The 72089-nt window shown below is 35.7% G+C and overlaps 1 long non-coding RNA gene and 1 other non-coding gene across 2 annotated transcripts; both read left to right on the top strand.

Moving 5' to 3' along the window:
- Positions 1-48940: 48940 nt before the first annotated feature.
- LOC128279790 (small nucleolar RNA R71) lies at positions 48941-49046 on the top strand. Its single transcript, XR_008269985.1, has one exon. It is a non-coding gene; the product is annotated as a small nucleolar RNA R71 (small nucleolar RNA).
- Positions 49047-64972: 15926 nt separating this feature from the next.
- Positions 64973-65874, top strand: LOC128296299 (uncharacterized). The gene is made up of 2 exons (XR_008286858.1): positions 64973-65049; positions 65668-65874. It is a non-coding gene; the product is annotated as an uncharacterized LOC128296299 (long non-coding RNA).
- The last annotated feature ends 6215 nt before the right edge of the window (positions 65875-72089 follow it).

Genomic DNA, 72089 nt, shown 5'->3' with positions numbered 1-72089 from the left:
GCATGCAAAAATAAGGGATTTGCATGTCAAATTTCCCCAAAGATGGTATAGTGGCCGGCCATGACAAGGAATATGGGCAAGGAAAACATGTTATGACATGTTTTGTTAATGCATGATGTGATAAATGATAAAAAAATTAAGCATGTAGGAAGAGAAACAAAAAAATCAAAAATTTGCTCATCCTTCCCCCCCCTTTTGCCGTGAGTGAAAGAGAAGCAAAGAAAAAAAATTTGTTCACCTATTTTTCTCTTCTTTGGCCGAAAATACTAAGGAAGAAGGAAGGATTTTTGCTTCATTTTCTTTGTTTAGAAGAGATCTAGAAGGAAATTTGGCTAAACTTGCAACAAGAGTAAGGTATGTATGAGGTTGTGTTGGGAGTTTCATGCATGTTTTGGTTGCTAATTTGATGTGCATGTTAGCCATGGCTCAAATCTTTGTTATGCCATGGAAATGGCATTTGGCCAAAGTTGTTATGGTGATAAAGCCATTGCATGCTAAGTGTGAAGCTTGATGATGATGCATGCAATGATGGATTGTCTACTCTTGAGTAAGATTTTGAGTTTTCTTTTTGTTTAACCATGATTGAAGTTGAAAAGGGCATGATTGTCATATTCGCCATGATGCATTCATGAGCATGGTTCATGCTTCTTGCATGTTAGTTAAAATTTGTGTTTTGGATGGCTATGGACACCTTGAAATTCGCCATGCTCATATATGTATATATATGTTTGCACATGATGTTTTGGTTATGAACTAAGTGATGAATATATTGGTTTAAAGAAGAAGATGTGGAAGAATGCTTGTGAAATTGCAAGCACAATTCGCCTAGCACACATATAAGTGCTTGATGCTATATTATAAGTTTTAATACAATGTGCAAAGCATTAATTAGTAAATTGCATGCTGTTTTTTGAGGTATTAAGTGCAAAATTTACCTCAACATGTACATGAATATTCGGCCTTGGGTAGCCTATTGAAGGCCTTAGCATTTCCTTGATGCTCGAATAAATTGTATTGAATTGCTTGATGTAGTATAAAATGTGCATGACCATTGTGTATTCAAGCTAAAGGGTGGCCATATGACCATTTAAACTCCTTGTCATATTCGCCATAAGCTAGCACAATGAGGTTTTAATAAATTGAATTTGTTTGAATTAGCTCAAGAGCTTAGAGGGCCACAATTGGACAAGGGAAGGAGAAAGTGATCGAATAGCCGAAAAAGCCGTTCGACAACATCCGAGGTAAGTCCTCAAGAAGTGACCCTACTTGAATTGTGTGAAATAAAGTATGGATGTGTATTGATTATTGATTATGTGTGCATGAGTATTTGAATTCTACCGGGCTAAGTCCGAAGGCAAATATGCTTGTGACTATAATTGTGTTTGAGCCTTAGTAACGAAAATGAATTATGTATGTCCAATGATAATTGATGTATGTGTTCATGGGAAATTGAATGATATCCGGCTAAATCAAGACAATTATGCTGAAATTATATCCGGTTAAGACCAAGGCAATTGTGCTAGTGGCTACATCCGGCTAAGACCAAGGCATTCGTGCGAGACATTCTATCCGGGCTAAGACCAAGGCATTTGTGCACATGGTTATATCCGGTTATATTCAAGAATCTTGGGCTGGAGGTGAGTGTTGGTTGCTGTAATAAATTCAATGAGTACACTCAAAAAGCCCAAAGAATGAGGTACGTTTATATGTGCATTGAAAGTCGACATGTTTGAGCAACATTCGCTCAATCGACTAATGAATTTCAGTTATTGAATTGATTGATACTTTGTGAAATCATATAATGATGAAGTGTGAAGTAAGAATGTGTATTAACGAAATGATGCATTTGGCTATGTGAATGTATTGCTGTAATTAGAGTTGATTATATTCCTTGAGACTTACTAAGCATAAAAATGCTTACCCCGTTGCTTTGGCTCTCAGTTTCTAGATTTCGCTCGAAGCAATCGGATTTGGGATCGTTGAAGTCGAAGTCATCCACACTATCAAGCCTCCATTTTGGTATAAATTTTGGTTGAAATTGAGATGGCATGTATAGGACTACCCTTGTTAGTTAAATATGTTGTGATGTATATATGTACGGCCATGCTAAAATGGCTCAAAAAGGAAGCATGAACTTAGACTAATTGTGGTTTGTATGTATATTTGGTGTCATGATGTAGCTATGGCTTGGAAATGGGAATGTTGGTCATATGATCAGCCATTGGCATGGTTAAAATGATCATATATGAACCTATGTATGGCAAGACTAGTTGGTTCATGGAGACTACCAAATAGGTAAGACCTACCTTAAAACAGATGCTGCCAGCTGCAGTGACGTGAATGTGAAAATCACCAAAATTCGTAGGAATGGAATTAAATAGTGAATAAGCTATGTAAATGAACCTTGATGAGTCTATTTTCATATGGAAGAAACGAAATGGTCATAGGAGTTACATGTTAAGAGATATTAAAGCTATTGTGAGACAGGGCCAGAACGGTTTCTGGGTTCCCTGTCGCAACTTTAAAAATCTACTATAAATTATCCAAAAAGAATTAGGAGACATACCTTATATGTACAGATTCCATTTTGAGTCTAGTTTCATTAGAAACAAACGACACCAGCATTAAAGCCCTGTACAGAGAGATATTCAAGTTATACCGCGCGAAGGTCAGAGCAGTCGATCCCTGTAACATGGGCGACTTTAACTAATAAACTGTACCAATTGGCCCAACCAAAAATTCTAGAAATAAATCCATGGATGGATATATGAGTCTAAATTTAGGGAAAATTTACGAAACCAGTTTCCGAGTTTTGAAACTCGAGATATGATTTTTAAGGCGACAGTGACGCAGCTATTCCAGCCTGACTGAAAATGTCAAATGGATGGGCAAAACAAGTGAACTTGGCTTGTTAACCCCTCGTGTCCGACACCGGCGATGGTCTCGGGTTCGGGGTGTTACAAAAAGGGATAGAGTCACGATGGATTTTGTATCTGGTTTACTGTTGACACCGAGCAAGAAAGATGCAATCTGGGTTGTTGTTGATAGATTGACTAAATCGGCTCATTTTCTTCCGATACATACGGACTACTCGCTTGATAAGATAGTTGAATTGTATGTCTCTCAGATTGTAAGATTACATGGTGTGCCTATATCCATTGTTTCGGATAGAGATCCGAGGTTTACATTGCGGTTTTGGAAGAAACTAAAGATACACTAGGTACGAAATTACATTTCAGTACTACTTTCCATTCACAAACAGATGGCCAGTCTGACCGAATCATTCAGATACTTGAGGATAGGGGTGAGCAAAATTCGATTCGATTCGAAAAAATCGAAAAAAAATTTGAATTTCGAATTATTCGAATCAAGTTAATCGAGTTAATCGAATTAATCGAATCAACTCGAATTTTTTTTTCGAATTTCAAGTTCGAGTCGAGTTGAATTCTCAAATTCGAATAACTCGAATAATTCGAATAAACCGAATATAAACAATATTTTTAAATTTTTTTAAAATTTTAAACTTTTACTAATAATAAACCCAAACCCAATTACCCTAAGCCCAAATATTTTATTTTACCCCATTTTTTCCCCACCCCAACCCCAAGCCCGTTTGCCTAGAAATTATTTTCCCAAAACCCAATTGGCCTATTCCTCCCCCAAATCAATTCAAACCCCCATGCCAGCCAATTCCAATTATTTTTCTTATTCTCTCCAGATTTTATTTTTTTATGAAACCCTAAAATTAAACTCTCTATTCAAACCCCCATTTCCATTAAATTTTTGTTGTGTTCTTTTTTTTTTGGAGTGGTGTAGGTTTCTATTGTATTTTGGACTTTTGCTTATGTTTTTTTTTTATTATAATGTTGTTGTTTACTTCGACTCATGCTGTTTATTTTGACTTTTACTTATGTTTTTTTATTATAATCTTGTTATATCTTTTTGTTGTTTTTTTAGACTAATGTTGTTTATTTGGGTTGATATTGTGTTGCTTGTATTTATTCACTTATTTACTTTAATTTTTTTGTTGTATGATCATGTTTAAAAACTTTAAAGAAAATTATTTTTTGAAAAATTACATAAAATAAATAACGCTAGAGTCATTTTTTTAAAACTTAACTCGAATAAATATATTCGATTCGATTCGATTCGAATTCCATCTCACTCGACTCGATTCGAGAAAATTTCAAATAAAGTTAGGATGATAAAATAAGATTCGAAAACTCGATTAACTCGAAAATTTTCGATTCGATTCGATTCGGTTCGATCGAATGCTCACCCCTACTTGAGGATATGTTGAGATGTTGCATTCTCGAGTTTGAAGGTATGTGGGAATGATACCTACCTCTGATTGAATTTGCGTATAATAACAACTACTAATCAAGTATCAAAATGACACCTTATGAGGCTTTATACGGTCGTAAATGTCGTACGCCATTGTACTGGACTGAGCTCAGCGAAAAGAAGATACATGGCGTTGACTTGATAAGAGAAACTGAACAAAAAGTGAAAGTGATCCGTGAAAGTTTGAAAGCAGTGTCAGATTGTCAGAAATCTTATGCAGACTTGAAACGGAAAAATATAGAGTTTTAGATCGGAGATAAAGTCTCCTTGAAAATCTCACCGTGGTAGAAAATACTCATATTCAGTCGTAAAGGCAAATTGAGTCCGAGGTTTATTGGGCCGTATGAGGTTATAGAACGTATCGGGCCAGTTTCTTACATATTATTGTTGCCACCTGAGTTAGAAAATATCCACATTGTATTTGATGTTTCGATGCTTCGGAGGTATCGATCTAATCCTTCACATGTGATCAGTCCGTCCGATATTGAAATTCAACCTGATATGACCTACAAAGAAGAACCAATTCGCATTTTGACTCGTGAGGTTAAAGAGTTGAGGAATAAGAAGATTTCGTTAGTTAAATTATTGTGGCATAAGCATGGAGTTGAGGAAGCAACATGGGAGCCAGAGGATACAATGAGAGAACGTTATCCGAACCTATTCACCGGTAAGATTTTCGGGGACGACTTAGACCCTAATCGAAACGGTGGTTTTAGGACCATGAATCTGAGTTAGAAAAATATTTTTAAATTATTTTCAGTGTTTATTCTATGTGAATTTATGTCTGAGTAAATTTCGGGATTTAATTTTGTCGTTTAGGTGTCCGATTAAACAGAAGGACTTAATCGCGTAAAGTGAAAATTAGGTGGTTATTTCTAAAAAGGGCTAATTTGCACTTGGCTTTGAAAATAGAAGCCTTTAAGAAGTAAATAGCCTAGTATCAAATGAAGTGGACGGTAGTGGGCATGATATATGTGATTTTATAATTTATTAACTAAGGTTAAAAAAGGTAAAATAATAATAAATAATATGTATGTTATAATATATGATAATTAAACAAAGTGCTCATATTATTTCCACCATAGCTGAATATAAACAAAAGAAAAGAAATAGGAGAAGTTAGGCTCGGCCATCTTCCAAGCTAAAATCAAGGTTCGTTCTTTGTCAATTTTTGATAATTTCTACGTTTTTGAGATCGTTGCTTCAAGTACTACAAAACCCATGCTTGAATTTTTAATTTTGATGAATATTTTGGGTTGTGTCATTGTTGATAGCTTGTGATTTTTGTTGTTTCATGAAGAAAAATGAAAGGTATGTTACATATTTTGTTTTGGAGTTTTTGATGATTTTGAGTAATTAGGACTTAATTGCAAAAATAATAATTTGGGGGACTAAAATATGAAATTGATAAAATATATGGACTTGTATAGGCATGGGTACCATTCAGCCTAACATGGGTGTTTTGAAATTTTGTGTTTTCTGCAATAGGGGCTAAATTGTAAAAATTGTAAATGTCAGGGTAAAATGGTAATTTTCTTATTTATGTGTTTTTGGACTAAATTGAATGAAAATATGTTTGAATGAGCTTAATTTGAACATGTTTAGATCAAGAACCAAAGAAATCGGATTTGGACCAAGGAAAAATGATAGTTGTCGACTAGCAGCCCCGTCCCGTTTTACGACGTCCGAGGTAAGTTTATAAGCAAATAGACGCGTTTACTGGTAATTTAAAGTTATATTTACATGCTGCTATGAAATGTTAGAAACTAAATATACTATGGCCGAATATGATTAAATGTGGCTACTACACTTCCGAGTTCAATTCGATAGAGTTACGACATCCGAAAGCCCTGTATGAAACTTAGGAATAGTTAGGATACATATGTCATGACATAGGATTCCGATATATGCATGCGAGTAAGTCCATGGCATCGATTTGTGATTCTGATATGTGTTTACGAGTAAGACCCTATCTGGGATAGTGGCATCAATTTGTGGCTACATGTAATACCACGCTGGGACGTTGGCAGTGTACGATTTATGTGATTTTTCGAGTGTCCTATCCAATTTTGAATGGTTTATCGTTAAAAGATAAGTCGACTTCGAGTATGTAAATCGAGCCTAATGGCCAGGTATGAGTTAGTTCGATAATTAACAAAAAAATAAGGTAAGTGTATTCGGCTTATTGCACATTATTGAATGAGTGTTAATTTTGTGTATGTGTATTTATGTGTATTCGGTCAAATGACTAATATATGTACTTGAGACTATATTATGATCTATGAGTTTATGTATTTACGAGTATGGGAATTAGGTACCTAATGGTTATTCAACCTTGAAGTTTAATAATGATTTGTTAATTTTGATTATATAAGCATTCGGTTAAGGTGATAATATAATTGTATACAAATGTATATGATTATATGTATGTAACATGAATATATAAGTGCCTGGAATTAAATGTGAATTGATATAATAATCTAGTTTAATTTAGTTAAGTTGAATAAGTCATTGAATTGTTTATTTGCTTATGACTTACTAAGCTTTGAGAGCTTACTCCCTGTGTTATGTTTACTCTGTTTTATAGATTTTGAAGTCAAGCTACAAGCTTGGGGATCTTCAGCCAAGTTCATCACACTGTCTACTGCTTTGGTACCTTTAAGCTAAACTTAAATTATGGCATGTATAGGCTGATTTCGGAGTTAGTTATTTTGGAAATGAATGTATATTCAAGCCATGCTAAAATGGCTAAATTCTTAAGTTGGTTTTGGTTGTGGTTATTTTTCTCTACTTGAATTCGGTTATGTATGACCATGGTATGAGCTCATTAGGGTTAATATGTTGTGAGTGAATGAAACTTTAGTTAAGCTTATGTGAGTTATGTGCGTGGAAATAGTTGATGATTTGGGTAGTATAAATATATATATGGAAACGGTTGTTATATTTTGTTAAAGTGTTATTATATGCATTGGTGCAAATAAATATTCGACTATGTTCTAGTGTGATTGGGATTGATTTTATTACATGTATTATATGTTATGTTTGGCTATTTTGTATGGTTTACTAACAATTTAAATTTTTGACAAATAATTTGGCGTGTGAGTTGAATTAAAAAGTAATGTCTAGGTTGGTATGTATTCGGCCTTGATACTTAAATTATTTTGGGAACTATGTTATATGTTTATGAGGTGATTATAATGGATAATGTATGTGCATGATCAGTTATAAGACAAGAATGAATAAGATGGTTATAACCAGCTTGATTATAGGTATATGTTTATGTATCTATTTGTGTATATAATGGATTGACTTGTCTGTAATATGGTACTTGTCCCTGTTAATATACTTTGGGTAAATGATGTGGTTTGAAGTGTGTATGTATGTGAGTCTAAGAAGCATATATAAATATTAAGTTGTATTTAAATTTGTATTTCGGCAAAAAGGGTAATTTTGTTGACCAAATTAAGGAAAGATGGATATGATTATGTACGGGACTTAAATGGTGTGTTAATGTGGCATTTTGGTTGGTTATTCGATTAGTACAAATATTTGAGTTGGAAGTTGTATTTCGATTATCCATTCATGATTTGTAAATGTTATAAGTCAGCGAACAAAATGTTACCTGTGATATTTATTTTATGAAATGAAATGATGTGTATTTGGTTGCATAAGACATGCGCATGACATTTATATGATTTCAAGATATATATATATTATTAGAATTATTTAAAAGTCATGAAAGTGAGGATGTACATATTTGATAAGTTTGTAAATCAATATATGTTCTTGGTTTGATATGAATGTTTTATATTCATATGTTCTTATTAACATTGTTGTATATAAAACCCTGGGATTATTTGTAACGTTGAATCTTAGTATGGTAATTATGTTATACAAATTTTTATTAGACATTTTATAATCGAATTTGATTTAAGTTATAAGTTAATCTGTAATACCTCGTGACCCTATTCCGGCGACGGATGTGGGTTAGAGGTGTTATATTTTATTGGTATCAAAGCTATGGTTTAGTCAGTTCTAGGACTAATGTAACGTGTGAGAGTCTAGCTATACATGCCATAATTATATACTACGATAGTTTGATGACTTCTGACATTTGAAATTTCTTTTCATATAGTAAATGGATCCCGATGGAGCTGTAGCCGATGATGTTGAGAGTGTAGCGCCTGCTCTCGCACAAGGGATAGCGCAGGCTGATTCTCGACTGACTTCGGGTAATCAAGAAAGTGAGGCTAAACAAGCCTTCTATCAAATGATGAATTACTGGTTCACTCAATATATCCGGACAAACCCGGCTGCACAACAACCTCCACCCCCGATTAATCCATCTTCCATGCGTGCTATACCTCAAGTAAGTTATCCATTGTGATTAAATAGAGCACCTGTTGATAAAATAAGAAAACATAGAGTTGAAGAGTTTAAAGCCACTGATGATGATGACGCTGAGCGGGCTGAGTTCTGGCTTGATAATACCATCCGTGTGTTTGATGGACTGTCCTGTACTTCTGATGAATGTTTAAAATGTGCTATATCCTTGCTTCGAGACATAGCATACCACTGGTCGAATACCCTAGTATCAGTAGTTCTGAGAGAACAGGTGACCTGGGAATTCTTTCAGACTTTGTTCCGTAAGAAATATATCAGTCAAAGATTTATCGATTAGAAGCGTAAAGAATTTCTGGGGCTGAAACAGGGTCGGATGACAGTGATAGAGTATGAGCGAAAATTCGTTCCGGTATGCCTGAGAGTGTGTTTCTACTGAAGATATAATGTGTAAAAGATTTGAAGATTGGCTGAATGAAGATATCAAACTGTTAGTTGGCATACTTGAGATAAAAGAGTTTGTGGTACTTGTTGAGCGAGCCTGCAAAGCTGAAGAGCTTGGGAAAGAGAAAAGAAAAGCTGGCTTCGAAGCTAGAGATGTATGCAAAAGAACATCTGGTAAGTCATTCTAGTCAGCACCAAAGAAGTTCCTAGATGATTTTAGCTTTTCTAAAGCCACTTTAGGTTACTCCAGACGGGATTAGAATAGACCAACATGAGCTCGAGAGCTACCTTAGTAGCGAGTGTGGGTAATGTCAGATCAAATCAATTCGGGTGTAAGAACTATGGTAAATATCATCTCGACGGTTGCAGGTTGCATGATCGGGCTTGTTTTAAATATGGATAGACAGATCATTATATTTGAGATTGCTTAATATTAACGGAGGAAAATCCAGTGCAGAATACGAGATCAGGTAATACTGCGGCTCGAGTTAGACCACCCAGAAATTCTGGTAATACGAGTGGCAGTCAGAGAGGGACTAAAGCTACGGCAGTTAAATCTGAGGCTTGTACACCTTCCAGAGCCTATGCCATTCGCGCGCGAGGGTAGGCTTCATCCCCAGATGTTATTACTGGTATATACACTCTTTATGATACTAATATAATTGCATTGATTGATCCTGGTTCTACTCAATCTTATGTGTGTGAGACGTTAGTATGCAGCAAGACTCTACCTGTTGAGTCTACTGAGTTTGTGATTAGAGTGTCAAACCCCTTGGGCCGGTGTGTTATGGTTGATAAAGTGTGTAAGAATTGTCCCTTGATGGTTCGAGATCTGACCCTTCCGGCTGATTTGATGTTGCTGCCATTTGATGAGTTCGACATAATTCTGGGTATGGATTGGTTGACATCACATTATGCTATTGTAAACTGCAAAAGAAATACCCTTGATTTACGGAGTCAGAATGATGAGATTGTTCATATTGGATCTAGTGATTTTTATGGTTTACCAGCAGTGATTTCTTTGATGCTAGCTCTGAAATATGTGAGAAAAGGGTGTGAAGCTTATTTTTCCTACGTGCTCAGCAGTAAAGCGGCTGAAAGAAACATTGAATCAGTACCTGTTGTATGTGAGTATCCAGATGAGTTTGCAAAAGAATTATCAGGTTTGCTACCTATTCGAGAAGTAGAGTATGGTATTGAGTTAATGCCTAGGATGACTCCAATATCCATGGCTCCATACAGATTACTGAGAGGATTGGACCAATGGCATATCGGTTGGCCTTACCGATAGAGTTAGAAAGAATTCATAACGTGTTTCATGTATCAATGTTGCGACGTTATCGTTCTGATCCTTCACATGTGATTTCCCCAACAGAAATTGAGATTCGATCGGATATGACCTATGAGGAGGAACCAATAAAGATTTTGGCTCGAGAAGTTAAACAGTTAAGAAATAAAAGTATAGCCTTAGTGAAAGTATTGTGGCACAGACATGGGATAGAAGAGGCTACGTGGGAACCTGAGGAAGCTATGAGGAAACAGTACCCAAACCTTTTTACCGATAAGATTTTCGGGGACGAAAATCTCTAAAGGGGGGGAGAATTGTGACAACCCGAATTAGGGCCTAATCGGAATAGTGGTTTCGTGACCACAAATCCGAGATAGAAATAATTATTTTATAATTATTTTGGGGTTTATGATATGATTGCATGATTGTGTGAAAATTTCGTGATGAAATTCTATGCCTAAAGTGCTTAAATTGAAAGTAGGGACTAAATCGAATAAGTTGCAAAATTTGCATCCCAAAAGTTTTTAGTATGAAATTGCTTTGGAATATTAATTAGGAGGTCTTAAATAGCAATTTGACCAATTTTAAGTTCATGGACAAAATTAGGACATGGAAGGAATTTTGAAAGTTTAGTAAGGAGGGCATTTTGGTCATTTGGATATTAATTGAAATAAAATGGGAAAAATAACACAAAATTGATCATCATCCTCCTTAGTTGCTGCGAATTCTCCCTCTCTCCATAGCTAGGGTTTCTTCAACTTTCAAGCTCCATAGTAAGTGATTCCAAGCCCGCTTTTAATGTTCTTTACGTTTTGGAATCCGGAAGCTCGATTAAGCTTATGCTAATAATAATTTAACCTAGGGTTCATATTTGGAAAAATACCCATAGGTGAAACTTGTGTATTTTGATGTTTTATGATAGAATATGAGGTTTTAAATTATGTTAAATAACATGTGCTACTCGGTTTTAAGTGAAAACGAGTAAAACGGCATAATCGGTAAAAATACCTATTGTTCATAACTATATGTTAGAGTGAGAATTTGATGTTGTCGTAGAAGAGAAAAATGTTTAGCATATCATAAAACGTAAGAATAAGGGCTGAAATTAAATTCCCGAGCCTAGGGGCAAAATTGTAATTTTGTAAAAGTTAGGGGGCAAAAATGTAATTTTCCATGATGTGATTTTTGGATTGAAATAAATAGTATGAGTATTAAATGAGCTAAATGTGTTATTATAGATCAAGAAAGGCGTGGAATTGACCTCGAGCGGGAAGGAAAAGTTTTGGACTAAATTGCAAAATTTCCACATTTTGCACCAAGGTAAGTTTGTATGTAAATATTACAATAATTTCATGTACATTCTTATATTTCAGCCTATTATATAAATATACTAGCTGATGTTAAAACATAAATCGACTATTGGAAGAATGGAAATAAATATAGAGAGAGATCCGGTTGAACATTGGAGAGATCGAATAAAATAGAGGGGCGTAGCTAGGTCACATGTATGATGCTTGAGTGCACATCATGTGTACAAGAGAGCTACGAGACACCATGTAGTAGCTAGGTCACATGTGTGATACGGGATGTATCCCATGTAGACAAGAGAGCTACGTGAAAGATAAATGTAGCTAGGTCGCATGCGTGATTCCAAGTGAAGGACACCATGTAGACAAGAGAGTTCTGAGACAAATCGGCTAGGTCGCATGAGTGGTACTAAGTGTTCACCATGTGTACAAGAGAGCCGAACTAAATGAAGTATGATGGTGGGGTGTGTCTTTGAAACCATTAAATATCGAGGATTGATCCGAATTGTTCAACAGGATGGTTTTGTGGTGACATTGTGGTTTGGACCTACACTTATGGTGAATGAAATGTGGTGAAAATGATTTATGGTATATACATATATAAGATAAAATAAGGTTAGCATAAAGAATGTGTGAAAGAGTGAAATTAGCATTAAAACTGTTTTGGATGGTAGCAGTGACGTGATTTTGAAAAATCACCAAAAATAGGAGGAATATAATTAGAGGTTGAATGAGATATGAAATTAAATTTTAATGAGTCTACTTTCATATAGAAGAAACAGAGCAAGCAGAGGAATTCCATATTTGAGATATTTACAATTGTACGTGACTTGCTCAGGATGAATATGTGATCCCCTGTTCCAACTTTGAAAAATCATTAAAAATTGTACAAAGCAAATTAAGAAATATAGTTTGCATGCCTAAATTCCTTATTGAGACTAGTTTTAAATGAAATAGACTTCAGGGTTGTTTGAATTGTGTACTGAGAGAAATTCATTTCGTAGTGAACAGAGGTCAGATCAGTCGAGCTGTGTAACAGGGGAAATTTAACTAATAAACTGTACTAATCGGCTGAACCAAAAATTATAGAAAAAAAATTAGCAAGAAGCTTTATGAGTCTAGATTCAGAGAAATTTTACGGATTTGAATTTCGAGTTTTGTAACTCGAGTTATGATTTATTTAGTGAATACGACGCAGCAGAGACAGCTTAATCAAAGTGGAATGAATAGTGAAGTTAAAGTAGATATACGAATTGTTGAGTAAACATATTAGATTCTTTAATTATTATTTACATACTTACTTACTAAGCTATAAGCTTACTTTGTTTTCTCTTTTGTCTTATAGTGTCCTCCACTTGCTCGGGAGTTAAGGATCGTGAAGATCTACCGCACTATCAATACTTTAGGGTATTTGAACTAAACGTTTTGAATTATGGCATATATAGTAGGCTTAATTATTTTGTTACGTGTCATAACCGCCTAGGTTTAAAATATATTGGTTACAAGATTTCGACCAGCTACTTCATTACAAGCCATTAAAGTTGGCTAAAATTGTTCAAGACATATGTTATATCGATGCACTATCAAATTGGATGACATATTTACATCTTGTTATGTTTAATGGTATGTGTTATGTTTCGTAATACCTTGTACCTGTTTGCTGACAGTAACGGGTAAGGGGTGTTACATATAGGCTAGTTTTGGAGTTAGTTATTTTGGAAATGAATGTATATTCAAGTCATGCGAAAATGGCTAAATTCTTAAGTTGGTTTTGGTTGTGGTTATTTTTCTCTACTTGAATTCAGTTATGTATGACCATGGTATGAGCTCATTAGGGTTAATATGTTGTGAGTGAATGAAACTTTAGTTAAGCTTATGTGAGTAATGTGCCTTGAAATAGTTGATGATTTGGGTAGTCCTTATGGTTGATTCAGTTATAGCTTTTGCATGAATATAAATATATATATATGGAAACGGTTGTTATATTTTGTTAAAGTGTTATTATATGCATTGGTGCCAAGTAATATTCTGCTATGTTCTACTGTGATTGGGATTGATTTTGTTACATGTATTATATGTTATGTTTGGTTGTTTTGTATGTTTTACTAACTATTTAAATTTTTGACAAATAATTTGGCGTGTGAGTTGAATTAAAAAGTAATGTCTAGGTTGGTACGTATTCAGCCTTGATACTTAAATTATTTTGGGAACTATGTTATATGTTTATGAGGTGATTATAATGGATAATGTATGTGCATGATCGGTTATAAGACAAGAATGAATGAGATGGTTATAACCAACTTGATTATAGGTACATGTTTATGTATCTATTTGTGTATATAATGGATTGACTTGTCTGTAATATGGTACTTGTCCATGTTAATATACTTTGGGTAAATAATGTGGTTTGAAGTGTGTATGTACATGAGTCTAAGAAGCATATATAAATATTAAGTTGTTTTTAAATTTGTATTTCGGCAAAAAGGGTAATTTTATTGACCAAATTAAGGAAAGATGGATATGATTGTGTACTAGACTTAAATGGTGCATTAATGTGACATTTTGGTTGGGTTATTCGATTAGTACAAATATTTGAGCTGGAAGTTGTATTTCAATTTCCTATTCCTGATTTGTAAATGTTATAAATTAGCGAACAAAATGTTACCATGTGATATTTATTTTATTAAATGAAATGATGTGTATTTGGTTGCATAAGACATGCGCATGACATTTATATGATTTTAGGATATATATATTTTTTGTTAGCATTATTTAAAAGTTATGAAAGTTAGGATGTACATATTTGATAAGTTTGTAAATCAATATATGTTCTTGGTTAGATATTAATGTTTTATATTCATATGTTCTTATTAACATTGTTGTATATAAAACCACAGGATTATTGTAACATTGAATCGTAGTATGGTAATTATGTTATACAAATTTCTATTAGACATTTTATAATCGAATTTGATCTGAGTTATAAATTAATCGGTAATACCTCGTGACCCTATTCCGATGACGGATGTGGGTTGGAGGTGTTATATTTTATTGGTATCAGAGCTACGGTTTATTCAGTTCTAGGACTAACCTAGCGCGTGAGAGTCTAGCTATACATGCCATAATTATATACAACGATAGTGTAATGTGTTTTCATATAGTAAATGGATCACGACAGAGCTGTAGCTGATGATGTCGAGAGTGTAGCGCCTGTTCTCGCACAAGGGACAGCACAGGCTGATTCTTGACTGACTTCGGGTAATCAAGAAAGTGAGGCTAAACAAGCCTTCTATCAAATGATGAATGACTGGTTCACTCAATATATTCGGACAATCCCGGTTGCACAACAACCTCCACCCCCAATTAATCCATCTTCCATGCCTGCTGTACCTCAAGTAAGTGATATGTTGCGATTGAATAGACCACCTATTGATAAAATCAGAAAACATGGAGTTGAAGAGTTTAAAGCCACTGATGATGATGACGCTGAACGGGCTGGGTACTGGCTTGATAATACCATCCGTGTGTTTGATGAGCTGTCCTGTACTCCTGATGAATGTTTAAAATCCAGTGCAGAATACGAGATTGGGTAATATTACAGCTCGAGGTAGACCACCCAGAAATGCTGGTAATATGAGTGGCAGTCAGAGAGGGACTAAAGATATGGCATTTAGATTTGAGGCTCGTGCACCTTCCAGAGCCTAGGCCATTCGCGGGCGAGAAGAGGCTTCATCCCCAGATGTTATTACTGGTTTATTCACTCTTTATGATACTAATGTAATTGCATTGATTGATCCTGGTTCTACTCATTCTTATGTGTGTGAGACATTAGTATTCAGAAAGACTCTACCTATTGAGTCTACTGAGTTTGTGATTAGAGTGTCAAAAACCTTGTGCCGGTGTGTTTGGTTGATAAAGTGTTTAAGAATTTTCCCTTGATGGTTCGAGATCTGGCCCTTCTGGCTGATTTGTTGTTGCTGCCATTTGATGAGTTCGACATAATTTTGGGTATTGATTGGTTGACATTACATGATGCTGTTGTGAACTGCAAAAGAAAGACCATTGATCTACGAAGACAGAATGATGAGATTGTTCGGATCGAATCTAGTGATTTGTATGGTTGACTAGCAGTGATTTCTTCGATGCTAGCTCCGAAATTTGTGAGAAAATGGTGTGAAGCTTATTTTTCCTACATACTCGATAGTAAAACGGTTGAAAGAAACATTGAACCAGTACCTGTTGTATGTGAGCATCCAGATGTGTTTTCAGAAGAATTACTGGGTTTGCCACCTATTCGAGAAGTAGAGTCTGGTATTGAGTTAATGCCTGGGATGACTCCGATATCCATAGCTCCATATAGAATGACACCTACAGAATTAAAAGAATTGAAAGCTTAGTTGCAGGAATTGACAGATAGAGGTTTTGCACGACCGAGTTTCTCTCCGGAGATAGGGGTAAACCCGATACAAAATCCATAGCAACTCTATCCCATTTCCACTCCGGAATCATGATTGGCTGCAATAAACCTAACGGTACCTGATGCTCAGTTTTAACTTGCTGACAGATTAAACATTTCAAAATAAACTTGGAGATATCTCTTTTCATGCCATGCCACCAATATAGTTGTTTCAAGCCATTATACATTTTTGTACTTCCTGGATGAACAGATAAATGACTACTATGTACTTCATTCAAAATCATCTGAATCAATTCTAAATTTCTTGAAACACATATTCGGCCTTTAAATCTTAAACAATCATCGAAATCAACTTGAAACTTTGAATCAGGGTTTGAATCACATTGATCTCATTTTGCTAACATTTCATTATTGACTTTTTGAACTTTGCAAATCTGCTGTAAAAATAATGATCTCGCTTTCATCTTAGCCACAATCAAACCATCATTACCCAAATCTATTTGAGTGTTCATTGCACATAGAGCAAATAGGCATTTTCAGCTCAAAGCATCAGCAACGACATTAGCCTTTCCCAGATGATAATCAATCACTAACTCGTAATCTTTTAACGATTCAAGCCATCTTCGTTGCCGTAAGTTTAGATCTTTCTGAGTCATCAAATACTTCAGACTCTTATGATTAGTATAGATGTGGTATTTCTCACCAAACAAATAGTGACGCCAAATTTTCAATGCGAACACAATAGCTGCTAACTCTAAATCGTGCATCAGGTAATTCTTTTCATGCGGTTTCAACTGTCCCGAGAAATAAGCTATAACTTTGCCTTCCTGCATCAAAACAAAACCCATACCATTCAATGATGCATCACTGAACACTATGAACTCTTTACTCAATTCAGGCTAAACTAACACTAATGCCTCTGTCAATAAAGCTTTCAACTGATCAAAACATTTCTGACATTTATCTGACCTCTCGAACTTAACATCTTTTTGGAGCAATTTTGTCATCAAAGTCGTAATCATCGAAAAGCCTTTCAAAATCGTCTATAATAGCCGGTGAGTCTCAGGAAGCTAGAGACTTCAGATACATTTCTCTAAGGCTTCCAATCCATTATTGCAGAAATCTCACTCGGATCGACTCGAATACCTGATGCTGACACAATATGCCCCAAAAAACCATCCTCGTGCAACCAGAATTCACATTTGCTGAACTTTTCAAATAACAACTTATCTCGCAGAGTCTGTAGTACAATTCTCAGATGCTCGGCATGCTCAGATTCATCATGTGAGTAAATCAAAATGTCATCAATGAATACAACAACAAATTGATCTAGGTATGGTCTGAAAATCTAGTTTATTAAGTCCATAAAGATAGCAGGTGCATTCGTTAGTCCGAAAGGCATAACTAAAAATTCATAATGACCACATCAGAGTCTTTAACTCACAATTGGTAATAGCCCGATCTCAAATCTATTTTTGAAAACATTGTAGCCCCTTTTAATTGATCAAACAAATGTTCTCAAAAACAATTAAAAGGGGCTGAGCTGTCGGTAGTCTATACACATTCTCATTGTGCCATCTTTCTTTTTCAAAAACAATACAGGAGCACCCCAGGGTAAGAAACTCGGTCATGCAAATCCTCTATCGATCAACTCTTGCTACTGAGATTTCAATTCTTTTAACTCTGTCAGAGCCATTTTGTACAGCGTTATCGATATCAGCGTAGTTCCCGACACTAACTCAATGCCAAACTCAACCTCTCGGATTGTTGGTAAACCCAGTAACTCTTCAGGAAACACATCCGGATACTCACACACAATTGGCAATAATTCGATCTTCTTTTCAGTCACTTTCATATCAAACACATAACCAAAATAAGCTTCGCAAGTGTTTCTCATATATTTCTGAGCTAACATCAATGAAATCACTACTGGTAAACCATTCAAATCATCTAACTCAATCTGGATAATCTCATTATTCTGAGATCTCAGATCAAGCATCTTTCGTTTACAGTTTACTATAGCATCATGTAGCGTTAGCCAATCCATACCTAGAATTATATCAAATTCATCAAATGGAAACAATAGCAGATTATCAGGAAAACAGAAATCCTAAATCATCAATGGATAGTTCTTGCACACTTTATCAACCAAAACACACTTGCCTAAGGGGTTCGATACTCTAATCACAAATTCAGTAGACTCTACAAGCAAAGTCTTACTGGATACTAAATTCACACATATATACGAATGAGTTGATCCTTGATATATCAATGCAATCACATTAGTATCATAGAGAGTAAAAGTACTGGTGATAACATCTGGAGATGTTGCTTCTTCGCGAAAGTGAATAGCGTAGGATCCTGTAGGTACTCTGGCCTCTGACCTCACAGCAAAATCTTTAGTCACTCTCTAGTTACCACTCACATTTCCCATGTTTCTGGGTGGTCTACCTCGAATTGCAGTATTACTCGGCCTCGTGTTTTGTACTGTATCTTGCTCAGCCAACTCAAGACAGTTATGAATGAAATAATCTAATGATCTACTTTTAAATTAGGTCTGATCATTCAATCTACAATCACCAATACGTAGTTTTCCATAATGTCTACACTCGGGTCAGTTTTGTCTCACACTGCCAACACTAGCAATAGATGTAGCTTGAGTTTTAGAACTCACAGGTTGCTTTTCACGATCCTTGCTTGAATATCTCATCGATTCATTGGAACGATTGAACAAGTCTCAGAATTTCTTTGATACAGACTAATAAGATTTACTCATCAATCTCTTTCTGGAGTCTCTAACTTCAAAGTCATCTTTTCTCTTTTCTTTTTCGAGTTCTTCAGCTTTACATGCCCATTAGACGAGTATCACAAGCTCTTTGATTTCTAGAATCCCAACTAATAGCTTTATGTCTTCATTTTAACCATCCTCAAATCTCTGGCACATAATAGCTTCAGTTGAAACACATTCCCGAGCATATCTGCTCAATCTCACAAATTCTCGCTTGTATTCGATAACAGACATACAACCTTGTTTCAGCTTGAGAAACTCTTTGCGTTTCTGATAAATGAATCTCTGGCTGATATATTTCTTTTAGAATTCGGTTTGGAAAAACTCCCAAGTAACCCATTCTTTTTGAACCACCGGTACTAATGTATTCCACCAGTAACACGCAATGGCTCTTAACAAAGATACAACACATTTGATACATTCATTAGTAGCACAAGATAACTAATCGAACATTTGGGTTGTATTATCAAGCCAAAACTCAGCTTGTTCAGCATCATCATCAACATAGCCCGAAACTCTTTAGCCCCATATTTACGAATCTTATCAACAGGTGGATTACTTAATCAAATCAGATCTATCACTTGTGGCACAACTTGGACTTGTTGAGGAATAGGCGGGGGTGGAGGTCGTTGAGCAGCCGGATTTGGTCGAACGAATTTCATAAACCACTCATTCATCATCTGGAAGAAGGCTTGCTTAGTCTCTCCCTCATGGATACTAGTTACGAGTCTAGAATCAGCCGGCACTGCCCCTTGAGCAGGAGCGGGGGTACTACTTTCCACATTGTCATCTACGGCTCGATCCGTATCCATTTACTATATGAAAATACATTTTAATTTTCAGGAATCATCACACTATCGCAGTTTATATATATGGCACATATAGCTAGACTCTCACACGCTACGTTAGTCTTAGAATCGACTAAACCGTAGCTCTGGTCCGTTGTCGGATTACGATTATAGGGCATTACCGATCAAATCACAGAATATAATATACATTTCTCATACTTGATTCAATTTCACATAAATATCAATCTAACATAATCATATTGTCTCTTATAAGGCTCTACAAGACCTTAAAACATGCTTGGAAGAGGTTCAGAACTAAACTGATAACATTTGAAAGCTTTGGGAAACATATAAAATGTTCAAACATTCAAGGGTCACATGCCCGTGTGAACGGGCCGTGTGCCTCACAGGGCCACCAGACACGCCCGTGTCCAGGCTGTGTGGAAATAGGGCATACATACTGACTTGCATCACACGGTCGGAGACACGCCCGTGTTCCATGGCCGTGTGAAAACAGGAGGGTATACTGACTTGGGTCACACAGTAGACCACATCCCCGTGTGCCGCACACGGCCAGTAGACACGCCTGTGCGTTAAAGCTGTGTAACTCACTAACTTGTTTTAACTAGAACTCAGGGTCACACGGTCGAGTCACACGCCCGTGTGCTCAACCGTGTGGCACAAAAATAGGCTTGATTTAAGCCATTTTTCCCACCTATCTTTCATGTACCTAAAAGCATTCATTTGGCATCATTTTCACATACAATAGGTAACCAAAAAACATCATTTCCAATCATACCATTATACACCATCAACAACTAGTCATTTGTGCATCTCAAAACCATACCAAGATTACCAAATTCACAAGGCATACATGTATACATCACGTACCATATTGCAATTCATACTATAAGCCAAATACCATTCCATCATCAACACTATTTTCAAGCCAACCCACATGGTGAAATCTACAACTCAAAATATACCATAATGACACTAGCCTATACATGCTATATACCATATTTACAAAGCTTCAAAAGTACCAACTAAGTGATCAATAGTGTGATGACATTTCCTGACGATCCACAAGTCCAAGCTAGCTTTGATTATCTATAAAACAGGGAAAGAACACCCAAAGTAAGCTTTAAAAGCTTAGTAAGCCATATACAAATAAAATCACCATATGAAACAATTATATTCAATTCAATTATACAAGCATGGCTAAAACACATATATAAGTATCCATCTTTCTCATTTAATATACACAACCACATCTAAGCTCATCACTTACCTTTCCTTTTAATACATATAAGAATTTCATACGTACCTGTGTTATTTAATTTCATTTACACATTTTTTTCTTGTCTTGACTTTGTCCGTTGAACCATTCGGAATCGTTAAGGATACTCGAAAATCATATGTAGCTCATACAATGCCATATCCTAGATATGGTCTTACATGTTATCACATATCGATGCCAATTTCCCAGATAGGGTCTTATACGAAATCATATAACGATGTTAATGTAACATCCCAATTTTGGGCTTAGTCAGAATAGTGGTTCCGGGACCACAAATTCGATGAGGAAAATTTCATTTTTATTATATTTTTATGGTCTACGATTTCACGAAATGATTTCATGAAAATTTCATTCGAAAATTTTGACGTTTGGGCACTCAATTTAGTAAAAAGAACTAAATTGTAAAAACTTCAAAAGTTGAGTCCTACATGTTAGAGGTATCAAATTGTTATGAAATTTTAAATGGGAGGTCCTTAAATGATAATTAAACCATTGTATCACTTGTTGGACAAAAATGGCCTTAATTGGGTAAAATTTGAAAGAATAGTAAAAATGGCATTTTGGTCATTTAAGGGTAAAATGAATTAAAAGACAAATTTTAAACTCCAAATGTGTCCCTTTCTTCTTGCTACAGCAGAATGTACCAACAGCAGCCATGGTTAGGGTTTGACCAAGCTTCCAAGCTTAATAATCAAGGAAATCGAGATTTGGGCTTAAATCGGGAAAATATAAGGTTATGGACTAGAATGGTAAATTGTCATTTCTGGATCCGAGGTAAGTTTGTATTTAAATAATTTATTAATTCTTTTTATTTTATTATATTTTTTTATCATATGAAATGTGGCTGCCTATAGAATAATTATTTGTTGTAAATTGCAAATTGAAAAAGGACTATGAATAAATTATAACATGTTGGAAAGTGAGGAATTTCCCGGTTGAGCCTTCAGAATAGAAACGATATGAATGATCTATTGTAAGGTCACATGTGTAGTACTAAGTGCAGGCTACTACGTGTACCGGATTATTGGTCACATGTGTAGTACTAAGTGCAGGCTACTATGCGTACCCGATAACTTCGATCACGTGTGTACTACTAAGTGCAGGCTACTACGTGTATCAGATGGTTAGGTCACGTGTGTAGTACTAAGTGCAGGCTACTACGTGTTCTGGATAATTGGTCGCATGTGAAATACTAAGTGCAGGCTACTATGCGTACCAGATAGCTTTGGCTACAAGTGTGAAAATATGTGCAGGCAACTGAGTATCAATTATTATTCCGAAAAGTTCAACGAGAAAATCAATTAAGTAAAAATACATGTGAACATGATTATATGATGAATAATTTCAGGTATATGTTTAAGAAAATTTTAAGCAATATGCTCGATATTTGAGTGAACTTCGATAAGACAAAATGGATTAAGTGAAATTATGTAAGAGTGAATTTTAGTAGTAAAATAGTGTGGGACAGCAGCAGTTGTGTGACTTTGAAAATTCACAAAAATTTGTGTAAGTTGAATTAAATTTCAAATAAATTATGGAATTAAATATTAATGAGTTTATTTTCATATAAAAGAAACAGGGGGAGCAAAAAAGTTGTATATTATGTGATATTCTAATATTTGTGAGACAGTGTCAGAATGAATTCGAGATCCCCTATTCTGACTTGGAAAAATTGTTAAAAATTGTACAAAAATAATTATGGGTTATAATTTATATTCTTAGAATTAATAAAAAGAAATAGGAACATTATACGAGTCTCGTACTATGAGATAAATAAATTTTAGTGAATAAAGGTCGAAGCTGTCAAATAGCGAAACAGTGGAGACTTTGAATAATAAACTGTACTTATTGGCTGGACCAAAAATTCTGAAAATTTTATGGTAAAATGATATATGAGTCTAGTTTCTGGAAAAATTTACAGATCTTAATTTGGAGTTCTATAGCTCCAGATATAAATGATTTAATGACTGTGACTCAAGAAAGCAGCTTAACCAGAACACTATGGGAAGCATGTTAGTAAATTGCTTATTATTATTTCATGCGAGCTTACTAAGCGTAAAGCTTACCCCCTCCTTTCCATTTCTTTTAGTGTTGTCAGGTTAGCTCAGGGTTGGAGATCATCGAAGGCAGCATCACACTATCAAGGCAACACCTTGACAGTATAAACACATATGCTAGAATTATCAAGTGAGTGGCATGTATAGGGACCTAGTTTTATAACATGTGTTATTATAATTTGGCCAAATATACTAGTCTTTAGTGAGCTAATGATTCTGACTTATAAATCTAGCTATTTATGTTATGTGTTGTTGTGAATGTTTAAGTTCGTTAACGCCTCAAAACCTGTCCCGACGTTGGATACGGGTGAGTGGTGTTACAGCCAATGTCCCAAACATGGTCTTACATGTAATCATGTCTCAATAGTCATAATGTCATGACATTTGTATCCTATACTATTCCTAAGGATCGTATGAGACTTTCGGACGTCTTAACTCTGTCAATTCTTGCTTGTATTTGAACATTCGACATTCAATATAGTTTAATGATAAATGAACATATATAAATTGATTTAATGAAATTTATTTGCATATGAACATACCTCGTATATATGATGAATGGATCAAATTGATTACTTGATAACTTTCGATTTCCCCGATCTAAATCCAATTTCTTTCTTTCTTGATCTATATGAATTCATATTTAACTAGTTTAATCATCTTTTCATTCAATTTCATCCAAAACACACAAATGAGGCATTTTACACATTAACCCCTATAATTTCACATTTTCTCAATTTAGTCCCTATTTCATAAAGACACAAATTACACAAAATTAAAAAAAAACACATGCTTAGCTGAATTACCATAGTACCCTTAGCAGCCTATATTTCACCTTTATTTCACATTTCAACCACCCAATTTACAAAATTCACAATTTAATACCTAACTTGTATTTTCTTAAAAAGTCACTTGATAAAACGTGAAAATCTATCATTTCTCTATCATTTTTCATCATCAACTATCACAAAACTCATGGATTCATCAATGGCATTTTACAAAATCACCAACAAACTCAAAAATTAGGGCACGAGCTAGCTAGTACTCAAAGAAACGATCACAAAAACGATCACAAAAACGTATAAATCATCAAAAATGGATAAAAAATCATACCTTAATCAAGGATTAAAGGTGTTGAACCATAGAATGCTTTAAAGCTCTTTTTTCTTCTTTATTTTCGGTTGAAAAATGGAAGAGATGAGCATAATTTTAGCTTTGGTTTTGTTAAATTATGATTTATTTAGCTAATTACCAAAATGAACTTATTTAATATCATTTAAAAACACAAAATGGATGGCAATTCATTGCAATTTCCACTATCATAGGTTTAATTTCATAACAAGGACTTCCACCTTTTAAGTTCATAGCAATCAAATACTTTTAACCTATAGAATGCCCCTTTTACATTTTAAGCAATCAGATCCTTTTATCAAATTAACCATCTAACCGATAAAATTAAAAGATGAAACTTTCACACATATCTAATCACATGCCATGGACACTAAAAATAATATTAAAATATTTTTCTAACCTCGAATTTGTAGTTCCAAAACCACTATTCCGTTTTAGCTAAAACCGGGCTGTTACAAAAACATCACCATATGCATATATACTTAAACCAATATTAGCCAAATTTCAATGGCCATTTACAAAATGAATTATCAACCAATATAGGCCAACACTTTAGGCCAATTCAATTATGACACATGGCAAAATGGCCAAGTCCCTATACATGCCATAATTCAAAATGTCAAATTCAATGGTACCCAAATAATCAGTTGATAGTGTGAGTGAATCTCCGACAGTCTCTGATCCCTGAGCTAGCTTGGTGACACTATAAGATAAGGGAAAGAAAATGGGAGTAAGTTATATAGCTTAGTAAGTTCCCATGCAAATAATAGGCGTCATAAACCAACATTTAACGTACAATTAACATGATGATAATTGGCATAAATATTATTAAGGTCTTATAATCATAACTTACTCAATTATAACCTTATCGAGGGTTCATCACATAACGAGCTCATCACATATGAGTTTTTCATACATACCTGAGTCATCTCGAATTGGATTTACACACACAATTCATCTTTGACATGATCATTAAATTACCCGTTGAACCACTTGAATACTAAAGGATACCTGGGAGTTCTGTACACACGGTACCATACCAATGCCATATCCCAGATATGGTCTTACATGGGATCTCGTATCGATGCCAATAGCCCAACTATGGTCTTACACGAAGTCTCGTATCGATGCCATATACCAGATATGGTCTTACACGAAGTCTCATATAAATGTCATATCCCAGATATGATCTTACACATAGTCTTAGTAACCCTAATGTCATGCCATTTGTATCCTATCTATTCTTAAGGTTCAACCGGGAATTCACTCTTGTTGTAACTTTTTCGAATACGTTTATGAGTCAATCACAATTCATACAATAATAAAGCATTTAAAACATAATTAAAACAATGAATTATTTACATAAGAACTTACCTCGGTACAAAATAGTAGAAATAGGACCTACTCATCAAACACCTTGTTTTTTCTTTTGATCTATAATAGAAAATTTAACTCATTTATTATTCACATTACTCAATTTAGTTCAAAAATCACATTATGGAAAAATTATATTTTTTCCCCTAAACTTTAACATTTTTACATTTTGGTCCCTAGGCTCGTAAAATGAAATAGATTCAATTTCTTCGATTTCCAAGCCTAGAAGAACCTCTTTTATGCTTATAACAGCCCACATTTCTCATTTAATCATACTTTTACACACATTTTATAACCTTTTTACAAATTGGTGCTTTTGACATTTTCATCAAAAATCACCTAGCAAAAGTTGTTTATCTTACATCTAACATACATTTTCTACCATTAGACATCAAAATGCACAAATATTCTTCATGATTAAAATTTTATACTTTTATTTTCTTTCAAATTAGTCCTTGAAATAGCTAGATTAGGTTACAAGGATCTCAAAAACATAAAAATCATTAAAAATAAGGCTAGAATGGACTTACAATCGAGCTTGGAAGATGAACAAACCCTAGCTATGGTTTCCCCTTGAGAATTTCAGCCATGGGAAGAAGATGGACAAAAATTAACTTTTAATTTGATTTCTAATTCATTTATTAGCCAAATGACCAAAATGCCCCTAACTTAAAACATAAAATTTCTCTTACTTCATGTCCATTTTTTTCTACTAACTTAAAAAGTGGTCTAATTACCTAAAATTTCATAACAATTAGACACCTCTAGCATGTAGAACTCAACTTTTGCAATTTTACAATTTAGTCCTTTTTGCTAAATTAAGTGCTTAAACGTCAAAATTTTTAAACAAAATTTTCACGAAATTATTCCATAAAACTGTAGACCATAAAAATGTAATAAAAATAAGTTTTACTACGTCAGATTCGTGGTCCCAAAACCACTGTTCCAACTAGGCCCTGAATCGGGATGTTACACATACCAAATTCAAATCTTAACCATTTAGTATCCCTAATTGTCAATTATCAACAAGCATCACATATCCATCATCAAACACATAACAAAAGCCATATGCACATATATATACATGACCAAATATACAAAAAATAAGCCAACTCTTATGGCTATACATAAGTGTGACAGCCCAAAATTGACCCTAGTCGGAATGTGGTTTTGGGACCACAAAACCGAGGCATAAAAATAATTTAAAAATTTATTTTGATGCCTATAATATGTGTGTGCTCATGTGTGACATTTTTGATGATTGATTTAGTGTTATAAAGGTGAATTCCACTAGAAAGGACTCAGTAGTGAACTTTGAAAGTACGATAGGAAATGTGTGATGACTAATTAAAGCATGCATGCAAAACAATGGACTTGCATGTCAAATTCCCCTTTATAGGTGGTGGCGGCCATGACATGGTTTATGGGCAAAAAACATGTTGAAACATGTTTTGTTAATGGAGCATGAAAGAAATGATTAATAATTAGATGTGGGAAGAGAAACAAAAAAAATGTGTGTGAGAGTGTAGCATTCCCCCATTGCCGTGCAACTAAGAAAGAAAACAAAAAATTTTGTTCATCCTTGTTCTCTCCTTTTGGCCAAAAATACTAAGAGGAAGAAGAGATTTTGCTTCATTTTCTTTGTTTAGAAGAGATCTAGAAGGAGATTTGGCTAAACTTGCATCAAGATTAAGGTATGTATGAGGTTGTGTCATGAGATTCATGCATGTTTTAGTTGCCAACTTGATGTTCATGTTAGCCATGGTTCAAATCCTTGTTATGCCATGGAAGTGGTATTTGGTCAAAGTTGATATTGTGATAAAGCCATTGCATGCTAAATGTGAAGCTTGATGATGATGCATGCAATGATGGATTGACTACTCTTGAAATTTCTTTTAGTATTCTTGAGTAGGGCATTGAGTCCTTTGTTTAACCATGACCAAAAATTTAAAAGGAGTATGGTGTGTGAGGTATTCAGCCATGGCATGCTCATGAGCATGGTTTATGTTTCTTGCATGTTAGTTAAAATTTGTGTTTTGGATGGTTATGAACACCTTGAAATTCGCCTTGCACCTATATGTGTATATGTGTTTGCACATGATGATTTGGTTATGAAGTAAATGATAAATATGTTTGTTTAAAGAAGAAATGGTTGAAGAATGTTTGTGAAACTTCCATGTATATTCGGCCTAGTACTTATATGGTGTGAAAATCTCAAATTTATTGTTGATTTGTGCAAGTATGACTAAGTATAATCGGCCATATGAGTGCTTGATGCTATGTTATAATTATTGAGCTTAAGTATGTGGATGTAAGTGTATGCGGCCTTATAAGGGCTAAGTACCTTGGATTCCCTTTGATATTCAAAACGATTAAATCAATTTATTTGTTAACATTAAGCTCAAGAGCGAAGGGGAACTAGCTCCAATAAAGGAAAAGAAAAGGTGATTGAATAGCCGTTGGAAGCGCTCCATAATCTCCAAGGTAAGTTTTCGAGTATCGAAACTTAGATTTTGATTCGATTGAACAAAGTAATAAGCAATCGAAATTGTGCCCTTGTATGTGGCCATTGAGCCGAAATGATATTCTTGATTAAGTAAATTGTGCATAAAAGTTTGTTATGAAATTGAAACAAAGATGTGTATGAATTTGTGAATTGTGATATCGGGCTAAGCCCAAGGCAATTGTGCGAAGTTGTGATATCGGGCTAAGCCCAAGGCAATGGTGCGAGCTATGATATCGGGCTAAGCCCAAGGCAATTGTGCGAGTTGTGATATCCGGGTTAAGTCCCGAAGGCATTTGTGCGGGTTACCATAACCGGCTATGTCCCAAGGCGTTTGAACGAGTAGCTATATCCGGTTAAACTCAAGGTATGTGATTTGAAAATTATAAGCTTGCTGGAAAATTTTCAGTTAATGCACTTGTGAAATTCCCAACAACAAGGTATGTGTTGTGTGTGCTTTGCACACTAGGAGTAAGTCGTATGAATATTTGCTCCAATGATAAACGAGTTATCGGCCTTAACTAAGCCGTTATTTGTGTATGAATATAAGAGTTGGGATTGTGAAGTAAGCATGTCATTGAGAAATTGTGCATATGAATTATTGTGTAGCTACTTGAATGCTATGCTTTGGTTGTGTGTAATTATGGCTCAAACTTACTAAGCATAAATTGCTTACTCCGTTCCTTTGTTTCTCTGTTTTATAGATTTTGCTCGTTAGCGATCGGATTCGGGATCATTAAAGTCGAAGTCATCTACACTATCAAAGCCTCCATTTTGGTATAATTTTGGTTGAACTTTGAAATGGCATGTATAGGACTACCCTATTGTTGAAGTCATGTACCTTTCGGTTTGTGTGTAAGCTTGGATAGCCATGCGAAAATGGCTTATATCGTTTTAGTATGATTCTATAATCTTTTGTATGATGATCATTATGGGGTATGGAATTGTTTTGAAAAGATTAGCCATTGGAATGGTTAATCATGATCACACTTTGTGCTATGTATGCAAAAAGGGCCAATTGAATCGTGGAAATCATGAAATTAGTAAAGGTTACCTTGAAAACAGATGCTGGCAGCAGCAGTGGTGTGGTTTTGAAAAATCACCAAAATTTGTAGGAATGGTATTAAATAGTGAATAAGTTATGTAATTGAACCTTGATGAGTCTACTTTCATATGGAAGAAACGAAACGGTCATAGAAGTTACATGTTAAGAGTTATTAAAGTTATTGCGAGACAGGGCCAGAACGGTTTCTGGGTCCCCTGTCGCGACTTTAAAAATTTACTATAAATCATCTAGAAAGAATTAGAATTCATGCCTTATTTCTGCAGATTCCATTTTGAGTCTAGTTTCATTAGAAACAAACGGCACCAGTATTAAAGCCCTGTACAGAGAGATATTCAATTTGTAACATGCGAAGGTCAGAGCAGTCGATCCCTGTAATATGGGTGACTTTAACTAATAAAATGTACCAATTGGCCAGACCAAAAATTCTAGAAATAAATCCATGGAAGGATATATGAGTCTAAATTCAGGGAAAATTTACGAAACCAGTTTCCGAGTTTTGAAACTCGAGATATGATTTTTAAGGCGACAGTGACGCAGTTTTCCAGCCTGTCTGGAAATGCCAAATTGGTCGGTGCTTTAAGAGGATTTAGCTCGTTAACCCCTCGCGTCCGATTAACTGGCGATGGTCTCGGGTTCGGGTGTTACAATTTTATTGGTATCGAGCTACGGTTTAGTCGATTCTAGGACTACCGTGATATGTTTGGGGTCTAGCTATACATGCCATTAAATGATGAATTGATAGTGTGGTGATTTCGACAATTTGACTTTGTGTTTGTTTATAGCAATGGATCCCGATCCCAACCGAGCAATAGCTGATGATGTGGAGAGTGTGGCGCTTGCTCGCGCAAGGGACAGCGCCGGCGGACTCTCAACCTATGGCCAGCAATCCGAATGATGAGGCTAGGCAAGCCTTTTATAGTGTGATGAATGATTGGTTTAACCAATACATTCGAACTAACACTACTGTTCCACAACCTCCATTCCCGACAAACGCAACCTCGCACCTACAATACCTCCGATGAATCGACCAAATAAGGTCAAGTAAGCCCCATCGACAGGATTCAAAACATGGGGCCACTGAATTTAAAGCTACGGATGACGACGATGCCGAGCAAGCTGAATTTTGGTTGGACAACACTATCCGGTGCTCGATGAGCTATCTTGTACACCGATGAGTGCTTAAAGTGTACTATCTCCTTGCTACGCGATTCCGCCTACTATTGGTGGAGTACTCGACTTCGGTTGTGCCTAGGAGCAAGTAACTTGGGAGTTTTTCCAAACCGAGTTCAAAGAAGTATATCATCGAGATTCATCGACCAAAACGAAAGGAATTTCTTGATCTTAAGCAAGGCTCTATGTCCGTTATCGACTACGGCGAAAATTTGTTAGACTCAGAGATACGCCGGGAATGTGTTTCGTCCGAAGCTATTATGTGTAAACGCCGAGGATGGGCTGAATGATGATATAAGGATGTTTGTTGGCATTCTCAAAATACGAGAGTTCGTAGTACTTGTTGAGCGAGCTTGTAAAGTCAAGAGCTTAGAAAGGAGAATCAAAAGTTGATGTGGGAACCGGAGAATTTGAAAAGGTCCTCGGAAAGTCTCTTCAACAGCATCAAGAGATTTCGAGAAGATGTGAGCCGGTCTAGAGGCGCTTCAGCCTTTTTAGACGAGATCGTGATCGACCCACAATGGGTATCTGAGGCACTTCGGTCTCCGGTGTTGGGAATGATCGTCGAAACCGAATGGAGTGTCGACATTGTGGCAAATGGCATTCGGGAGTCTGAGGTTCCGTGATCGCTCTGCTATAAGTGTGGATCGGCCGACCACTTTATCAAGGATTGCCCGAGGTTGCTTGAACAAAATGTAAGTCGAGTGGAAACCCGGTGCTACCTTGCGTCAAGTAGGCCATCCAAATACGGGCAATGCTAGTGGCGGTCGAGAGGGTCGAGAGATGCTACAACAAGACCGAGGCTCGTGCTCTGCTAGGACTTATGCCATACGCAAGACGCCGAGGATCTTGCCTCACCAGATGTCATTACCGGTACTTTCACTCTTTTCGATACTAATGTGATTGCTTTGATTGACCCCGGTTCTACTCATTCTTATATATGCGAAACCTTAGCATCCAAGAAGACTTTGCCTATTGAGTCTCTCGAGTTTGTAATTCGGTGTCAAACCCTTGGGTCATTACGTGCTTGTCAACAAAGTGTGTAAGAAAAGTCCCTAGTATTTCGAGGTTCTTATTTTCCGGCGGACTTGATGCTTTTGCCGTTCGACTAATTCAACGTTATTCTTGGTTTGGATTGGTTGACCATGCACGATGCGGTTGTAAATTGCAAAAGCAAGACTATCGATCCGAGGTGCGAATAACGAGATAATTCGGGTTGAGTCTACGGACTTAAAGGGTTGCCGGTGTAATTTCAGCAATGTTGGCCCGAAATATGTAAGAAAAGGGTGCGGCGTACCTTGCGTATGTGCTCGATGACAAGGAGTCGAAAAGAAACCCGAATCTGTGCGCGTGGTTTGTGAATACCGGATGTTTTCCACGAAGAATTGCCGGGTTTACCACTGTTCGGAAATAGAGTTTGGCATCGAATTGGTACCGGTACCACTCCAATTTCGATAGCTCCATCGTATGGCACCAACAGTAATTAAAGGAGTTGAAAGCTTAGTTGCAAGAATTGGTGGATAGAGGTTTTGCTCGTCCGAGTTTTTCACCTTGGGGTGCGCCAGTGTTGTTTGTGAAAAAGAAGGATGGAACCATGAGGCTGTGCATCGACTATCGTCAGCTTAATAAAGCGACGATAAAGAAAAAATATCCGTTACCACGTATCGACGATTTGTTCGATCAACTGAAGGGAGCCTCAGTGTTCTCAAAAATAGATTTGAGATCGGGCTATTATCAGTTGCAAATTCGAGATTCGGACGTACCCAAGACTGCCTTCAGAACGAGATATGGTCACTACGAGTTCCTAGTGATGCCGTTTGGGCTTACTAATGCCCTGCGGTATTTATGGATTTGATGAATCGGATCTTCGCACCATATTTGGATCGGTTCGTAGTCGTGTTCATTGATGACATCTTGGTCTATTCAAGAAATGAGACCGAACATCTGAACACACGAGGTTAGTCTGCAAATTCTACGGGATAAGCAATTATATGCTAAGTTCAGAAGTGTGAGTTCGGTTAAGAGAGGTTAGCTTCTTGGGGCATGTGATATCTGCATCGGGCATTCGAGTCGACCGAACAAAATTTCAGCCATACTTAACTGGAAGCCTCCGAGAAATATTACCGAGGTTCGGAGCTTTTTGGGGCTGGCCGGTTATTACCCACGATTTCTAAAAGGTTTCTCAACAATAGCCACGCCAATGATGAAGCTACTCCAAAAGGACGTAAGGTTCGAATGGTCGGAGAAATGTCAGAAAAGTTTCAATCAACTGAAAACTTATTTGACTAAAGCCCCAATTCTAGTGCAACCCGAATCTGGCAAAGAGTTTGTCATCTATAGTGACGCCTCCCTACATGGGTTAGGTTGTGTATTGATGCAAGAAGGTCGAGTTGTGGCCTATGCGTCGAGGCAATTAAAGCCACATGAGAAAAATTATCCGACCCATGATCTCGAATTGGCTGCCATCGTATTCGCCTTAAAGATTTGGCGACATTACTTATTTGGTGAGAAGTGCCATGTGTATTCGGATCACAAAAGTCTCAAATATTTGATGACTCAAAGAGACTTAAATCTGCGACAAAGACGTTGGCTCGAGCTGTTAAAGGATTATGAGCTGGTCATTGACTATCACCCGGGAAAGGCGAATGTGGTTGCGGATGCCTTGAGTCGTAAATCATTATTCGCTTTACGAGCGATGAATGTGCACTTGTCCGTTCGATCCGACAACGTGTTAGTAGCTGAATTGAAAGCCAAACCATTGTTGATACATCAAATTTGTGAAGCTCAGAAGGTCGACAATGAGTTGGTTGCAAAACGGGCCGAGTGTGTTCCGAACAAGGAATCGGAGTTTCAGATCGATGATGACGATTGTTTGAGGTTCAGGAGTTGTCTGTGTGTTCCAAAGAATTCGGAACTTATTTCGATAATACTGAACGAAGCCCATTGTAGCCGAATGGCGATCCACCCGGGGAGTACGAAGTTGTACAATGATTTGAAACGTTGGTTTTGGTGGCATGGTATGAAACGAGACATCTCTGACTTTGTTTCGAGATGTTTAATATGTCAACAAGTGAAAGCGGAACATCAAGTACCTTCAGGATTACTTCAGCCGATCACGATACCCGAGTGGAAATGGGATCGAGTCACAATGGACTTTGTATCCGGACTGCCATTGTCAGCGAGTAAGAAGGATGCGGTTTGGGTCGTGGTAGATAGATTGACTAAGTCACTCACTTTGTCCCGTGTGACGTCACGGATTTTTCAATGGACAAACTAGCCGAACTAGACGTTTCTCGATTGTGAGATTACACGGGTGCCTATTTCCATTGTGTCGGATAGAGATCCGAGATTTACCTCGCGATTTTGGAAAAAGTTGCAAGAAGCTTTGGGTACCAAGTTGCATTTCAAGACCGCCTTTCACCCCCAAACCGATGGTCAATCCGAGCGGATAATTCAGATACTTGAGGATATGTTGAGATGTTGCATCCTCGAGTTCGATGGTTCATGGGAACGGTATTTGCCTTTGATTGAATTAAACACAACAACAAACTTTCAATCAAGTATTAAGATGGCACCCTACGAGGCTTTGTACGGTCGTAAATGCCGTACACCATTGTTTTGGACTGAGCTCGGTGAAAGCAAAATTTTTGGGGTGGATTTGATTAGAGATGCTGAACAGAAAGTGAAAGTAATCCGTGAAAGTCTGAAGATAGCCTCCGACCGTCAGAAGTCGTACGCGGATCTGAAACGTAAAGACATCGAGCATCGGTGGGGGATAAAGTGTTTCTCAAGGTTTCGCCTTGGAAAAAGATACTCAGATTCGGCCGTAAGGGCAAGTTGAGCCCGAGGTTCATTGGGCCATATGAGATATCCGAGCGAGTCGGTCTAGTTGCATATCGTTTGATTTTGCCCCCTGAACTCGAAAAGATTCACGATGTCTTTCATGTTTCGATGCTTCGACGCTATAGATCTGATCCATCGCACGTGATTAGTCCATCAGAGGTTGAAATTCAAGCCAATATGAGTTATGAGGAAGAACCGATTCGTATCCTATCACGTGAAGTGAAAGAGTTGCGAAACAAGCGGGTTCCGCTAGTGAAAGTGTTATGGCTCAAACACGGATAGAAGAAGCTACTTGGGAAACCGAGAACTCTATGAAAGAGCGATACCCAACCCTATTTACGGTAAGATTTTCGGGACGAAAATTTCTTAAGTGGGGAGAGTTGTGTGACCTAAAATTGACCCTAGTCGGAATGTGGTTTCGGGACCACAAAACCGAGGCATAAAAATAATTTAAAAATTTATTTTGATGCCTATAATATGTGTGTGCTCATGTGTGACATTTTGATGATTGATTTAGTGTTATAAAGGTGAATTCCACTAGAAAGGACTCAGAGTGAATTTTGAAAGTACGATAGGAAATGTGTGATGACTAATTAAAGCATGCATGCAAAACAATGGACTTGCATGTCAAATTCCCCTTTATAGGTGGTGGCCGGCCATGACATGGTTTATGGGCAAAGAAAACAAGTTGAAACATGTTTTGTTAATGGAGCATGAAAGAAATGATTAATAATTAGATGTGGGAAGAGAAACAAAAAAAAATATGTGTGAGAGTGTAGCATTCCCCATTTGCAGTGTAACTAAGAAAGAAAACAAAAAATTTTGTTCATCCTTGTTCTCTCCTTTTGGCCGAAAATACTAAGAGGAAGAAGAGATTTTGCTTCATTTTCTTTGTTTAGAAGAGATCTAGAAGGAGATTTGGCTAAACTTGCATCAAGATTAAGGTATGTATGAGGTTGTGTCATGAGATTCATGCATGTTTTAGTTGCCAACTTGATGTTCATGTTAGCCATGGTTCAAATCCTTGTTATGCCATGGAATTGGTATTTGGTCAAAGTTGATATTGTGATAAAGCCATTGCATGCTAAATGTGAAGCTTGATGATGATGCATGCAATGATGGATTGACTACTCTTGAAATTTCTTTTTAGTATTCTTGAGTAGGGCATTGAGTCCTTTGTTTAACCATGACCAAAAATTTAAAAGGAGTATGGTGTGTGAGGTATTCGGCCATGGCATGCTCATGAGCATGGTTTATGTTTCTTGCATGTTAGTTAAAATTTGTGTTTTGGATGGTTATGAACACCTTGAAATTGCCTTGCACCTATATGTGTATATGTGTTTGCACATGATGATTTGGTTATGAAGTAAATGATAAATATGTTTGTTTAAAGAAGAAATGGTTGAAGAATGTTTGTGAAACTTGCATGTATATTCGGCCTAGTACTTATATGGTGTGAAAATCTAGAAATTTATTGTTGATTTGTGCAAGTATGACTAAGTATAATCGGCCATATGAGTGCTTGATGCTATGTTATAATTATTGAGCTTAAGTATGTGGATGTAAGTGTGTGCGGCCTTATAAGGGCTAAGTACCTTGGATTCCCTTTTTGATATTCAAAACGATTAAATCAATTTATTTGTTAACATTAAGCTCAAGAGCGAAGGGGAACTAGCTCCAATAAAGGAAAAGAAAAGGTGATTGAATAGCCGTTGGAAGCGCTAGATAATCTCCAAGGTAAGTTTTCGAGTATCGAAACTTAGATTTTGATTCGATTGAACAAAGTAATAAGCAATCGAAATTGTGCCCTTGTATGTGGCCATTGAGCGAAATGATATTCTTGATTAAGTAAATTGTGCATAAAAGTTTGTTATGAAATTGAAACAAAGATGTGTATGAATTTGCGATTGTGATATCGGGCTAAGCCCAAGGCAATTGTGCGAGTTGTGATATCGGGCTAAGCCCAAGGCAATGGTGCGAGCTATGATATCGGGCTAAGCCGAAGGCAATTGTGCGAAGTTGTGATATCCGGGTTAAGTCCCAAAGGCATTTGTGCGGGTTACCATAACGGGCTATGTCCCGAAGGCGTTTGAACGAGTAGCTATACCCGGTTAAACTCAAGGTATGTGATTTGAAAATTATAAGCTTGCTGGAAAATTTTCAGTTAATGCACTTGTGAAATTCCCAACAACAAGGTATGTGTTGTGTGTGCTTTGCACACTAGGAGTAAGTGCGTATGAATATTTGCTCCAATGATAAACGAGTTATCGGCCTTAACTAAGCCGTTATTTGTGTATGAATATAAGAGTTGGGATTGTGAAGTAAGCATGTCATTGAGAAATTGTGCATATGAATTATTGTGTAGCTACTTGAATGCTATGCTTTGGTTGTGTGTAAATTATGGCTCAAACTTACTAAGCATAAATTGCTTACTCCGTTCCTTTGTTTCTCTGTTTTATAGATTTTGCTCGTTAGCGATCGGATTCGGGATCATTAAAGTCGAAGTCATCTACACTATCAAAGCCTCCATTTTGGTATAATTTTGGTTGAACTTTGAAATGGCATGTATAGGACTACCCTATTGTTGAAGTCATGTACCTTTCGGTTTTGTGTGTAAGCTTGGATAGCCATGCTAAAATGGCTTATATATCGTTTTAGTATGATTCTATAATCGTTTGTATGATGATCATTATGGGGTATGGAATTGTTTTGAAAAGATTAGCCATTGGAATGGTTAATCATGATCACACTTTGTGCTATGTATGCAAAAGGGCCAATTGAATCGTGGAAATCATGAAATTAGTAAAGGTTACCTTGAAAACAGATGCTGGCAGCAGCAGTGGTGTGGTTTTGAAAAATCACCAAAATTTGTAGGAATGGTATTAAATAGTGAATAAGTTATGTAATTGAACCTTGATGAGTCTACTTTCATATGGAAGAAACGAAACGGTCATAGAAGTTACATGTTAAGAGTTATTAAAGTTATTGCGAGACAGGGCCAGAACGGTTTCTGGGTCCCCTGTCGCGACTTTAAAAATTTACTATAAATCATCCAGAAATAATTAGAAGTCATGCCTTATATGTGCAGATTCCATTTTGAGTCTAGTTTCATTAGAAACAAATGGCACCAGTATTAAAGCCCTGTACAGAGAGATATTCAATTTGTAATGCGCGAAGGTCAGAGCAGTCGATCCCTGTAATATGGGTGACTTTAACTAATAAACTGTACCAATTGGCCTGACCAAAAATTCTAGAAATAAATCCATGGAAGGATATATGAGTCGAAATTCAGGGAAAATTTACGGAACCAGTTTCCGAGTTTTGAAACTCGAGATATGATTTTTAAGGAGACAGTGACGCAGTTTTCCAGCCTGTCTGGAAATGCCAAATTGGTCGGTGCTTTAAGAGGATTTAGCTCGTTAACCCCTCGCGTCCGACACCGGCGATGGTCTCGGGTTCGGGGTGTTACAGTAAGACCAAACACTTAACATTACAAGTCAATTCAAATGGCTAAATTCATTACCAAACCATAAACCAAAATGACCAAAGCTCCTATACATGCCATATAACAAAAATACATAGATTCAAAAGTACCAAAGTGATAGCTTGATAGTGTGATGAGGTCTCCAGCAATTTCCAAATCCGAGCTTGCTTCGATAATCACTATAAAACATGGAAAAGTAAAAAAAGTAAGCTATAAAGCTTAGTAAGCTCGTATGGATTAATAAGAAAAACTCACTATTCATTTACCATTCAAGTAATATGAACATATTATACTACAAAAAATTTAATCATAATGTTATCCTATATTCAAACACAAAATTAACCATGAACTCACAACTTCCATAGATTCAATGCTCATATAGTTTCCGTACATACCTATACTGATATGCATCTATTTCTCACCATATCATATCTTCGATATACCCGTTGAACCATTTGAATATTATCGGATACTTAAGAATCTCGCACCCTAAGTGCCACACACATAGCCAAAGCTATCTTAATCTCATATCACATATAATGTTCACTCTCGAGCTAATAACAAGTCTGCTCACACAAGCTGACGGTCATGACGAAGCTACATGGTGCTGCTCATACAAGCTGACGAGAATCTGCAACACATGCCTAATAACATAACCACCGGTACGATGTATGGACTAGCACCCAATCACATAACCCCCAATGACATGTCATTCGTATCCTAATGTATTCCTAAGGTTAAACTAGGATTTCTCAATATCAAATCTTCGTCGATTATATCCGCAAGGTTGTATACATAATTTATTCATTATTAACGCATTTAAAACACAATTATAATAATGCTTATTAACATACTGATCACGTAATTTTGTGTGATAAGTTTTATAAATTTATAATTAATCGTTCTTGAAACTAACTATTATCGCAATGTAGGCAAGTGTACCTATCGAACAGTAGTATAGTTTTAGCAAGACTGGATTGTCGAACCCAAAGGAACTAAAAGTACTAGTAATGACTGTCTTTTTATTATCTAGCCTAAAAGTAATGTGGTTTTGTTTTAACTAACTATTTAACTAATCTAAGAATTCACAAAGAATGGAATTGGGGGATTACTTTTGGAAAATGATTGAATTAAGACAATACTTAAGAAAAAATCCACCTAGACTGTACTTGTTATTCTGGCTCCAAATCGGACGATTTATTCATTTAACTTGTTCCGTAGAGATCCCTAAGTTATGTTATTATCCCTATTCAAGACTAATAACGTCTAATCCCTAGATTGAGCAATTGAGACTTTTCTATAATTAATACTCTAGGGTTGCATTAACTTGATTTATGGATCCCCTTATTAGGTTTCACCCTAATCCGGAAAAATCTTGTCATCCTATCTCTAGGTGCGCAATCAACTCCGCTTAATTATGAAAAATGTACTCTTAGATAGGGTCTATTCCTCCTCTGAATAAGAGTTTATCTTGAATCAGTATCCTGGGATATCAAAACAAGAATTAAGAACACATAATTAAGAACAAGTTAAATATTTATCATACAATTCAAAAAATAATAACAAGATTCATCTTAGGTTTCATTCCCCTTAGGTATTTAGGGGATTTAGTTCATAACTAAAAAGGAAAACATCTTAGAAGAATAACAAATACAAAACATAAAGAAAACCCAAAACTCCTGAAGGGAAGTTGAGGGGTGATCTTCAGTCTTGATGATGAAACCGACTTCTGAAATGGATCAATCGACTTTCTTCGAGTAATTTCTTCCTTCCTCCCTGTGTATTCCCTTACTTTCTTTCTCTAGGGTGTATTTATAAGGTTTAGAATGCCTAGAAGCCCTCAAAATTGGCCTTTTCCAAATTGGACTTAACTTGGGCTTGACAGGGACACGCCCGTGTGAGTCATGCTTCGAATCTACCAAATTGACACGACCGTGTGGTCTGCCTGTATGAGGAGGTCCAGGCCATGTTGAATTCATACTTTGGCCCATTTTTCTCTATTTTTGGCCCGTTTCTCGTTCCTTTGGCTCTCTTATGCTCTCCTAAGTATAAAACATGAAATTAAAGCATTAGGAGCATCGAATTCACCAATTCTAATGGGAAATCATCCATAAAATGCGTTAAACATGGGGTAAAAATATGTATAAATTACGGTTTATCAAATACCCCCACACTTAAGCATTTGCTTGTCCTCAAGCAAAATTATCAACTCATAATCAAAATAAATTCTTCTCAATTTATAATTTCTATTGATAATATCTCAAAATAATCCATAGGTAATCATACATTGAGAATTAAACTAAAAGAACATCACAGTTTCAATCATTCCAAGTTAGGCATTTTATTCTGAAAACATAGGTGTCTCCCCTCGTCTAGGTAATTTCCTTGTATTCAAAATGTCACAGAGTTTTACATCCTCACTAAAGATTCACTCAAATCACTCGAGTTGTTTAAGGACAATAAATGGAACACTCAATAGTCAATAATGAAAAGTCATTACCATAGGCTTGCATGAAAATCAAATCTCCACCACTATAATTTGAGATGATACATCAATCAAAAGGTCTTTAGAGGGTTGTAATGAGGCTTGGTTAGGGGGTGTGGTCACAAGTTGAAAGAAAAGGTTAGAATCGAGATTGACTTGAAAAGTTTGCCTAACTAGCAAAATAGCTAGTCATCAATTGCGTACAACAGAGCTTTTGTCAGAATACGGAATTTAACTTCTTTAGCTCAGAAGATTACTACTATTAAGATGTATACACATTTTTTTTAAGAATAAGTTAAATATTTAGTAGAATAAAACTTAGCCAAGCAAATATTTCAATTCCAATATCGACAAAAAATTAGGGATCAAATTAATTTAAGGGATTTCAACAATAATGGGTTAAGGGTTAATATTAAGGGTAATACAAGAAATGGCTTGTTAGCTCAACGGGGTTTACTAAGGGTTAATCGTGGAGGTAGGCTTTTCATGGCATGAGTGGGTTAATCCTAAGTGCCTTTCTCTTTTTGACATATCAAATCAAATGGTGTGGTCTTGACATGCATAATCAAGCAAGCTCTAGAATAACAGTTCAATACTGACACGCTCAAACCAATAATAAAAGTGAGTATGAAAGAATTAATTAATGCTCAAAAGGCTCAAAAATCTCAAAAAAATTATGGCTTTTTGATGTTTAAAACTTGTGAATTCCAACTCAAACTAATACTTAAACTTTGGGGAAACAACCTAAAATTTTAAATTCTTAAAAATCAACTTATCATGCTTGATTCTCTAATGTCTTAAGGTTTAAACAATCAATGCATAAATGCCTATGTTTTAATTCAAGATATATCAATCAAAATCATAAATCAATCAAAATTTATCCTAAATATGATGTGATAGCTTTTCAAGAGAACAAGGCAATCATTCAGGGATTTTTCTGATAATGAAATAAATACCCCCCACACTTAAGATGTACATTGACCTCAATGTACAAAGATAGGGGGAGAAGTGAAACTTCCTGTATGATGAATTCCTCGAACTGGAGTTTGGGAGAGTAATCGGTGCGAGAGTGGAGGAGGATACTCCGGTGGTGGTAGAGGTTCATTAGTCCATAAGTCCTGCGCCAAAAGAATATTATATTTAGTGGTAGCTATGGTCATGGTCGATCAGGACATGGCAGTCGTGGAGAACCTTTCCCGATGGAGTTTTTAGTTCCTATGCAGTGATGAGCTTAGGAGTTGTATATAACTGTGATAAAATCAGGAACTTTTTAGGGGATATTAGTAAGAATAATTACTCTTAATGAAATAACCGAAATTAATAATAAAATAAAATTCTAAAAACTTAATGAAAATAAAAAGTAGTTTTAATAAAAATTAAAAACATAAAATAATAAATAAATGTTTTTAAACATCTTTATCGCTGGATGGTTCGCGAGGTGGGTCTGGCGATGAGATGTGAAGGTGCTGACAAATCTGCTGTAGAGTTGTAATACCCCAAAATTGGGTCTAGTTGGAACAGAGGTTTCGGGACCACAAAATCTGAGATATAAATAATTATTTTATGATTATTTTGAGGTCTATGATATGATTGCATGATTGTGTGAAAATTTCGTGAAGAAATTCTATGCATAAAGTGCTTAATTCGAAGTTAGGGACTAAATTGAATAAGTTGCAAAACTTGCATTCTAGAAGTTTCTAGTATGAAATTGATTTGAAATATTAATTAGGAGGTCTTAAATAGAAATTTTACCAATTTCTAAGTTATGGACAAAAATTGGACATGGATGAAATTTTTGGAAAGTTTAGTAGTAAGGGTATTTTGGTCATTTAGGGGTAAAATGAATTAAAATACAAAATTAAAAGCCAATTTTGCTCATCTTCTTCACCATGGACGTGTATACCAAGGGAGACTCCATGGCTAGGATTTTCAAGTTCTTTACGTTTTTGGACTCCCGGTAACTTGATTTAGCTTATGCTAGCAATAATTCAACCTAGGGTTCATATTTGGAAAAATACCCATAGGTAAAATTTGTGTATTCTGGTGTTTTATGATACAATATGAGGTTTTAAGTTATGTTAGACAACTTGTGCTACTCGGTTTTAAGTGAAAACGAGCAAAAGGGCTTAATCGGTAAAAATACCTAATAGTCATAAGTATATGTTAGAGTGAGAATTTGATGTTTCCATAGAAGGGAAAAGTGATCATCATGTCATAAAACATAAGAATAAGGGATGAATTTTAATTCCCGAGCCTAGGAGCAAAAGTGTAAATATGCAAAAGTTTAGGGGCAAAATTGTAATTTTTCAAAAGTTTGAGTTAAGGACTGTTTTGAATAGTACATTAATTAAATAAGTAAAATATGATGTTTTAGATCCCAGAAAACGAGATTTGAACCTAGAATGAGAGAAAAAATTAAAAATTGAGAAAGTTGGTAAAATGGTCGTTTTAATATCAAGGTAAGTTCATATGTATAATAAGCATTAATTTATGCATGTTTCAATGTAAAATTGATATATTTACTATGATCTCCGAGGTATTGAAAGTATGTAAGTTGGTATGATAATAATATGTAAGTTGGTATGATAATAATACAACAATAATGTTTGTAATTTATATTTGAAAGTTAAATTTAGTGAATTAATTGAATTATGTTAAATTAAATGATTATGGTGCCAAGTTTATGAATTGATTTAAAAATATGTCTATGGTACATGAAGTGCATTGAATTATCATACATAAATGTGATTTCTATGATTATGGATATTAGGGAAATTGTAAGTTCATATGATTTTTAATAAGATAATGTGTAATTTAATGTTATTGCGTTGATATTAAATGAGATGTAAGTTTATATGTAAGTAATACATCACTATTACTTGTATTATGATATTTTATAAAAATATTGGAAATATGTTTGTGGATAATTACTTGATTGGTGAAATTATTGGGAAAGAGAGAAATCTGGTTGAACCTTGTAAAGATTGGATGATACAGATGGTATGTAGCTAGGTCACATGTATAGTCTTGAGTGCACATCATGTGTACAAGAGAGCTACAAGACATTATGATGTAGCTAGGTCGCATGGGTGATACTATGTGTACACCATGTAGACAAGAGAGCTACTGGGATATATGTAGCTAGGTCGCATGCGTGGTTCCAAGTGAAGGACACCATGTAGACAAGAGAGCTACGAGATAAGCTGGCTAGGTCACATGGGTGGTACTAAGTGTTCACCATGTGTACAAGAGAGCCGAACTATATGATGGGTGGAGCTATGTGCTGAAACCACCAAGTATCGAGGATTGATCCAAGTGTTCAACGGAGACTCTCTATGTATTGCTTTGTGGGTTTTGTGATGAATAAGTGCAGAACTTGGTTATGTGAATGATGTGTTCATTAAGTGACCAGGATGTGGTAAGGTTATAAACAAGTAAGTTATACATGAGGATGATTTTATGGTGACCTTGTGATCATGGGCCTATACTTGTGATGTATGAAATGTGGTGAAAATGATTTGTGATATGTATGTTAAAATGAGGTTAATACAAAGAAAGTGTGAAAGAGTGAATTAGCAATAAAACTGTTTTGGACAGTAGCAGTGACATGATTTTGAAAAATCACCAAAAATAGTATAAATTGAATCAGAGACTGAATGAGATATCAGATTAAATCTTAATGAGTCTAATTGCATATAAAAGAAACATACAAAGCAAAGGAGTTCTATATTTTGAGATATTTATGTTTCTATGAGACTGATTCAAAATGATTATGTGATCCCCTGTTCTAACTTTGGAAAATCACAAAAATTTAGAGAAAAATAATTAGAGTCTCAAAATTATATTTTTAAAATCCATAATGAGTCTATTTTCAAGATAAATTAACAAGAACATTATTCGAATTCTGTATTGTGAGATAATTATTTTTTAGTGAAGAGAGGTCAGAACTATCAGAAAGTGAAATAGGGAAATTTTTAATGAATAAAATGTACTAATTGACTAAACCAAAAATTATGAAAATTTTATGGTGGAAAGATATATGAGTCTAGTTTCAGAGGAAATTTACAGATCTTAATTTGGAGCTCTGTAGCTTGAATTATAAATAATTAAGTGACTATGACTCGTGTGGACAGTTTGATGTGAACATTTATTAGTAAATTGTGAAATCATACTTACAAGAATGCTATATACATTAAGGATGTGGAATGGAGAGGAGGAGGAGGAAAATAAATATATGTGGAATACATGGAAACTATGGTATATGAAATATTGATATAATGAAATAAATGATATGTGTTTATAAGAAAACAAAAGAGAATGTTATGTATCATGACATGTATATATATATATATATGACTAGTCTCAATGTAATGCTTGTTGGGTATGGAATTGAATTGAAATGTTTCGAGCAAACATGTTATTCTCATGATCTGAATCGTGGTATTTTATAAAGATATGATCTAGCTTTAAATATGAATGCTTGATGATTAAGTGAAGATATTTGGTAAGATGATAATCTTGGTATAAATGTATAAGTGGTACTATAATAAACAAGGTAAAATGAGTATGAGAGACACATGTATGATGACATACAAATGCTATGTTTGTGGTTTAATTGAGGATGTTTAATCATTAAATGAATACCATGTTATATGCTTTTGATTTTGTATAAGTGTGTAAGAGATCAAGGTTGACCAAAGCTTGGAAAATAGCCTAGGTATATTCCACATAGCAGAGACACGACCATGTGTCTCAGTGTATGGAACACGACTTTGGGACAGGCGTGTGGAGCCTTAAAGCATGAAATTTCCAAGATTTTCGTAAGTTCTCGGTTTAGTCCCAAACCCTTTCTAAAGTATGTTTTGGGCTCCGTAGACTCAAATAAGGGACTATGTGTAAGAGAATGAACGCTTTGAAATATGAATAAAATTTTATGGCTCGTATTTTAGTTTAATGTTTGTATGTTTGTCTGGTAACGCCTCGTACCTTAGCCCAGCCTCGGATACGGGTAAGGGGTGTTACAAGAGTAGCATCAATGTTGTCAAATCGTTGAAAACACTGCTACTCGAATCGAGTGAGGCGCTTAGAGATGTCAGCATATGAAGCCGTCGCATGAACTGGACTAGAGGGTGGTGGTGGCTGAGTCGGTGGGTTCTCGTGCTGTGGAGGGACATCACCAGGAATGTCCTTGTAGGCCTCCTTCTTGGTAGATTGGGCGAGACAATATTGTGGAGGGTAGGTTTCTCGGCGCTTTTCGATCATCCTCATGCTAAGCATGCTCGAGATGCCTTGTGGAGACATCTGCCCAATGAGGGTTAAGGATGATTCTTGGGCTATGGTGCTAAGGAGCTCAAAGTGTCGAGCCAACCGAGTAACATAGGGGCCAATGGAGATAACCCCCTTCTTATGCCGCTCCGTCTGATGCTGAATCGTGAGGGCGATGAAATAGGCTAGGTCGATGACGTGCCCGTGTGACATACACCATAAAAAGTAGGTATCGTGAGTGTTGACGACATCTGTGCTCTCTCGCCGTCCTATAATCGTGTGAGCCAAAATGGCGTGTAGGTACCTTAGAGAAGGAGGAAGAGCCGATGCCTTGGAGCAGTTAGGATTGTAGGTGGCCCCACCTGGTACTAGTGCGTCCTAGCATCGTGAATGAGAATGATAGATGTGGCGGTTGAGAGCATGTAAGTCATTCTCCTCCTTGAATTCCTCCTTATATAAACCCAGTGCAGTACCGAATTCTGGTACACTGAGCTAGCAGATTAATCCGCCTAGGCAAAATTGCATCATGCTAGGATCATCATAGTTCGTCATCACGGTCTGAAGATGAAATATGGAGCATTATTCCATCGAAAGCGTGAGATACATCGGCTCGATGATCCCAAAGAAAAGCTCCCAAGGGTCAGTGGTTAGGAAGGCCCGAATCGCATTAGCCAATTAAGCTTGTTCTATAGCAGCCCAGTCGATGCAGTGACCCGCAATTAAAGGTCAGGCCTGGAGTATTTGGAATAGTTCTTCTTGGGGCCGATGGGGAACCTCAAGAAAGGGTGACGAACTTCCACGGTAGGACCTGAGGAAGATGACGCTCCCTTCCTTTTCTTTGAAGCAGGGACAGTAACCTTTTTACCACGTGAGGATGACATGGTACGCTAAAAAATGGAAGAATAAGCGTTAGGAATGAAGTTGGAAGCGGCGTACGGGTGTGGCAGGAAGGGCGTGTGGACTTGCAGCGGCTAGGGTCAGGGTTTTTGGGTGAAGAAAACAATGAATAGTGTAGCCTATTTATAGATTTTGGGGCACACGGCTAGGTAACACACCTGTGTTCCCCAATTTCAGCCCGTGTGATTAGCGAATTTTGTAGTACACGCCCATGTTCCTTGGACGTGTGGGTGCACACGGCCGTGTCACACGGCCGTGTCTGGCATTGTTCACTTCTCCCACACCCGTGTCAATCTAACAGGTTTGACCATAGGTGCTAGACACGTGTGTGTCACACGCTCGTGCTGTTGTAACAGGTTCACCCACGGTTCTTCCACACGGGCATGTCGTACACCCGTGTTGTTTTGGCAGGTTCGACCAAGGCCATGTCACACAGCCATGGCATTTTATCGTAGCCCGTGTTTGGGAAAATCGTTGCCCTGTTTTCACACGGCCATAAGCATACCCGTGTGCTTGGCCGTGTCTCTATGGAAAACCTGTATTCAACAGCTCCGTTAGTAAGTTAGGTGTTGAAGACTAAATTTTAAAGAAGTTAATATAGTTAGTGCTCGGGTTGCCTCCCATGAAGCGATTATTTATAGTCTAAGCTCTACTTACCTCTCCATTGAATGATCATGGTGGTTTGAGGAGTTTATACTCCTCATTCCTGCTATCATTCTCATCAAAATAAGGTTTTAGACGGGTGTTGTTTACCTTAAAAGTGCCAAACTTGGGACAACTCACTTCGACTATACCGAATGGGAAAATGCCAAGTACCGTAAGAGGGATTTCTTCATTCGGTGTGGTAGTGACAATGTGAGGATCTACAGCATCTAATAAGACCTTATATCCAACCTTAAGTTGATTTGGAAAGGTATTGAGCTCATTCTGGCATAGTTTTAGTTTATTGTGTGTTCTCGGTTTATGCGTCCGCCATTCATCTAGCTCCTCGATTTGTAACCTTCGATCTTCATGAACAGGTCCTCTACTATTGCTTGAGAATGACTCGTGTGCTTCCTTCAAACCAATTTCCTGCAAAGTAGGTTGTACCATATTGTCAGTTTTAGTAGAATGGGTTAAATGATCACCTTCAATTTCCGATGTGTTGCCAGAATTGCGAACTTCAAGAGTAATTATTTCTTCTCCCACACGGAGTGTGAGTTCACCTGTGCCAACATTAATAATCGTTTTAGCAGTTGCTAAAAAGGGTCTTCCTAAGATCAAAGGAGTGTTGCTATCTTCTTCTATGTCAAAAACAATGAAGTAACGAAAAATATAAATTTATCTATTTTAACTAGCACATCTTCAATAATACCCCTAGGAAATCTTATAGTTTTGTCTGCTAATTGAATGCTCATCCTAGTCTGTTTGGGTTTCACGAGACCTAATTGTTTGAACATTTTGTATGGCATAAGGTTAATACTAGTCCCTAAATCAGCTAATACATTATTAACATCTAAACTACCAATTAAGTAAGGAATCGTAAAACTCCCTGGATCTTTTAGTTTGTTGGGTAGTTTACTTTGGAGAATAGCTAAGCAAACTACGTTTAGCTCCACATACGACGCCTCGTCCAACTTTCGCTTATTTGTTAAAAGCCCATTTATAAATTTCATTGTGTTTTGTATCTGCGATATAGCTTCAATAAACGATAAGTTAATATGTATTTTTTTTAAGAGTTTAGGGAATTTACCAAATTGTTCATCTGAGCGGTCTTTCTTGTCACGTTGGGGTATGGCACACGAGGTTTATATTCGACATTCACTAATTTGTTTTTATTATGACCTACCTCACCTTGCCCTTTGCTTACCACAGTTTCTTACCTCGGTTCTGGCTCAGGCTGAACGACTCCTTCATCATCTTGAATATTAATTGAGTTGAGTTGTTCCCTTGGGTTGGGTTCAGTATTACTTGGCAAGCTACCTTGTGGTCGTTCGGAGATTAGTTTAGAAAGCTGGCCTATTTGAGTTTCGAGCCCTTAGATTGATGCTTGTTGATTTTTAAGTGTTGTTTCGGTGTTCTGAAAATAGGTTTCTGACACTGAGATAAACTTTGTGAGCATCTCTTCAAGGTTCGATTTCTTTTCCTGTTGAAAGGGTGGCTGTTGAAAACCTGGAGGATGTTGTAGTCTTTGATTTCCTTGACCGCCCCACGAGAAATTTGGATGGTTCTTCCAACCTGCATTGTAAGTGTTACTATATGGATTGTTTTGAGATCGAGGATTATTACCCATGTAATTTAACTGATCGTTATCCATATTGTGGCCATAAGGTTGGTATTCCGAATGGCTTGTTCTACCTCCACTTGATTCGCACTGCATTACTGGGTGAACCTGTGAAGAACTAAGAAAACCATCAATCTTTTTATTTAAAAGTTCTACCTGGTTTGACAGCATAGTAACCGAATCGACATTATAAACGCCTGCTGTTTTAGTTGGCTTAGTCCTCATGACTTGCCACTGATAGTTATTCAGTGACATGTCCTCTATAAACTCATAAGCATCATCAGGTGTTTTATTATTGATGGTTCCGCCAGCAGCTACATCAACCATTTGTCGAGTCGAAGGATTCAGGCCATTATGGAATGCTTGAACCTGAAGCCAAAGCGGTAATCCATGGTGAGGGCACCTTCTCAGTAAGTCCTTGTATCTTTCCTGTGCATCGTAAAGAGTTTCTAAGTCCATCTGCACAAACGAAGAGATATCATTACGTAATTTAGCCATTTTAGCCGGCAGAAAATATTTTAGTAAAAAAATTTTGGTCATTTGTTCCCAAGTAGTAATTGACCCTCGTGGTAACGAGTTCAACCACTGTTTAGCATTGTTCCTCAATGAAAAAGGGAATTACCGAAGATGAATGACATCATCAGAAACACCATTAATTTTAAATGTGTCGCATAGTTCCAAAAAGTTTGCTAAATGAGCGTTGGGATCCTCATCCTGCAAACCATCAAACTAAACAAATTGTTGTATCATTTGAATAGTTTTAGGTTTTAGTTCAAAAGTATTTGCAGCTACAGCAGGTCTAACTATACTCGATTCAGTTCCTGTTAAAGAAGGTTTAGCATAATCATACATAGTACGTGGAGTAGGATTTTGATTAGCCGCAATTAAAGGAGGTAGCTGATTGTCTTGGTTTTCATCCATCTCTTCGGTTGGGGGTTGAGTATCGTCCACTTGCTCGTTCTCTGTGTATCTTAAGCTTTTCCTTATTTCTCTTTGGTTTCTGCAAACTGTGCGATCGATTTCTTCGTCAAACAGTAGTGGTCCTGACGGGTTTCTTCTAGTCATAAACTATAAAAACCTGCCAAGAGAAAGAAAAAGTAAATTAATAAATAATAATAATAATAATAATAATAATAATAATAAATTAAATTGCAAGAAACATAAATGGCTAAAGTAATAAAAATTGAGCGTTCATAATATCTTGGTTCCCCGGCAACGACCCCAAAAACTTGATCGCATAATTTTGTGTGATAAGTTTTTTAAATTTATAATTAAACGTTCTTGAAACTAACTATTATCGCGATGTAGGAAAGTGTACCTATCGAACAGTAGTATAGTTTTAGCAAGATCGGATTGTCGAACCCAAAGGAACTAAAAGTACTAGTAATGACTGTCTTTTTATTAACTAGCCTAAAAATAAGGTGGTTTTGTTTTAACTAACTAATTAGCTAATCTAAAAATTCACAGAGAATAGAATTGGGGGATTACTTTTGGAAAACAATTGAATTAAGACAATACCTAAGGAAAAATCCACCTAGACTGTACTTGTTATTCTGGCTCTGAATCGGGCGATTTATTCATTTAACTTGTTCCGTAGTGATCCCTAAGTTATGTTATTATCCCTATTCAAGACTAATAACATCTAATCCCTAGATTGAATAATTGAGACTTTTCTCTAATTAACATTTTAGGGTTGCATTAACTCGATCTATGGATCCCCTTATTAGGTTTCACCCTAATCCGGAAAAATCTTGTCATCCTATCTCTAGGTGCGCAATCAACTCTGCTTAATTATGAAAAATGTACTCTTAGATAGGGTCTACTCCTCCTCTGAATAAGAGCTTATCTTGAATAAGTATCCTGGGATATCAAAACAAGAATTAAGAACACATAATTAAGAACAAGTTAAATATTTATCATACAATTCAGAAAATAATAACAAGATTAGTCTTAGGTTTCATTCCCCTTATGTATTTAGGAGATTTAGTTCATAACTAAAAAGGAAAACATCTCAGAAGAATAACGAATACAAAACATAAAGAAAACCCAAAACTCCTGAAGGGAAGTTGAGGGGAGATCTTTAGTCTTGATGATGAAACCGACTTCTGAGATGGATCCATCGGCTTTCTTCGAGTAATTTCTTCCTTCCTCCCTGTGTGTTCCCTTACTTTCCTCTTTTAGGGTGTATTTATAGGCTTTAGAATGCCTAGAAGCCCTCAAAACTGGCTTTTCCCGAATTGAACTCAACTTGGGCTATGTAACGCCCCGATTTTTGGGCTCAGAAGTATTGGGCCTTGAGTCTGGGTTTGGGTGGAAAACGGCCCGAATAATTTGGATGTTATTATTATTTCGTATGTTTAGTTTATTAATTAAATAAATTATGAAGGGTTTATGGTATGGAAAAAAAGAAGCCCAAGAGTAAATTTAATTCGAGGCAATTCCTGAATTTTAATTTTGGGAGAGAGGGTTCTGGCGATATGGGCTTTTAAAGTTGAGGTGGTAAAATAGGACACAAATAAGGCCTTGGTAAAGTGGCAAGGTGGCGCCACTATGTTCCTAAAAAATGGTGTCTGGGAAGGAATTAAAGGTCTAGAGTTCAAGTTGCAAGGTAGGCATATTGTTACTTTTTAATTTTAGGCATGTGCCGGGCATATGATCACTTAAGTGAATTTCGGGAAAGGCCTTAGGGAGGTTGGGCCGATTGTTTTAGCTGATATTAGGGTTAGGTTCTTTTCTTTTTCTATCTTGGAGAATTAGGGTTAGCCACCTGAAAGCTTTCACTATCATTCATCCTTTCTGAGTTCTCAAAAAAGCCGAAAATGTAAATTCCTTCTCCTTGGTGCTGATTTCTTCATCCTCTCTTTTTCCTCTATTTTCTTTCTTCCTTTATGCTTTTTCTTCTAGCTGAAACCTTCTGATCACCTTACTCACCTCCTCTGTCGATCCCATCCCCCACAAAACCTCCATAGCCGATTGCCATAAAAGCCGAAATCCCGAAAACTCACTTTTTGTGCCGATTTCTCCAAGCCAAAATCCTTTAGTTATTTTTGTTCGTTTTGATCAACTTTCATCTTCTCTAAACCCTTAGTATTTGTCGGCAACATTACTTCAAAGTTATAGCCTCAAATCGTCATCTTCTTCATCACTTAAAAAGCTGAAATACCATAGATTTAGGGATTTATAGCCGAAACTTCAAATCTCCTGGATTCGAGTTCTACTATTGTTTAGAGGATAGATCTGCATCAGATCTGCGTAAAAATCAAAGAAGAATAAGTGGTAAGTGCTCATCACCTCAGATTTAGTCTTATTTTACAATTTAGAAAAAGCCGAAGTCTCTAAATCTAGGGAGGCTGTCGATTTGGGCATAGGGCTTTAAGGGTCTTTAACCGATGATTTGTTTTGGTGATTAGTGTCTTCTAGAGGTTTGATCGAAGGCTTGGATCTTTGGAGCAACTAGACTTGGACCTAGTCATCGGTTTTCGGCAAAAAGGTAAGATTCTAAAGGCTTTAGGGGCATGGTTCGAATATGGGTAGGTGAATATTGGGATTGGTTGTTGTGGGTTGCAATCTAAGAATTGTGGTAATCAATTGTAGGACATCGTAAGGGATCTCAGTAGTAGTCGTCGCGAAACAGGTGTGTATCGAACACCCTCTCATAGTTCAATTCGGCAAAAGCCGAAATGCCGAAATTCTAGCATTTCGTAGGCTTGTGAGTGTGCAGGTGCTCATAAGACGTTTAGAAATCATTAGATCTAAAATCACAAAGTGGTAAGTTAGTCGTGTGTGAAATTTTTTGCACTTCGGTAATTGGGCCTCGATAGGCTAAAACTGGGCCCAATGGGCTTTCGGGCCCATACGGGTAAAATAATAAAGAAAAGGCAATAAGTATGTTCATTAGGACTGTGGAATCAAACGCTTAAACCGTAAACTGGTCATAAAACTTGAATTAAATGGGCTTAAATTGCTAGTGGACAATTGTAGGGCCCATTAGGGTTTTAGGGCCCAATGGCTAAAATTGTGAAATTGAGATAAATAAATTATTGCGATGACAAATGGGCTAGTAAGGACAGTAACATTCGTGAGAACCCTTAAAACTGATCAAATTACTGAAATACCTTTATAGGTGGAAAATTTACAGATTTACCCCTAGGAGCAAAATTACTAATATACCCTTAGGGTTAAGGTTGACCTGAATGCATGTTTGACTTTTACTATTTACTGCATGCCATGTTATTATTATATAATGCATGGGACTGGGTTGTTGATGGAGGAAGTCCTAAAAGTGGCTTGTCCACGTACTGGAGGCTAAAAACGCCACTTTTATAATTTTTGCACCAAGTGAGTTAATCCTTGCCCTTTTCTTGTAATTTTTGTGTTTCTAAGACTTTTACAACTAGGTCCTACTATTAAATTCATTAGTTTTTGATTTCATGGATGAAATTGAAAGTCCCCATGGTTGAGTGCTGTAAGTTTATGATGAAATAGAATTAAATTAAAGCTTTAATTTGTTTATGAGATGATTTTATTAGGTAATTTCAATAGAAATTGATTTTTTAGGACCTAATTGTGAAAATGCTTGGAATTAAAGTCTATTGCTGAAATTCTAATTCCTAAAGGTTGTAAACTAGTTTAAGGTGATAGAATAAAATGTGAATTGAGAAAAATCAGCTCAATTGAGAGGCTAATTGAGTAGGGACGAAATTATCATTTATTAAAAGCTTAGGGAAAAATGGTAATAAACGACTTGCACAAAAAGCAGTTTGGACAGCATGAGAGACTAACTTTGAAAAATCACCATAAATTTTAGAAATCGAATTAGAAGATGAAAAAATATGTAATTAAATTTTATTGAGTATAGTTTCTCATAGAAGAACTAGTGTAAGAAATGGATTAGTAAATTTTGAGATATAATGAATTTTTTGAGACACGGTCAGAATGAATTAGGGTTCCCCTGTTCTGACTTTGAAAAATCATAAAAAATTTAAGAAAAACAATTATGGGCTTAAATTTATATGTATAGAATCATTAATGAGTCTATTTTAAATAGATACAAACTAGAACATTATTTGAATTCTGTATGAAGAGATAATTAATTTTTAGTGAAAAAGGGTCAGAACTGTCTATAGCAGAAAATGGGTGAATTTAAAGAATAAAATGTAATTATTGGATAAACCAAAAATTCTGAAAATTTTATGTAAGAAGATATATGAGTCTAGTTTCAGGGAAATTTAACGGATATTAATTTGGAGTTCTGTAGCTCAAGTTATAAATAATATATTGTCTATGACTCAAGTAGACAGCTTTGAATGAACTATAAATAATAGTTGAATTATAGAGAATGTTGCATATGAACATGAAATGTATTAAATTGATAATTAAATTTATCTATTTAGATCTGGAAGATTCAAATACGAAGCTAGATTGAGGAAAGGAAAAAGTTCGGGATTAGTAGATTTTTATTGTTTACAAACAAGTATCAAGGTAAGTTCGTGTAACTTAAATTATATTCTTAAATGCTTGAAATGCATGTTTTTGATATGAATATGATTTGAATGTTCATTATATGGAAATTTATGAAACATTGATATATTTTATTAAATGGGAAGAAATCCCATTTGAATGAAAGGAAAATTCGATGGATCTCTGAAAAGGAATTGACAGTAAAAAGGATCTAGCCGGACGGGTGATCCTATCTGATATAGCCCTCCAAGAATATGTGTAAAATGGATTTAGCGGGACGGGTAATCCGAATTAGGGTCTCAATTTAGCTTTGGATGGTAATTGAGATCCAAGCTCATTAGAGTAATTGTCGTTGCGAGGATTTAGCTTCGGTGGTAATCCCGACAATACTCTATGAGTTTATATTGCGAGGATTTAGCTCGATGGTAATCCATTGCAAGGTTGAGGTTCGAGGGAGTGTGCTCTCTGAAATGGATATGTGCGCACATGAATATGAATTGACGGACTCGGAATTGTACAATAAATGTGTACCTCTGAAAATCCATCGAAATTCCGATAAATTCAACGGGATAAATATGGAAAAATAACAAGGAAACGGAAATCATGGTATTGACGAGCTCATCAATCATGGTATATATATTATTGATATATGGAAATTATTGTACTAACTTGAATGTTGAGTTTGTTCATGTTAGGGTAATAATGCATTGAATGGATATATGAATGTTTATTATATTGTATTGAAAATATTAGGTAAGTATAATTCTTGTTACATGAGCTTACTAAGCACAAAGTGCTTACCCCGTTTCTTCTTTCCCTGTTTTGTAGTGGTAAGAGCTCGGAGGTCGGATTCGGTCGGAGACACATCACACTATCAACCTCAGGATTTCGGTATATAAAGAAACTTTATTTTGGAAATCAATGGCATGTATAAGCTAACAAAGTAAATGTTAATGTGAAATGAATGTAAAGTTAGGCATTAGTATGGTTAACAAACCTGGTTTTAGATATGTGATGACGTTATCTTATAAATATGCATGAATTTATCTTGAAAATATTTTGAATTGATTTGGTTTATGTGGATTGGTCTCGATTTAATATTGCAGGGAAGGTTAGATATCTATAAAGGGGTTATATTGAGTTAAAAAAAATTTAATTCGTAAACTCCGGTAATGCCTCGTACCCTATTTCGGCAATGAATACGGGTAGGGATATTACATTTATTGGTATCAGAGCTATGGTTTAGCCGGTTCTAGGACCGATGTAGCAAATACGGGATTAGCTATACATGCCATTTAAATTATTATTGATAGTGTGATATCTCCTGACCATTTAAAATGTGTTTTTCTTATAGTAATGTCATCCGACCGAGCTCAATCTGAGGAAGCTGGGAGTCATGCTCCGGCTTCAGTACAAAGAGAAGAAACTAGCAGTAGAAGGCCTTAGACAGAGGGTCGAGGGTAGGGGGCAAAAACAGCCTTCTTTCAAATGATGAATGAATGGTTTAATCAATACTTAAGAACTAACCCTGTAGTGCAGCAAGTTCAAGCTCCCCCTCCGCTCCTCCACGGTTCCGAGATCCCACAAGCTACAGTCTTGAATCATCGGAAAAGGAAAGCTCCAGTAGATAAAATTCGAAAATATGGGGCCGAAGAATTTCGAGCTGCAGTTGATGATGATTCTGAATGGGCTGAATTCTGGTTAGAAAACACTACTCGGGTTTTGGAGGAATTATCTTGTACACCAGAAGAATGTCTGAAATGTGCCATCTCACTGCTAAAAGACACAGCTTACCATTGGTGGAATACTAAAGCTTTAGCTGTTCCGAAAGAAGAAATTACATGGGAATTCTTTTAGACCGAGTTCAGAAAAAAATATATCAGCTAGAGGTTTTTCGATCAAAAAAGAAAAGAGTTTCTTGAGTTGAAATAGGGTAACAGATCAGTATCTGAATATGAAAGAGAATTTGTTCGATTGAGTAAATATGCTCGAGAATGGGTACAGTCAGAAGCTGAAATGTGCAAAGGATTCGAAGAAAGGTTAAATGAGGACATTAAACTACTGATCAGAATTCTTGAAATTCGAGAGTTTAAAACATTGGCAGAGAGAGCTTATAAAGCAGAAGAATTGAGCAAAGAAAAGAAACAGGCTGAGAGGGAAGCTCGAATTTTTTGTAAAAGACCGATGGGAAAATCCCAGTTTTCTTCGTCAAAGAAATTGAAGAAGTATCAGGATCGTTCTACTTCAGCCATTGGGTATTCGGGCAAAGAGCGAGGTTCTCAACGCACTAATCCAAGGCCTTCTACTCTATCAGTAACCAGTGTTGGCAGTGTTGGCACTCCTAAATCGAGATGCCAGTACTGTAATAAAGCTCATTTTGGTGAATGTTGATTAAAGAGCGGGGCTTGTTACCGATGTGGTTCTTTTGACCATTTACTCAGAGATTGTCCAGAAAAGGGTGAAAAAGAAGCTGAACAGATATCGAAGCTGAGTAATCCAGTTTCGAGAGGTAGACCACCTCGACCATCCAGTAATATCAATGGTAGTCGAGGAGCTACAAAAGATACTGCAGGTAGGCCTGAGGCACGAGCACCAGCTAGGACATATGCCATTCGTGCCAGAGAAGATGCCTCAGCACCCGATGTTATTACTGGTACATTTTCTTTACTTGATACTGAGATTACTGCATTGATTGATCCTGGTTCTACGCATTCATATATATGTGTTAAACTTGCAATTATTAAAAACTTATCTGTTGAACCTACTGAATTTGTGGTTAAAGTCTCGAACCCCCTGGGCTAGTTTGTGTTGGTGGATAAAATTTGTAAAAATTGTCCAATAATGGTAAGAGGTTATTGTTTCTCGGCTGATTTGATGTTACTGCCATTTGATGAATTTGACGTGATATTGGGCATGGATTGGTTAACCCAGCATGATGCGGTAATAAATTGTAGACAAAAATATATTGTGCTAAAATGTCAGAATAGTGAGTTGCTCCGGGTTAAATCTGATCAGAAAGAGGGGTTATCTGATATGATTTCGGTAATGGCAGTATAGAGGTATGTCAAAAAAGGGTATGATGCTTACTTGGCTTATGTACTTGACACCAAAGTATCTGAGTAAAAAATACAAGTAGTTCCAGTGGTATGTGAATTTTCTGATGTGTTTCCAGAGGAATTACCAGGATTGCCACCAGAAGGAAGTGGAATTTTCTATAGATTTGATTCTGGGAACTACTCCGATCTCCATAGCTCCATATCGTATGGCTCCTATAGAATTAAAGGAGTTAAAGACACAGTTGCAAGAACTTTTTGACAGGGGTTTTGTCCGACCGAGTCATTCACCTTGGGGTGCTCCGATTCTGTTTGTGAAAAAGAAAGATGGGTCTTTGAGATTGTGTATCGACTACCGGCAGCTTAATAAAGTAACCATAAAGAATAAGTACCCGTTACCCCAGATTGATGATTTATTTGATCAGTTGAAAGGTGCTATTGTGTTTTCAAAGATTGATCTTCGATCAGGTTATTATCAGTTACGGGTAAAGGAGTCAGATGTGCCAAAAACAGCCTTTAGAACCAGGTACGGGCATTATGAGTTTCTAGTTATGCCGTTTAGGCTAACTAATGCACCTGCAGTATTCATGGATTTGATGAACCAGATATTCAGATCCTACTTAGACAAATTTGTAGTAGTATTCATTGATGATATTTTAGTTTATCCTCGGGATGAAGAAGAACATACAGAACATTTGAGAATTGTGTTGCAAATTCTACGAGAGAAGCAGTTATATGCTAAATTCAGTAAATGTGAATTTTGGCTTCGAGAAGTGGATTTTCTTGGACATATTGTATCTGCCGAAGGCATCAGGGTAGATCCAAGTAAAATATTAGCTATTGTCAATTGGAATCCACCGAAGAATGTATCTGAAGTTAGAAGTTTCTTGGGTTTAGCTGGTTATTATCGGAGATTTGTACAGGGATTCTCTATGATAGCTTCTCCGATGACTCGATTATTGCAGAAAGATGTAAAGTTCGAGTGGACTGATGAATGTCAGCAGAGTTTCAACCGATTGAAAGATCTACTAACGAAAGCACCTGTATTAGTGCAGCCTGAACCAGGTAAGGAATTTGTTATTTACAGTGATGCCTCATTAAATGGTTTAGGTTGTGTTTTGATGCAAGAAGGTAAAGTAATAGCCTATGCTTCAAGACAACTTAAACCACATGAAAGAAATTACCCAGTACATGATCTTAAATTAGCTGCTATTGTATTTGCGTTGAAGATATGGCGGCATTACTTGTACGGTGAGAAATGTCATATTTATACTGATCATAAAAGCTTGAAATATTTGATGACACAGAAAGATTTGAATTTGAGACAGCGCAGGTGGCTTAAACTGATAAAGGACTATGATTTGATTATTGATTACCATCCGGGTAAAGCTAATTTTGTAGCTGATGCTTTGAGCTGGAAATATCTGTTCGCTTTATGAGCTATGAATACCCGATTATCATTAACTGATGATGGTTCAATCATAGCAGAATTAAGAGCTAAACTGAAATTTTTACAGCAAATATGTGAAGCTCAGAAGAATGATGAGAAGTTACAAGTTAAATGGGCACAGTGTGAGTCAGGTAATGATTCTGAATTTCAGATTGGTTCTGATGGTTGTTTATTATTCAGAGGTAGGGTATGTGTACCTCAAAATTCAAAGCTCATACAGAAGATTTACGCGAGGCTCACAGCGGTATTATGTCTGTACATCCGAGGAGTAATAAAATGTATAATGATCTGAAAAAGATGTACTTGTGGTCGGGAATGAAACGTGATATCTCTGAGTTTGTATCAAGGTGTTTAATATGTCAACAAGTTAAAGCTGAACATCAGATACCTTCGGGGTTACTTCAACTAATTACTGTACCAGAATGGAAATGGGCAAGAATCACTATGGATTTTGTATCGGGGTTACCCTTGTCTCCGAGGAAAAAAGATGCTATTTGGGTGATTGTTGTCCGATTAACAAAGTCAGCTCACTTTATTCCGGTATGTATGGATTATTCTTTAGATAAATTAGCTGAACTATACATATCTGAGATTGTCAGGCTACATGGAGTACCTGTCTCTATTATATCAGATAAAGATCTTCGATTTACGTCTCATTTTTGGGACAAATTGCAAGAAGCCTTAGGTACTCAGTTGTATTTCAACACTGCATTTCATCCTCAGACAGATGGTTAATCTGAGCATGTAATTCAAGTATTGGAAGATATGCTCCGATGTTGTATACTAGAGTTTGAAGGTAATTGGGAGAGGTATCTACCTTTGATTGAATTTGCTTACAATAACAGTTATCAGTCTAGTATTAAAATGGCTCCGTATGAAGCTTTGTATGGTAGAAAATGTAGAACACCGTTATATTGGACATAACTCAGTGAAAGAAAGATACATAGGGTTAATTTGATCTGGGAAACAGAAGAAAAAGTAAAGGTTATTCGAGATAGTCTAAAAGCAGCTTCCGATCATCAAAAATCATATGCCGACCTTAAACGAAAAGAGATTGAATTTCAAGTTGGTGACAAGGTATTCCTGAAAGTGTCTCCTTGGAAGAAAGTCCTCCGATTCGGTCAAAAGGGTAAACTGAGTCCAAGATTTATCGGGCCATATGAAATCATAGAAAGAATTGGACCGGTCGCTTATCGATTGGCATTACCACCGGAACTTGATAGAATCGATAATGTTTTTCATGTATCTATGTTACGATGATATCGATCAGATCCTTCACATGATATTTCTCCGACAGAAGTAGAGATTCAACCGGATATGACTTACAGTGAAGAACCGGTCAAGATATTGGCACGGGAGACAAAAGAGCTTAGAAATAAAAAGATAAATTTGGTGAAAGTATTGTGGCAAAAGCACGGGATTGAGGAAGCGGCATGGGAACCGGAGGAGGCAATGAGGAAACAATACCCAAACCTCTTTACTGGTAAGATTTTCGAGGACGAAAATCCTTAAAGGGGGGAGAGTTGTAATGGCCTAAATTCAAGGTTATCGGAACAATGGTTTCGTAACTATAGATCCGATTTAAAGAGAAATTTATTTCAATATTTTTGCTTGAAAATTGATATGATAGGAAAATCGTATGAAAATATTGATAGAAAAATTTTACCAATTTAGTGATTAGATAGAAAAAGAAATTATTGAAGAAATTGGGTAAAAACAAGGTATCGAGACCTATCTCATAAAACCGAGTCAAAAATAATTTTATAAATATTTATGAAATGTTATTAATGTGGTAATAAAATTTCGTTAGGAAATTTTATTGTTTGGGTAGTCAATTAAATGAAAAGGACTAAATTGTAATAGGTGTAAAAGTTGCTAGAGTGATTAAATAGCTTAAGAGTCTAATGAGAAAGGATTTAAAAGGCAATTAGACCCAAAATTTATTTGGGCTGGACGGCAAGGGTATGAAATCAGCAGAAAATTTGATAAATTAAGGGTAAAATTAGAATATTGCAAAATTAACTAAAAAAAGCTAGGACTAAATAGGAAATATCTAGATTTCTCTTCATTTCTCTTCAATTCCAGCAGCTAAAAACACCATAAGTGGGTTCTCTAAGCTGATATTTCATAATTTTTGCACCAAGTGAGTTAATCCTTGCCTTTTTCTTGTAATTTTTGTGTTTCTAAGACTTTTACAACTAGGTCCTACTATTAAATTCATTAGTTTTTTATTTCATGGATGAAATTGAAAGTCCCCATGGTTGAGTGCTGTAAGTTTATGATGAAATAGAATTAAATTAAAGCTTTAATTTGTTTATGAGATGATTTTATTAGGTAATTTCAATAGAAATTGATTTTTGGGACCTAATTGTGAAAATGCTTGGAATTAAAGTCTATTGCTGAAATTCTGATTCCTAAAAAGGTTGTAAACTAGTTTAAGGTGGTAGAATAAAATGTTAATTGAGAAAAATCAGCTCAATTGAGAGGCTAATTGAGTAGGGACGAAATTATCATTTATTAAAAGCTTAGGGGAAATATGGTAATAAACAGCTTGCACAAAAACAGTTTGGACAGCAGAGTAGACTAACTTTGAAAAATCACCATAAATTGTAGAAATTGAATTCGAAGATAAAAAAAATATTGAATTAAATATTATTGAGTCTAGTTTCTCATAGAAGAAATAGTGTAAGCAATGGATTTGTAAATTTTAAGAGATAATGAATTTTATGAGACAAGGTCAGAATGAATTCGGGTTCCCCTGTTCTGACTTTAAAAAATCATAAAAAATTTAAGAAAAACAATTATGGGCTTAAATTTATATGTATAGAATCCTTAATGAGTATATGTTTAAGAGAAAAAAAAAACATTATTTGAATTCTGTATGAAGAGATAATTATTTTTAGTGAAGAAGGGTCAGAAGCGTCGATAGCGTAAGCAGGTTGACTTTAAAGAATAAACTGTACTTATTGGCTAAACCAAAAATTCTGAAACTTTTATGGTAAGAAGATATATGAGTCTAGTTTCAGAAAAAATTAACGGATCTTAATTTGGAGTTCCGTAGCTCAAGTTATAAATAATTTAGTGTCTATGACTCAAGTAGACATTTTTGAATGAACTATAAATAATAGTTGAATTATAGAGAATGTTGCATATGAATATGAAATGTATTAAATTGATAATTAAATTTATTTATTTAGATTCGAAAGATTCAAATATGAAGCTAGATCGAGGAAAGGAAAAAGTTTGGGATTAGTAGATTTTTATTGTTTACAAACAAGTATCATGGTAAGTTCGTGTAATTTGAATTATATTCTTAAATGCTTGAAATGCATGTTTTGATATGAATATGATTTGAATATTCATTATATGGAAATTTATGAAACATTGATATGTTTGATAAAATGGGAAGAAATCCGTTTGAATGAAAGGAAAATTCGATGGATCTCGAAAAGGAATTGACGGTAAAAGGATCTAGCAGGACGGGTGATCCTATCTGATATAGCCCTCCGAAGAATATGTGTAAAATGGATTTAGCCGGACGGGTAATCCGAATTAGGTCTGAATTTAGCTTCGACTGGTAATTGGATCCAAGCTCATTAGAGTAATTGTCGTTGTAGGGATTTAGCTTCGACTGGTAATCCCGACAATACTCTATGAGTTTATATTGCAGGGGATTTAGCCTGGACTGGTAATCCCGCTGCAAGGTTGAGGTTCGCGGGAGTGTGCTCTCTTAGTGGTATTCCATTTAGTGGTATCATACCACAGTTTAGTCGGTTCTTGAATTGAATGTAGCATATGTGGAGTTTATAAATACATGCCATTATATAACCCGTGATAGTGTGATATCTCCTAACTCCGATGTAAATTGTCTTACAAATAGATAGAGATGCTTTCCAACCGAGCTAATTCCTATACTACTGAAAGTGATACTCACAATTCTCGAGTAAAAATGTTGCGTATGATAAAAGGGGACCTATAAAGGTATGAAATAAATGTTTTATAATGGACATGTTAATGATAAATGTTAAGTGATATGTGTGTACTTATAAAAGTTGAATTTTGAGGCTTACGATCTCCACCCTTTTATCAGTATAGCGTTATACAATGAAATTCAAAAGATTTATATGGATTAAGCTCATGAATGTGGAACTAAAGAGTTCAAAGGTTGAATGATTAATGATGTAGTCAAAATTGAGAATGGGTTAGTAAGTAAGAAGGTATTAAAAGAGATATCAGATTTTTCCGAAGATTATTCTGAATATGTGATGCCATTATTAAGGAAGAAGAATATTCATGAGTAATCAACTTATCTAAATATGATAATTATAGAATGGATTAGCCGAAAATTCTTCCGAATTGACTCTTTTAGTGAACTGAATAATGTAAGATTATTGATGACTTTATTAGTCAGTGGAATAGTGATGAAATTGCAAAGATATTTGAATACAGATGTTATAATTGGGTATATTACAGCAATCCTTTCTGGGTATTCTATATGTTCTGTTAGTATCAGAGGCATATGAAATTGTGCATGTATAGATGCAATGTTTATCAAATTGAATGGCTAGTAAATTATGATAGATGGAACTACTGAAAGTCAGGTTGATTCATGAGCGGTATTGCTCTATCATACCTAGGTTTGCCAATTTATCATGATTGATATAAGATTTGATGATAAGGTTTATATGATATCATTTTCTACTTCTACTGATTGAAGCTCTGAATTGCGAATATGCAAGTTATATTGTCTTTATCACAGTTGTTTCTACTAAGTATGCATGATATTACTCTTCTGAATTTTCTCTGAGATATCATTAATCTCTTTATGATTCAAACATGGTTTATCAGTGAAAGATATTCATCGATTGGAGGTAATTACATTTATTACTGTTATAAATATTGACTCGATCATGAGGTATGGTGATAGAGATCACAGATAGTAGAAATTGTATTACTGCATTGGTTATTATTGGGGCCACTTTCGGTTTTCTCTCTTTTAAGTTGAGGTGCACTTTTGATGTTAAACTGTTGCTTTATCTATACAGCTGAAATGTCAGTCATATTATTGTACAATGGTTTTAAATCTATCTGATAGTTGTGGATTTGGAAAAACTCAAAGCTTCAATGTTAATAATTGAAATAGCTATATTGATGACATAGTTATTACAGAAAGATGTAAGATTTGAATGGACTGACAAATGTTAGTAAGGTTTTGACCAGTCGGAATCTCTGTTGATTAAAGTATTAATTATGTTTAGCCTGAATCAGATAAGGAGTTCGTTATTACAGTACTACACTATTTAACAGGATTAGACTATGGTTGTAACATCCCGAAATAGGGCCTAAACGGAACAGTGGTTGCGAAACCACAAATCCGAGGTAGAATGTAACGGCCTAATTTTCAGTGGTGTCAAAAATGGTGATTTGAGATCACTAAATCGGACAAATAAGATTGAACAAGATAGTAACTTAATACTTATGAGTCAAGTAAGAATTTAGAAGAATTTGTGAAATGGTGAAATTAGTGAATTAAAATAATTTATTAGGTCAGACGGGTCAAAAACGAGGTATCGAGACCTCGAATTTGAAAATTGAGCTATAAATATTTTTATAAATATTTATGAAGTGTCATTGAGTTAGTATTAAAGTTTCGTTAGAAAATTTTGATGTTTGGATAGCTAATTAATTAAAAAGGACTAAACTGAAAATAGCTCAAAATTTGTTAAATTGTGAGTAAATAGCTTAAGTATTTAAAAAGATGGATTTAAAGAGCAATTAGACCCAAAGGTTAATGGCTGGACGGTTTGGGTATGAAATAAGCAAGAAAACAATGTGAACAAAGGACAAAATTGGAATTAGCATAAAAGTTAATAGTTAAAAAATGATGTAATTGAAAATCTAGACATTTCTTCATCTTTCTCACCGAAACGCAGTAGCAGGTCTCCTATACTGGTTTTTCATATTTTTGCACCATGTAAGTTCAATTTTTACTATTTCTTAGTAATTTTATGTTTTTGTGACTTTTACAATTAGGTCCAATCATCTAATTCATTAGTTTTTGATTTGGTGGGTGAAATTGGAAGTTACCCTGGCTGAGTAAGGGTAGTTTATGATGAATTATTATGAAATTGAAGTTCTAATTTCATATTAAGGTTGTTTTATTAAGTCATTTTGATAAAAATGGTATTTAGGACCTAATTGTGAGCAAAATTGTGAATTAGATGTTGGTGTTGAAATTCAGAATATCAAAGGCTATGAAATAGTTTATAATGATAAAATAAAAGTGTTAATTTATAAAAATTAGTTCAATTGATGGGTGAATTGAGCAGGACTAAATTGTAAAAGCTGTAAATTTTGGGGTAAAAGTGCAATTTTGAATTTTGAACAGCATAAATTGTGAAGTGAAATAGAAATCAAATAAATGCTAATGAGTAGAAATATTTTATATTATAGATCAAGAATCCAAAGAAGAACGAGGAAAAGAAAAAGTAAAGGACTAAATTGTAAGGTTTAGTCACATTTTGTATCAAGGTAAGTTTACAGTAAATAAATGCAATATTCTTTTATTTTACATTATTATTGTCAATTTCAGCATTTATATATTATGTTATGAAAATATTTAAAGTCGAATTTAAGGTGAAGTGACAGAGGAAAAGTGTTAGAAAGCCCGGTTGAACCCTAGGAATGTTAGGATATTAGGGTTGACAGATGTAATGAAATGAGCCATGTAAGTCCATATTAGAAATATGGCTTTGGAGACAGGATTGAGCCATGTAAGTCCATATTATATATGGCATTGGAGACAGAATAATTCATGTAAGTCCATGTCAAAGACATGGCATTGGCGAGATATTGATAGAGCGAGGAGCGACCTAGTATCCTTAGTATTCCGAGTGATTCAACAGTCGGGATACGAGTTAAATTACAGTGAATTAACAGCAAAGGAAAAGTAGATTATACTTATGAAAAGGAAAGGTCGGTAAGAAAGAAGGTAAGGAATAAAGAAGAAGATAGAAATTGAGAAGTAAAGAAATTTATGATGTTAGATGATATTATGCATAATTATCCATTATGTTGAATGTTGTGATTTATTTGCTTGTAAGCTTACTAAGCCTAGTGCTTAATCTCTTTATTTTATTCTTCTTATAGTACTTATCTAGTCACTCGGGGATCGAAGGAAATGTCGGAGGCCGATCACACTATCAAAGAAATAACTCGGTATAACTAGACGTTTTGTTTTGGGTATGGCATGTATAGAAACTTAGCTACTTTTGGTATAATATGAATAATGAATGATGTGTAAATACTTGCTAGTGATTAGCTAAGAAAATAGCTGATGATATACATGTTTATTAATATGTATGATTGAATGATGATTATCACATGAAAATTATGAAAATGTGAAAGTAACCTAAAAACAGATTCAAGTAATGAAATGATGTAACTTTGAAAAATCACTAAAATTGTAGAAACATAGTTTGAAGATGAATAATATATGAAATTAAATCTTATTATGTATATTTTCTTATGGAATAAGCAAAACAGGTAAAAGTATTATATTTTATGATATATCTGAGTTTTAGTGAAACAGGTCGAGCGATTTCTGGATCCCCTGTTTCAAATTTGGAAATTCACCATAAATTGTACAAAACTAATTAGAAGGTATAATTTATATGGTTAGAATTCTTGTTGAATCTAGTTTTGAGAGAAACAAACGACTTAGTCATATGAATTTTGTACAGGAAGAAAAATGGTTCGTAGTAAGAAGAGGTCAGTGCAGTCGAGTTTTGAAACAGGGGAAACTTTAACTAATAAACTGTACTAATTGGCTAAGTCAAAAATTCTAGAAAAAAAGTAGTAGATATATATATGAGTCTAGTTTCATGAAAAATTTACAGATCTTAATTTCGAGTTTTGAAACTCGAGAAATGAATTTTTAAGTAACCATGACGCAGAAAAATAGTTTATTCCGAAAATTAAAATAAGTGATTTAGAGTTGTTTAAAAGGTAAGATAAGTTTAGTAACACCTCAAGCTTGACTCCGGTGATGGTTTCGGGCGTGGGGGCGTTACATTTATTGGTATCAGAGCAGGTTTAGTCTATTCTCGGAACAGCTAGTGTGAGAAAAAGTCTAGCTATACATGCCATACTTGTATTTTGATAGTGTGACGACTCCTGACGATTTTTAAATATTTTGTTTTATTGTAATGGATCCCGAGTGAGCTGGTGATGATGATGTAGAAAGTAATGCTTTGCTCCGTAGAAGGGGTAGCGCCATCGAGAATAGGCCGAGAATAGTTAATCGGGAGGAGTGACTCGAAGCTCTCTTCCAAGCTTTGAATGATTTGTTTGTTGAGTTCGTTAAGACGAATCCGCAGATTAGACCTCCACCCCTCATGATTCTCGGGCTACCCATGTAGCTCAAGCTCCCCAATCACAGTGCAGTGATAAGAGAAAAGCCACCAGTTGATAGAATCAGAAACAAGGGCGAAGAGTTCGAGCAACAAAAGATGATGATGCGAAAGAGCGAATTTTGGTTAGAAAATACTATCGAGTCTTTGATGAGTTATCTTGTACACCGAGGAATGTATGGAATGCGTAGTATCACTTCTTAGAGACTCAGCCTACTACTGGTAGAAGACACTTGTATCAGTTGTACCAAAGGAGAGGGTCACTTGGGATTTCTTTCAGGAGGAATTTCGTAAAAAGTACATCAGTCAGAGGTTTATTGTCTAGAAGAGAAAGGAATTCCTGGAATTTAAACAAGGTAATATGACGGATCGATGAGATTCTGCTTAAATTATCGGCAACTTAACAAGGTAACAGTAAAGAACAAGTATCCATTGCCTAGAATTGATGATCTGTTTGATCAATTGAAGGGAGCTACTATGTTTTTCAAGATAGATTTGAGATCCGGATATTATCAGCTGTGAGTTAAAGAGTCAGATGTCTTGAAGACTGCTTTCCGGACTAGGTATGGTCATTATGAGTTCCTTGTGATGCCATTTGACTTGACTAATGCTCCTGCCATTTTCATGGACTTAATGAACCGAATTTTCAGACCGTACTTGGATAAGTTTGTAGTTTTGTTTATTGATGATATCTTGATTTATTCTCATGATGAGACCGAGCATGCGAGCATTTGAGAACGCTTTACTGATTCGAAAGATAATCGGTTGTATGTCAAGTTCAACAAAAGTGAGTTTCGTTACGAGAAGTTGGTTTTCTTGGACATATTGTTTCGTGAAGGTATTAAGGTTGATCCGAGCAAGATTTCAGCCATTGTTGATTGGAAGCCTCCTAGAAATGTATCAAAAGTTAGAAGTTTTCTTGGTCTTGCGGATATTATAGGCGATTTGTAGAGGATTTTCCATGATAGCTACCCCACGACAAGATTGCTGCGAAAGGATGTCAAGTTTGAATGGATTGAGAAGTGTCAACGAGTTTTGACAAGTTAAAAGCATTGTTGACTAAAGCTCTGCTTTAGTGCAACTAGAACCGTAAGGAGTTTGTGATTTCTGATGATGCGTCCATGAATGGACTTGGTTGTGTACTTATGCAGGAAGGAAGGTAATTGCTTATGCCTCTAGACAACTAAAGCCACATGAGAAGAACTATCCGACACATGATTTAGAGCTAGCCGCCATTGTTTTTATTTGAAGATTTGGAGACATCATTTGTACGGTGAGAAGTGCCACATATTCACCGATCACAAAAGTTTGAAATATTTGATGACTCAAAAGATTTGAATTTGAGGCAAAGAAAATGGTTAGAGTTGATTAAAGATTATGAGCTAGTGATCGATTATCACCTGTAAGGCAAACGTTGTTGCGATGCTTTGAGTAGGAAATCTTTATTTGCATTAAGAGCTTTGAACACTAGTCTAGCCTTATCGGATGATGGTTTTATCTTAGCTGAGTTGAGAGCTAAACCGATGTTTCTTGAAGAAATTTGTGAAGCTCAAAAAAAAATGACAGTGAGTTGTTAACCAAAAGAGATCGGTCTTGAGTCGGATGTAGAGTCGATTTTCAGATCGATTCGACGGTTGTTTGATGTTCGAGACAGGTATCATACCGAAGAATGATGAGCTTATTCGAAAGATTTTACAGAAGCACATAGTAGTTCTTTGTCTATTCATCCGGTAGTATAAAGATGTATAATGATTTAAAAAAAAAATGTACTGGTGGGTAGGAATGAAAAGGGACATTTCAGAGTTTGTTTTTAGATGTTTGATCTGTCAGCAGGTAAAGGCCGAACATCAGGTACCTTCAGGTTTATTGCAGCCTGTGCTAGTCCCTGAGTGGAAATGGGATCGAGTTACTATGGATTTTGTGACAGGATTGCCGTTTACCGAGAAAGAAAGATGCAGATAGGTTGTGATTGATAAGTTAACGAAGTCGGCTCATTTTATCCCATCAGTATGGATTATTCACTTGACAAGTTGGCTGAGTTGTATATGTCGAGATAGTCAAACTACACAGGTACCATTATCGATCATTTTAGACAGAGATCCAAGATTTACTTCACGGTTTTGGAAGAAATTACGAAGGCTTTGGGCACAAAGTTGAGTTTTAGTCTGACTTTCCACCCTCAAACCGACGGTCGATCGAGAGAGTTATTCAGTACTTGAAGATATGCTTAGATGTTGTGTCTTTGGAATTTCAAGGCGCTTGGGAAAAATATTTACCATTAGTAGAGTTTGCCTACAATAATAGTTATCAATCGAGTTTGAAGATGGCACCTTATGAAGCTTTGTATGGACGTAAATGTCGCACACCTTTATATTGACAGAGCTTAAAGAAAGCCGGATTACGAGGTTGATCTAGTTAAAGAAAGAAGAAAAGTGAAAGTTATCGAAATTGTTTAAAAGCGACAGACGAGGCGAAGTCATATGCGATTTAAAAGAAAAGAGATCGAATATCAAGTTGGTGACAAAGTTTTTTTGAAAGTATCCCGTGGAAGAAAGTTCTCAGATTTGGCAAGAAAGGCAAACTAAGTCCATGTTTTATTGGACCGTTTGAAGTGATTGAGAGAGTCGGACCATTAGCATATTGGTTAGCTTTCCGATTGAGTTAGAGAAGATTCAAAATGTATTTCATGTGTCTATGCTACGTCGTTATCATTCAGATCCGTCACATGTGATTTCTTAGACAAAGGTTGAGATTCAACCGGACATGACTTACGGTGAAGAACCGGTAAAGATTCTAGCTCGAGAGGTAAAGCAATCAAGGAACAAAAGTATTGCACTTGTGAAAATACTATGGAATAGACATGGGGTAGACGAGGCTACATGGGAACCGAAGAGGCTATACAAAAATAGTACCAAAATCTCTTCACGGGTAAGATTTTTGGACGAAAATCCCTAAAGGGGGAGAAATGTAACATCCCGAAATAGGGCCTAAACGGAACAGTGGTTGCGAAACCACAAATCCGAGGTAGAATGTAACGGCCTAATTTTCAGTGGTGTCAAAAATGGTGATTTGAGATCACTAAATCGGACAAATAAGATTGAACAAGATAGTAACTTAATACTTATGAGTCAAGTAAGAATTTAGAAGAATTTGTGAAATGGTGAAATTAGTGAATTAAAATAATTTATTAGGTCGACGGGTCAAAAAGCGAGGTATCGAGACCTCGAATTTGAAAATCGAGCTATGAATATTTTTATAAATATTTATGAAGTGTCATTGAGTTAGTATTAAAGTTTCGTTAGAAAATTTTGATGTTTGGATAGCTAATTAATTAAAAAGGACTAAGCGAAAATAGCTCAAAATTTGTTAAATTGTGAGTAAATAGCTTAAGTATTTAAAAGATGGATTTAAAGAGCAATTAGACCCAAAGGTTAATGGCTGGACGGTTTGGGTATGAAATAAGCAAGAAAACAATGTGAACAAGGGACAAAATTGGAATTAGCATAAAAGTTAATAGTTAAAAAATGATGTAATTGAAAATCTAGACATTTCTTCATCTTTCTCACCCGTAAACGCCAGTAGCAGGTCTCCTATGCTGGTTTTTCATATTTTGCACCATGTAAGTTCAATTTTACTATTTCTTAGTAATTTTATGTTTTTATGACTTTTACAATTAGGTCCAATCATCTAATTCATTAGTTTTTGATTTGGTGGGTGAAATTGGAAGTTACCTGGCTGAGTAAGGGTAGTTTATGATGAATTATTATGAAATTGAAGTTCTAATTTCATATTAAGGTTGTTTTATGAAGTCATTTTGATAGAAAATGGTATTTAGGACCTAATTGTGAGCAAAATTGTGAATTAGATGTTGGTGTTGAAATTGAGAATATCAAAGGCTGTGAAATAGTTTATAATGATAAAATAAAAGTGTTAATTTAGAAAAATTAGTTCAATTGATGGGTGAATTGAGCAGGACTAAATTGTAAAAATTATAAATTTTGGGGTAAAAGTGCAATTTGAATTTTGAACAAGCATAAATTGTGAAGCGAAATAGAAATCAAATAAATGCTAATGAGTAGAAATATTTTATATTATAGATCAAGAATCCAAAGAAGAACGAGGAAAAGAAAAAGTAAAGGACTAAATTGTAAGGTTTAGTCACATTTTGTATCAAGGTAAGTTTGATAAATAAATGCAATATTCTTTTATTTTACATTATTATTGTCAATTTCAGCATTTATATATTATGTTATGAAAATATTTAAAGTCGAATTTAAGGTGAAGTGACAGAGAAAATGTTAGAAAGCCCGGTTGAACCCTAGGAATGTTAGGATATTAGGGTTGATGTGACGTAACGAAATGAGCCATGTAAGTCCATATTAGAAATATGGCTTTGGAGAAAGGATTGAGCCATGTAAGTCCATATTATATATGGCATTGGAGACAGGAATAATTCATGTAAGTCCATGTCAAAGACATGGCATTAAGGAGATATTGATAGAGCAGAAGCGACCCTAGTATCCTTAGTATTCCGAGTGGTTCAACGGGTCAGGATCTGAGTTAAATTACAGTGAATTAACAGCAAAGGAAAAGTAGATTATACTTATGAAAAGGAAAGGTCGGGTAAGAAAGAAGGTAAGGGAATAAAGAAGAAGATAGAAATTGAGAAGTAAAGAAATTTATGATGTTAGATGATATTATGCATAATTATCCATTATGTTGAATGTTGTGATTTATTTGCTTGTAAGCTTACTAAGCCTAGTGCTTAATCTCTTTATTTTATTCTTCTTATAGTACTTATCTAGTCACTCGGGATCGAAGGAAATGTCGGAGGCCGATCACACTATCAAAGAAATAACTCAGATAACTAGACGTTTTGTTTTGGGTATGGCATGTATAGAAACTTAGCTACTTTTGGTATAATATGAATAATGAATGATGTGTAAATACTTGCTAGTGATTAGCTAAGAAAATAGCTGATGATATACATGTTTATTAATATGTATGATTGAATGATGATTATCACATGAAAATTATGAAAAATGTGAAAGTAACCTAAAACAGATTCAAGTAATGTAAATGATGTAACTTTGAAAAATCACTAAAAATTGTAGAAACATAGTTTGAAGATGAATAATATATGAAATTAAATATTATTAT

This window comes from Gossypium arboreum, chromosome 8 (genome assembly GCF_025698485.1).
Source record: "Gossypium arboreum isolate Shixiya-1 chromosome 8, ASM2569848v2, whole genome shotgun sequence".
NCBI lineage: Eukaryota > Viridiplantae > Streptophyta > Magnoliopsida > Malvales > Malvaceae > Gossypium > Gossypium arboreum.
This window is presented reverse-complemented; position numbering and strand designations above follow the sequence as displayed.